Below are 62,995 nucleotides of genomic sequence, written 5' to 3'. Positions count from 1 at the left end.
TCTTCTGAACTCCTAGAGCACTGAGTATGAATATCGTGCTAACCGTAAATGCAGGCAAAACATTTGTACATGAAATAAATCAATCTTTTTTGAAAACAACAAATGGAGAACAACAGAGGCTCAGTCATCCCTGCAGAGAGTCTCACTAGGGACTGGCCCTAAGGCAGCTGTGCTGATGGGTAATGAAAACACAGCTCCACGAGGTTGGAGATGTAGCTCAGCTTGGAGAAAGCTTGCGTGGCATGCACAAAGCCCTTGGTTCGATTCCCGGGCATCACATAAACTATACGTGGAGGTACACGTCTGTAATTATAGCACTCAAGAGATGGAGACAGGAGGATCAGAGGTGCAGTGTCATCTTCTGCTACATAGTGAGTTCCAGGCCAGCCAGAGAGTCTGGATTATGTATATTATTGTGTTTTCTTTGAGTTTTTTTGACTGTGAATGAGCTAAGTATAGAGAGACATTGCATTGTACAGGATGCTAAGCTAAACCATCATAAAGGTATCTTGACTTTGAAATTTGGGTCTAAGGAAATGTTGCTTTGGAAAAGAGGTTCTGCTTTTGTTTCCACAGAGTATGGAAACCTGTGGATTCCTTCTGGGCTAAGGTGGTTTGATAGAACAAGATCCCCCCAAAAGGTCTCCATGAACCCTGAAAATACTTTGCCCAACAAACAGCAAGAAGCAGTTTGGAGAAAACTACGTCTAAATTCCCAAAATGATTGTTTATAAATGATTGTTTTCATTTAAAAGGGGTTGCTTATAAGTGATTAATGTTCGCAGTCAAAAAAAAGAGGGATATGATATAAAGATGAATACTTTGCATTAGTATGGATCTTGGTTTATTGATATAAACTCAAGGTTGATTTTGTTTTTTTTATTTTTTATTTTATTTTTTTAAATATTTATTTATTTATTTATGATGTATACAATATTCTGTCTGTGTGTATGTCTGCAGGCCAGAAGAGGGCGCCAGACATCATTACAGATGGTTGTGAGCCACCATGTGGTTGCCGGGAGTTGAACTCAGGACCTTTGGAAGAGCAGGCAATGCTCTTAACCATTGAGCTATCTCTCCAGCCCAAGGTTGATTTTGTTATACTGTGTATATGTGGTTCTGTTTTTGTTTAAGGTATTCTGTTTGTGCAACTCATTTATAATGTATAGTTAAGAAATACATATTAATAGATATCTGTAATAATCCGCTTGTAGTCATGTTAGCAAGGTTTTCTAGATGTACAGAGATATATTTCAGATGGATAGGTATTCTTCAAATCTTTCATCAAAGATCTACAGAATATGGCATTTAAAATACTTTAAGAACTTAGACTTTTCAATAGTGAGGCATGTCGGCTCCTGGATGCACCAATTACTTTAAGAGAAAGATGGGCATTGAAGAGTCTCCTTATGGAGTTTGCTAGCCATTTGGGCCAGAAACTGCTTTTGCCTGAACTGCTTGATGTTATGCTTGTTCTTTGTAAGTGCAATACTGGGCCCTCTTCCGAGACGGCTCCACAGGAAAGAAGCCCCGCAGACTTCATGGTTTTGACAAAGGTGGGGAAAGCCACACTACAGACCCAAGACCAGAGCAAACAGAATCGTCCACACAAACTCGGCATGCACCCAGGGCCCAGGCTGTCTAGGTTGGTCTTACACTCACAGCCCATCAAAGCAAACATCCCATTGAAGGGCCTCGGAGGAAACCTTACAGATACTTCAGAGAGCACAGGAGAATCAAGACTAAGACAGCAATGGAAAACACAGTCTGGACAGCCGTCATGGAGAGAGCTACTGGTGGGCTACCATGACTTCGGTTCTTCCTTAAGCCACGAGTGAAACCTACTATCCAGAGTATGTGTCTAAGCTCAGGACAGCCCGCAGTGGGCATGGCACTAGGAAGACAGGCATGGAGCCACAAGCTGTGCCCGCAGCCTTGGGTTTGATGTGGATGAAGGATGAACAGACTCCTGGAGTGACGGAGACCCTCGTGAACCACTTGGACCTGAGACTGGCCGGCTAATCCATCTTGGGCCAGTAACTGAACTTCTTCAAGCCTCGGTTCCCCCATCAATAAAATGGGTGCATTGCTACTTCATTACGCCTTTAGAGACATGTAAGGGGGCACCCATGAGGCTATCAGAGGATATCTTTATTAGTCCCCCCCCTCCACCATTGCATGGGTCCTGGAGATTGAACCCATTACTAGCCTTGCACAGCCAGGCACCGTTAGCCACCTCGCCAGCCCCACCGCGTTTTTTAAGTCAGGGTCTCTCACTGAACTGGTGACTATCAACCAGGCTATCAGGCTATCGAGGCTTTGGGATCTGTCTCCCCCTCACCCTTCCCCCCAGCACTGGGGTTTCAGATGTACAAAGTCATGCTCAGTTTTTACGTGGGTGTTGGGGACCAGAACTTGGGTCCTCATGCTTGTGCAGCAAGTACTTTACCTACCGAGCCCATGTCCCGAGCCTCTCCCATAGACTTCCAGTTACCTCTGGTCACTTAGGAGACATGACACAGTGCTAGTAGCTGGTCTAATGTATCATGGGGGGTGTGGCAAGAGAAGAAGTCTGTCTATCCAGCACAGATGTAATTTCTCCCCCCGACTATTTCAACCCACTATTGGATGAATCCACAGACCCAGGAGCCACAAATGTAGAGACCCGTTGGGATGGCTTGTGCAACTGGGGCAGCCTTGGCGTAGCTCATCGCCAGACAGAGGCTCAGGGCAGTGAAGACTGAAGCTTCCCTTTAGCTGCTTGAGGGAGGTACTGATTTCTAATGCTCGGCCATCAGCCTTAAATCTGAGACCCCAAAGCCCCCCCCCCCGCCTCTCTCTCTCCTCCCAAGCACCACACAGACCAAGGCTAGATCCTGTATTCCAGACAAGCGTCCAAGCCTCCTGATTGCCACATGGTGCCTGTGACACTAGCTGCTTTGTGCCACCTTGCCGAGGCTGGCCTGGACTGCTTTATAAACTCTTGGTGGCATTCTGCCTGGGGCTGGCAAAGCCAGACAGGGCACAGGAAGGGGGGAACAGGGAGGCAGCAATGACATCCCAAATAAACCTCGTGGTTTGGAAATGCTTTTCCTTTCCCAGAGCAGAGACATTATTTTCTACCCTGGCTGAGGAATAAAGGAGAAGATGGGGGTGGGTACTTCAGAGGCCAGGGGTCACAGGGGCCCTTCAGATTGACGTCTTTTGTGACGTCATGTTCCACCATAGCCTGAACAGGTGCTTTAGGTTTGACAGACGAGAATGAGATGGAGGAGCCTCCGCTCTGGAGCTGTGATGTGGCTCCATTGAGAGAATGCTTGCTTAACGTGCAAGAAGCCCTGGGCTCAATTCTCAGCACCACCTATGAGCTTGTCAACCCAGCAGTTGGGAGGAAGGTCAGGAGTTCAAGGTCATTCCTAATTATGGGAAGTTGAGGTCAGTCTGGGATTTGTGAGATCCTGGGGTGGGGGTGGGGAGTTTACCTGTCCTCGCTGGCAGCTCTGGCCCATGGTGTAGAGGCGCTGGCTGTACTGTTTCCCCGAGGGTCTTCTGTTCTCAGAAACTAGGTCTCCTGATCCTAAAGAAAGGTTAAGTTCAGAAGAGATCAATCAGAGCCCCTGCAATGTCCTCCTGTCCTCAGCAGTCGAGGAGCTAAATGCCCTGATACCGAGGACTGACCTAGGATAGCGTACAGGCCCGATTCTAGAAGGATCCGAGAACCCGGATAAAGTGACAAAGTTTCCAGTGGAGTACTTCCTGGACTGTTGGCTGCAGGTAGAAGCCCAGCTGTGCTTCAGGGAAGTGACCAGCAGACCTGGGGACCAGCTGAGGCATCTTCAAAAGTCCACGGCTTCAGATGCACAACCTAGTTCCCATCTGCCCTCATCTGTCTGTCTTAAAACATGGTATGAAGGATCTCAGAATAAAACCTATTTTTCTAATCCTAAAAGCAATGCACGGTGCTCATTTAGAAGTCCAAGAATACCAGTGAGTGTTTTAACCCTTGAGATCACAGTCCTGCAGAAATGAAGTCTATTACTTTAGGTGCGTGACCTTCTTTGTATGTCTCCCCAGGTCACCATGTACCAAAACAACCAGAAGAGAGCCATGCTAGGGGATGGAGAGATGGCTCAGAGGTTAAGAGCACCGATTGTCCTTCCTGAGGTCCTGAGTTCAATTCCCAGCAACCACATGGTAGCTCACAACCATCTGTAATGGGATCTGGTGCCTGCAGGCACACTTGGAGACAGAACACTGTAAACAAAATAAATAAATAAATCTTAAAAAAAAAGATAGAGAGAGAGCCATGCTACGCTATTCTTTCGTCTATGTTTGTGTGCACACACACACACACGTGCACCACTGTGAGCATGGGAGGGCAGAAGTCTCTGCTTCCACCACGTGAACTCAATTGGTCAGGCCTGGCAGCAAGTGCCATTGCCTGCGAAGCTATTTTACTGGCTCTGAAATGTTCTTTTTTAAGTCTACCTTTTTTTCCCCCTTGAAATACTTTATGATGAAAATCATTTTATCTTTTTTTTTCTTTTTGAGACAGTCTCATGTACCTGAAAAGGTATAAACTTCCAGTTATCTGCGATGAGCACATGTTGAAGACCTGACGCACAGCGTGGTGATGGTTAAATACACTGAGTATCAGCACTCGCTAAGAAGGCAGATCAAGAACTTATCCAGTCAAACAAAAAAGTAACTGAGATAATGGTTGTTAGTTGACTTGACTGGGGTAATAATTTCACTCTCTGTGTGCACATAAATTCCCTAAATGTATAGTTTGTTAATTCAACATCAGGAAAGCTGAGGGGTGAATCCTATCCAATTAGTCAAGATTGACGGCCCCATTGTCCAACCTCTAACACCTGAGCAGTTCCTGACTGTCCCGTGCTTTGCCTAACAGTTGGCATGCTGCAGCTTCTGCAGGAGTCCCCTACACCAGCGGCTCTTCCTACACCAGCGGGGAAGCCCAGAGCCCAGGTTTTCAAATCTGGGTACAAAGCCAGGCAGCTGGCCGAGTCACAAAGGTTGGCAGTGGGGAGCTCTGCTGGAGCTTGGCACAAGAGCACAACCAAAACTGGCACACTTTCCTTCCTGGTGTTTGTCTGCGGCATCCAGTTTTGATTTGATATTTACACTTAACCCCTCTACTCAAAGGTCTCTATAAAAAGGAAATGGAATTTGGCATCTGTTTTCTTCTTCTTCAGAGTGTTGGGGGATTGCAGTAACTGGATTGCTTGTGTGCTAACATCCCATCATGATAGGGGTTGAGAAGGCCACACCCCTCACATAGTTACGTGTTGGATGCAGCTTTGGAATGAAGCTTGCTGCGAGGCCAGGATATGTAGCTTGAGGCTCCAGTTGACCTTCTACTAGTTTTGACCTGGGAAGACTTTGTCTTGAGACAGTCTCAACTATGTAGCCCTGGCTGTCCTGGAACTCTGCAGACCAGGCTAACCTAAAACTCACAGAAACTCACCTGCCTCTGTCTCCTGAGTGTTGGGACTGAAGGCGTGCACCCTGCTTGGGAAGCTGCAGAAGCTGCAGTTCCTTCAACTATGAGATGGTCTGACCAAGGAGACACACCGGATGCGAAGGTTCATGAATAAACAGAGTACTGTGCCTGGTACACACACAGTGCATGCTCCCTGTTACTGTGGACTGACTGGAGGGGCCATAAAAAGCTTGAGCAGAGGCATAACCTACTCAAGTAAGCTGCAAGGCAGTGGCTCCTCCAGGAGGACACAACTTTCTTTCTTTCTTTTTTTTTTTTTAAAGATTTATTTATCACGTATACAACATTCTGCCTCCATGTATGCCCGCACGCCAGAGGAGGGCGCCAGATCTCATTACAGATTGTTATGAGCCACCATGTGGTTGCTGGGAATTGAACTCAGGACCTCTGGAAGAACAGCCAGTGCTCTTAACCACTGAGCCATCTCTCCAGCCCCGACACAACTTTCTATAGCAGTGAAAGGAACTTTTATATATTAGCTTTTATCTTTTTAAACAAAATTCTGCATTTTCGTAAAACCTGATAAGATAGTAATTCAAGAGGTACAGTCAGAGATGGACACCCCCCCTACACACACACACACACACACACACACACACACACACACACACACGATTTTCTGGCACCTTCATCCTTCTGTGCCTGGCCTGCTTTGGCATCTTCATTGTTCCTGTCTTGCTTGTATCCCTTTCTTTGCTTGGTTCTGACTTTGGGGGAGCTGGCTTAGCAGACAACCGTGCAGTGTTTCTGTACCCATCCTTGACTGACCCCCTCCGCAGCTCCCTTCAGTCTTTCTGCTGGGTGCGGTGCAAACATAAGGACTGAACATGGGATACAGCACCCACTGCGTTGGTCTGCCCTGGCTGGCTCTGTCTTCTTTCCACACTGCTCCTTTGTATTTTGTTTTGATCTGTATGGGTGTTTTGCCTGCATGCATGTCTGCGCACCATACATAAGAAGAGCCAAAGGCAGCTAGAAGAGGATGCTGGGTTCTCTGGAACTGGAGTTCCAGACAGTTGTGAGCCGCCATGTGGGTGCTGGGGATTGAATCTGGGTCCTTTGAAAGAGCAGCCAGTGCTTTTAACCACTGAGTCATCCTTCTTGATGAGTTTTTTTATTTTTACCCTATAGGGCTCAGAATGTAGTTCTGTGGTAGAACTTGCCTAATAGGCACCAAAGGCTCTAGGTTTGACCCCAGCACTGCCAAATGAATAAATAAATCTCTCTGTGTACTCTTTGGGGGCTGCTCATATAATGACAATATTCATTTATTTAACTATCAATGTTCAAACTTGAAACGCAGCTCCTAAGCCAACAGCTCTTCTCTCAGAGATTTAAAGACTGGTTATTTTCCATGTGTTTATCGGGTGTAGGTGGCTTCACTATCTAATGCTAGGAAATGCCTCTTATGGAGTTGGGGAGATGGCTCAGTGGGTAAAAGCAATTGACCATAGCCCGGGAATGTAAGATCGGATCCCAGCATCCACATAAAAAGGCTAGACGTGGCCACACATCTGCAGCCCCAGTTCTAGGCGAGATTAGGCAGATGACTGGTGCTAGCTGGCTCACAGCCTTGCTCCAGGTTCAATGAGAGGTGCCATCTCAAGGGATTGAGGCTAAGAGTGAGAGAGCAGGGCGCCCACCATCCTCTTCTAGCTGCTGAACCCCACCCCCGACATGTATACACAGCACACATACACCAACATACACACACACACATAGAATGAAATGCCCATCATCCCTGAAGAACCCCGTAGCCAGCGGCAGTATATTCCCAGCCCCCGACAACACTAATCTCACCTCCTCTCCACTTTAACACATAGAACCGCAAGATAATTACAGTGGGGCCAAGCATGCAAGAGTATTTTATAGATGGGCACACAGTGAAGGCTTTTGTCCTGTCCTGTCCTCCCTTCTGCTTCCGGCACAGAAGAACTGCTGTGGCCCCAAAGGCTCCACCGGCTTGTGCTGACGAGACCCAGTAACTGACCCAGCCCAGGGCAGAGCCTGGGCCAAACACACAACACAACAGCCTGTGCTGGTCTGGATCTCACGGCAACTCTTGTGCCTCAGCCTTCCCAAGGCTGAGTTTATGGCCTCACCCATTGGGCATAATATAAATTATATATTATATGTTTCTGTTGTTTATGGGTTTGCTCTTGTTTGTTTTCGAGGGTTTCGCTCTATAATCCAGACTGGCCTGGAGCTTACTATGTAAACCATTAGGAGTGTCAGACTCAAGACCATCCTCCTGCCTCAGCCTCCAAAGGGCTGGGATTACAGGCATGAGCCACTGCATGGTTTGGCTTCGTCATTAGGGGAAAATGTCCTGCTGTCTCTACCGGACAGGCTTACAAAGTCCACAGTTACCCCCACACACCTGCCTGCCTTTCTGACACAGGGGCGGCTCCTCAGCCTGTCCTGGGTCTGGAAGCATCTTACAGAGAAGGAGTGTTCCCCATCCCATTAGTGAAGATGATGGAGAATCTAGCTGATGACATTAAGGCCCTCTGTCTTCCTCTGCTAACCACCTTCTCAACTGTTGCCCAGGAGATGAGTGGGGGAGGGGAAGGAGCTCTGGGAATCTGTTGAGGCTTGGTGATGATAGGTCGCTGTCAGGACATTGCTTGGTACAGAGGTTAGGCAGAAATGAGCGTTATCTGTGGCCCACCACACTGGCAGCATGGGCTGTGCCGTTTCTTCCGTGTGGACACTTCCTGCTGTGGAAGGGCATTCTCCATCACTCCAAGCAAGCCCAGGGGCCTCTCTGGGACTGTGAGGGCATCTAGAACTGTCTTCCTTGCCTCCTTCCTTTCTCTCTTCCTTTGACAGAATAAAAATCATTTCTGTAGAGTCAAGTGTTTGTCTTCCCAAAAACCCTGGTCTAGACAGCATTGTGAGTTTCAGACAGAGGCTTCCTGTCCTGGGTCATTTGCCTGCATCTGAGGCTCCTGGTTTCTTGGTGTGGGTTTCCAGTAACCCTGAAACCCACAGCTCATTCATGGTTTGCTGACGAGTGAGCTCCTCATTCCTTGCCAGCTCTGGCTTCCCTCGTGTGGGTTCAACCTGCTCTTACCAACTCATCAATGGAGTCATTATGCACGGCAGGTTCTGTGTCGGGTAGAGAGAGTAGAAACACTTGTTCACAACAACCCCTGCGCTGTCTCTCCCTTTTACAGGTATAGACACTGAGACTCAGAAGGCTAGATACCGTCCTGAGCTCAGACAGATGGGAAGTTGCAAAGTCGAAGTTTGAAGATGGACTTCAGACCTAGCTTCAGCTTCCCACACCCCACTGTGATGCGCTGATCTTCTAATTCTCCCCCCTTCCCAGCCCCTCCAACTCTGGACCTCACACAGCTACAAAAGTTATCCATAACTGAGCTATATCCCTGTCTTAGTTAGGGTTTCCATTGCTGTGAAGAGACACCATGACCACGGCAACTCTTATAAAGAAAACATTTAATCAGGGTGACTCTCTTACAGTTTCAGAGGTTCAGTCCATTATCATCATGGTGGGGAGCATGGTGATGTGCAGGCAGATGTGGTGTTGGGTTAGGAGCCAAGAGTCCTACATCTTGCAGGCAACAGGAAATGGACTGAGACACTGGGCAGTATCCTGAGCATCGGAGACCTCAAATCCCGCCCCCAAAGTGAGTGACACACGTCCTCCAACAAGGCCATACCCACTCCAACAAAGCCACACCTCCTAATAGTGCCACTCCCTATGAGATTATAGGGCCCGATTACATTCAAACTACATTCAAGCCCGATTTTACTTTTCTTTTAAATTTTTGAGACAGGGTCTCCCTAAATTGGCCTTGAACTTGTTCCATATCCCAGCATAGCCCTTGAGTCTCCTCCATCCTCTTGTCTCAGCTTTGTGATCATCTGGGGTTACAGGTCTGTGCCGACCCTACTTGCCATTCACACTGTTTGTTCCTAGTCCCTGTGTCCCTCAACAACACTGCGCCACCTCAGACACTGAATGTTAATGTCAACTTGGAGGATCCGGAAGCACCCGAGATGAAGCCTTCTGGGCATGTGTGTGAAGCACTATCATAAGTTGATGGATGTGGGACAATTTATCTGAACTGTGGGCAGGACCTGGTGTGGATCCTGGACTGTCAAACCTGGAGAGAGCAAGCGGGGGAGCAGCATGCAGTTACTGCTTTCTGTGTCCTGGTTGTAGATGGCACATGACCAGCTGCTTGAAGCCTGCTGCTGTGAGCCCCGCCGAGAGGGCAGGGGACCATGATGGACAGTCTCCCAAACTGGGGGCCAGAATGAACGCTTTGCCCTTTAAGTTGCTTTTGTCGGTGTATCCTATCACAGCCACAGGAGAAGACATTCAGACGTCAAGCTGACAGGGAAGGATAACCAGAAATGATGATGCACACCAGCAATTCCAGCTTTGGGGAAGCTGAGGCAGGAGGATGGTGGATCTGAGTCCAGTCTAGACTACATAGTGAGATCCTATCCTGAAGACAGCCAAGAAGGGCAGCTAGGGAGATGGTAAAGCGCTTGTCTCGCAAGCAGATGACATCAGTTTGATCTCCAGAAGTCGTGGAAAAATAGCCGGGTGTGGGAGCACACACTTGTAATGTCCGCGCTGGGGAGGCAGAAACAGGCGGATCCTTGGGGTTTGCTGGTCAGCCAGCCTAGCCTAATTGGTGAACCCGGGTTCCAGAGAGCTACTGTCTCAAAGCACAGGTGAGGAATGGCTCCTGAGCTTGTCTTTGGGCGGGCACACACACACACATGCACACATGCACATGCATCTGCACACACAGAAATGTACACATCCAAAAATATTAAGAAGATCAAATGGATACTGGTGTGTGTGGGGGGAGGGGGTTCCATCTTGGCGAGTTGTTATCATATAAAAAGCATTAATAGCCAGGCAGTGGTGATGCACATCTTTAATGCCAGAGGCAGGCAAATCTCTGAGTTTGAGGCCAGCCTGGTCTACAGAGCGAGTTCCAGGATAGCCAGGGCTAAACAGAGAAAAGAGAAACCCTGTCTCGGAAAAAAAAAAAAAAAACTCGCCGGGCGGTGGTGGCGCACGCCTTTAATCCCAGCACTCGGGAGGCAGAGGCAGGCGGATCTCTGTGAGTTCGAGACCATCCTGGTCTACAGAGCTAGTTCCAGGACAGGCTCCAAAGCCACAGAGAAACCCTGTCTCGAAAAACCAAAAGAAAAAACCAAAAAAAAAAAAAAAAAAAAAACAACTCACAAAAAACAAAATGAGCCAGGCGGTGGTGGCGCACACCTTTAATCCCAGCACTTGGTAGGCAGAGGCAGAGGCAGAGGCAGGCGGATCTCTGTTGAGTTCGAGGCCAGCCTGGTCTACAAGAGCTAGTTCCAGGACAGGCTCCAAAGCTACAGAGAAACCCTGTCTCGAAAAAACTAAAAAAAAAAAAAAACCCAAAAAACAAAATGGCATTAGCCTCATCACTTCAGACACTCAACTGCAGTGAGTATAGGCGCCTTTCAAATTGCTGTGTAACCCTGGGACACTGTCCCTCTCCAGGCCCAGGCAGTGGAATTGGAATGTATGTAAATGCTGACATCTATCTGCAGATCCCCACACTGGGTCTCTAACACACCCTCTAGAAGCTAGGAAGCCGCCTGAGGCGGGTCACAGGTCTGCAGCCCAAGCCCACATCCCTGACATGCCTGCCCACTTGCCTTGGGGGAACTTGAGTTGCAGCTGCCAGCTCTTCACTTGTGTTCACTTGCATTTTCCCCAAGAGGCAGCATTTGCTGTCCTTGCAGAGTGACTGAACAGTCTATGGAAAGCACGTGGAACTGGGGAGGGTTCTCTCTTCCCACGTCTCCGAAGGACAATCCTCGGCTGGTTAGTTGGGACTCTGAGAACAGAGATTGACAGAAGAGTTACCAAAAGCCTAGACCGGGTCGAGCCACTCTGCATCCTGTGAGAAGGAGGGTGTAGACCCTGGGCATCATGGGAGCTTTGCCCTTTGTCCCCTCTGGATCCTGATGTTCACATCTAGAGCACTGACACACACACACACACACTGGAGCCCCACAGAGAGTGGAGACAAGGGTGAAGAAGGCATTAGCCACAAAGGTGGCAATAATAGGTGTCAGGGACTGTACGGAGGACCTCAGTGGCATGGCCACCTAGAAGCTTCCAACAACAGGGGATCTAGAGATCGTTCTACCATCGGGAAGCTGAAGCTCAGAGAAGTCAATACCCCTGCTCATGGAAGATCAGGAATAGCAGATCTGGGTTCAGGACTCATTCCCTTCTGCCCTAGTTCTTTCTAGGGTTCAGGAGTGAGGCCCAGAGCTGGTAAGAAAAGTTCAGTACTAATAAGACCACTTGAGGTCTTATTTGTGTTGGTTTTATTTTGAGATGAGGGTCTTATGTAGGCCAGTGTGGTAGTTTGAATAAGAATGTCCCCATAGGCTCATGTATTTGGATGCTTAGTCACCCAGAGTGGCAATGTTAGAAAGGATTAGAAGGATTAGGAGGTGTGGTCTTGTTGGAGAAAGTATGTCACTGGGGGTGGGCTTTGAGGTTCCAAAAGCCGATTCTAGGTCAAAGCTCACACTGCTCCTGCTCCTCCTCCTTCCCTGCTTCCCTTCTCCGCCTTTCCCTTTCCCTGCAGATCACGACTCAGCTACTTGGGTAAGGCACTTGCCATCTTATCGTACAAGCATAAGAACCAGAGGATGGCATCCCCAGAGCCTCCATAAAAGCCTCACACCATAGTAACTGCCTGATCCCAGAGTTCCATGGTAGAGACAAGACAAAGGTTGGGGGAAGGAGAGGACCAGAGAGATGGCTCAGTGGTTAAGAGCACTGACTATTCTTCCAGAGGACCTGGCTTCAATGCCCAGCAACCACACGACAGCTCACACCTCTCTGTAACTCCAGTTCCAGGGCTTCTGATGCCCTCACACAGACATACATACAGGCAAAGCATCAATGAACACAAAAGAAAAACATTATTAACATTTGCCCGGCAGTGGAGGCGCATGCCTTTAATCCCAGCACTCAGAAGGCAGAAGTAGGTGGATCTCTGTGAGTCTGAGGCCAGCCTGGTCTACAGAGCTAGTTCCAGGACAGTCAGAATTACACAGAGAAACCAAAAAATAAATAAATAGGTTGTGGCTTTAGATCAGGACAGGATTTTTGACACACGTCTGCCAGTCCATGCTGCATATGTATATAAAGTGGTGTTCTCAGATCAAAGCATGTTACATACATGCTGTGAAAATGTCACCGCCAAGCCCATTATTTTGTAAGAGCAATGTACAGGAACAAGAAATGTTTCAGAAGTTTTCCCTAGGGGGCGCTGGAGAGACGGCACAGTGTGCTGCTCTTGCAGAGGACCCAGCCTTCTCCTCTGACCTCCACAGGCACTGCAGGCAAACCATATGTAGACACGTATCGAGGCAAAACACCCAAACGCACAGAATAAAAATGGAAAGAAATCCAACAAAAATTCTCTCTAGGACTGGCAAGCTGGCTCAGTAGATATGAATCTGATAACTCGAGTTCCATCCTCCAAACCCACACGATGGAAGGAAAGGATCTATAAAGATTGTCCTCTCGTTCCCACGCTTACATCATGGCATGCATGTAATCACACACATGCACACATGTGTGTGCACCCACGTACACAGTATATAAACAATAGGCTATAACAAAAGGATGTCAGGACAGCATGCCAGTAAAGTCAAAGAGAATTTTTAAATTTTAATTTTTTGGCAATTACTTATATGTGTGTATGCACACATGCATGCACATGTGAGCGTGCATGCACACGGTATACATGTGGAAGTTAAAAGGCAACCTGTAGGAGTGGGTTCTCTCCTTCCACCCTGTGGATTCCAGGGATCAAAGTCAGGCCTGGCTGCAAGCACCATTACCCACATAGCCACCTCACCAGCCCTGTCTGGACAGCCTATGAGACATGAGCTCGAGGCAGGGTGATGAGTATTCTGTGTCAAAGAAAACCTGCCTGAAGCTCCACGAGATGCCCAGGGCAAGCCTCCCCTTAGTGCCCTGGTGAGGGCTTTCCAGGATGCCGCCATCTGGAGGTGATTCCACCATCTGGAGGAGATTCCACCATCTGGAGGTGGTACCAGCCCCTAAGCCAGTGGTTCTCAACCTTCCTAATGCTGCGACCCTTTAATACAGTCCCTCATTGTGAACCTAAACAATAAAATTATTTTCATTGCTACTTCATAACTGTAATGTCACTACCGTCAGAAATTATAAATACCTGGTATGCAACCCAGGGGGTCGTGACCCACAAGTTGAGAACCGCTGCCCTAAGTGCTTCTGATAAGGCGCCAGCCAGGAGCAGACCTCAGAACTTACTGTGAAACGGTGCTTGGAGGTTTCCCAGATAAGGATAGCGTCTGGAGAGTCCAGTAGGAACCCCCTCTTCCAAAACCGTGGTCACAGCTTCTCCACACACTTGCTGTCGCCAAAATGTGACCACAGGCTCTCAAACTTGCTTCTCACTAAACACCAGGCAAAACATTCATCTGCCTGGTGCCTCATAACACCCAAGCCAAATCAGGTTTATTTATTTTATTTTTATTTTTTTGTTACCAAAACAAAACAAAAGCTTCCATCCTACCTCGGGCCCATTGGATCCAAGCCTCCTCCCAGAGGAAGCAAAAGATTTCCTAATCGCAATGCTTTTTTAAAAAAAAATGCCAGCTATGTGCTCCCACAGGCTCCAGCCCAGGCGGCCAAGGGCACTGGGGCCGGCTTGCTAGCTTCCCAGCTGATCTACAATTCAATTCTCTTTTGTGTACAATCCCAGACACTGTCTAGCAGCTCAGATCCAAGCTTTTCATCCCAGGGCGGTCCACCCTTGCCTGACTTAGCCTGAAGGCCGCCCTGAGCTCATTACACACACGCAGAATCCCTGACAGACGAGAATCTGGGCCAGAGACCAACTACACTGCTTCATTTGTCTTGGAGAGAAAAGGTGGGTTTCTGATCTGGCTCCGTATCCATTGCCTTTTGGGTCCCAGGCGCGGGAGGGCAAGGATATGAGGAGTCAGAGATGGCCAGAACAGAACCATGCAGCCGGCTCAAAACTTGTAGACAAAGCAGATTAAAGACAAAACAGTCAAGGCAGTCATGATGTGAGCGGCGGGTATGTTCGGTGTCGGATTGGTAGCAGGGCGGCTCCAAGATGGGTCTGATCTGACCTGGGACCTGAGTAGACTGCTGGTTTCCCTAGGAAATATCCATTTTGTCTCCTCCTTGCCCTCTGCATTAACCCCACCTCAGGCTCACCCCAGTGTGCTCACTAGCCTTTTCTACAGTTAAGCATAACGTAAATGATTTCATCAGCTCTGGGGCACCTGGAAAACGGGATCTCGAGCCTATCTCTGCTTATGAGAGGCTATACAAAATGAAAAAAGAAAAAGAAACAAAGAGCATGCGTCTCAATGGCTAAGAAAAAGATTTTAATAGAGTAAGCCTTAGAATGACAATGTGTAAAATAACGTCCCTTCTCTGTGTACCAACTACACCCCAGGAAACGGCATTTTCTGCCGGTAAAGATGGCTGAGGTGAGAGAAGCGCGCCTGAAATTTTGCTTCTGGGCCGACGGTGTACACCACACTCTGCAGTCAGTGACGGCCTGGCACGCTGAGGGCCTGGGTTCTGCCCTCACCGCCACAGTGAATTAACTCCGTAAGAGTAGCAATTGCTGTCCTTCGCCGTTGGGAGACCCTTCAGCCTGCAAGGCCCATACAGGCGTTGGTGGGTTAAGAGTGGAACAATTGGGCAAAGAGCTTAGAAAGCTCGAGGGCTTACTTTGCCTCAGACACTCACTCGCTAGTCCCGTGGGGTGGGTAACCTCACAGGGCTGCCTACTCTGAACACACTGAGGACCAACTCTTAACTCCTTGCCCTAGGTGGCTTGGTGTTGCTGTGATAGACACCATGACCTCCAAGCAACTAGGGGTGGAGAGCAAGGGCTTAGCTGGCTTACATTTTCAGTCCAGGGTCCATCATCTCTTCATTGAGGGCGTCAGAGCAGGAATTCAAGGCAGGAACTGATGGGAGAGACCTAGAAAGAACACTGGGTACTGGATTGCTTCTCTCGGCTTGTGCGCAGTCAGCGCTCTTACATAACCAAAGACCACCAGCCAGGGTGGCCCCACCCACAATGGGCAGGGCCTCACGTGTCAATCTTTAATCATGACAATGCCCACCTGATAGAGGCCAATTGAAGCTCCTTCCTCCCACATGGCTCTAGTTTATGTCAAGTTCACAAAAAAAAAAAAAAAAAAAAAAAAAAAACAAGGCTAGCTGCACTGCCAGAGGTTCCCTAAGGATCTGAGGGTGCCCAGGACTCTGCTTTCAAGGTACCTCTCCTTTCTCTTGTATCAGAATGACTCAGACCAAAGAGCCCTGACCCAGAACATTCCAGACCCGAGCAGTGGGTGACCCGTGGGTGAAAAACTGACAGGACGGAAAGTCGCCAGACATGTGAGGAAGAAAGCTACCCGAAGAGAATGTCACCAAGCTGGGTAACATGTGCTACCTCCAGCAAGAATCAGAACAGGCCAAGTGTCACTTAGGGACAGCAGATCCTTAATGAAAGGAGGAGGAAAATACATATGCAAAGAGCCGAAATCAAAAAAGACCTAGACATGCACACGTGAAATACATAAGATATATCACTGGAAAATAATAAAAACATGGGACCATATTTGATCTGTTATTTTCGATAGAATATGAAAACACACAACAATAAATTAGACATCAAAATTTAATTTCTTTTTAATCTTTTTTTGAGACAGAGTCTCATGTAGCCCAGGCTGGCATCAAACTCACTATGTACCTGAGGCTGGCTTTGAATCCCCGAGCCCTAGCCTCCATTTTCCGAGTACTGAGATTACGGGTATGTACCACCACTATTCTTGGCTTTAAACACTTTTTTTTTTCTTTAAAAGCTAATGTTTACAGGACCACTGACTGGCACAGGGAGGTGGGGGTGTCCCTGGGTGGAGTTGGGGTGAACATGATCAAAATAGACCAGATGAAATTCTCAAAGAAGTAATAATGCTTTTGAAGGTACTGTTTAAACTATAGAAGACCACATACTTAAGCACTAGATAGCCACTGATTCGAATTAATGCAGGGGAAAGAGTGAGTTGCTTAGCTGCAAGACTCGCCTGGCTCCCAGGAAGTAGACAAGAATGCAAAATAAACAAAAGTTAGACCGCGAAGAGCCAGGGTTCTGACAGTGGGAGTGTCAGGCAGATAAGAAGGAGGCTGAAGCCGGTTGAATAAAACAGCACACATTTCTCACAGCCTGCGAAAGTCAAGAGCCCCAGCTACTAACAAGAGAGAGAGGGGCATGCACTGACACTATGAACTGTCATAGACAAAGAGAAATCTCTAAATGTTTCTAGAGACGAGGACCACAGTCGTGACCGGCACCTGTGACTTTGTCTTCAGCAGAGAGAGACCACTGACTTTTCAAAGTTATGTTTGTGGGGTGGGTAGCACGTGTCACCTCATGCATGTGGAGTCTGAGGACAACTTTAGGGGGTCAGTTCTCTTCTTCCGCCACATGGGTCCTGGGGAACAGGTTCAGGTAACCGCAAGAGCCTTAGCACACTGAGTCATTTTGTTAGCCCAGAAACTACAGATATCTTTATGCTATTGTTGTAAATGTCTCCAAAATAAGTTTTACACTCATCAGAGCTTCAAAATTATGATTGCTATTAGGTTCTGTTGGCATTTGTTATATAATGAACTATTATTTTGTTTGTTTGTTTATTTTTTCGAGACAGGTTTTCTCTGTAGCTTTGGAGCCTGTCCTGGAACTTGCTCTGTAGATCAGGCTGGCCTCGAAATCACAGAGATCTGCCTGCCTCTGCCTCCCAAGTGCTGGGATTAAAGGTGTGCACCACCACCGCCTGGCTGTTATATAATGAATTAATAAGTAAGTACATGTATAACTATATTGTTTACCACTTTCTTCTTTTGGCGGGGGTAGAGTGAGGGTTTGTGACAGAAACGTACTATGTAGTCTAGGTTAGCCTTACTCTACCTAGTAAGGCTAGACTCTCTATGTGGCCCAGGTCAATCTTGAACTTGTAACTCTCAGCTTGGCCTCCCAAGAATCCAGAATTATAGGAATGCCTCCCCAGCCTTAGTACCACTTCCTTAAGAAGTGGTTTCATGCGCTTAACATTTTTATTTTGTTTTGTTTTATGCACTTATTTATTTTATGCACTTAACACTTTTCTAAGAAAAGATCCGTAAGTTTTATGCTATTACCCGAAGGGTCCATGGTGCGTGTGTGCATGGGTGCACGCACTCAGAGGATCTAAAGGACGGAGTGTACAGTCTGCTTCCTCCTATTTACTATGCTGTCCTGCAGATACAAATAAGCCTTTCTCTTTCCTGCGAACGCGTACACGGCACAACGGGGACACATTTCCTACAGAGCCTCTACTGTGTATGTAAAGCTTGGGCCTTGCTGGGTGAGACCACAGCAGTAAACGCATTCATTTGCTAGTTTGGCCATTCACACATCGGTTTCTTCAAAGAACAAGGGCCCCGCACTGTCCCCTGCTGCAGTCAGCTCTGGAGACCACAGGAGGAGATGAGAGCTCAGTCCTCACTGCCATGGAGACCCTTTATTGCCCACGGGCAGGAGAAACTTGTTTCTGAACGAGGACTAATGAACGAGGCCACCTGTTCTGGGAAGGCAGGCAATGGAGGAACCTAACTCGTCTCTACCTACCAGCTCTTTCTGTAATGGAGCCAAGAGAAAGTAAGCGTGGTGCTGCAACATGAGGAAAAAAATGCTTTTTTCTTTCCTTTCCCTGTTACCTAGCCCCGGCTGGTCTCAGAGTCACAGAAACCTAACCTGCTTCTGCCTCCACGATGCCAAGGCTGCTTTCATGTTATTGTGAAATGGGGTTCTATGTATCCCAGGCTGGCTCCTAACTCACTAATAGCCAAGGATGACCTTGAATTTCTCCCTCTGAGTGCTGGGGTTTGAGGACAAGCCTCGCCGTTCCACATTTGCTCAGGGCTAAGGATCGGAACCCAGGACTCGTGCATGCTAGGCAAGCTCTCTCCTGATTGAGCTACATCCCCAGCTGCTCTTCTAAAGAAGAACGTCTAGGAGGTTCTCCTAAAGACAGTTTACCTTGATGTAGTTACTGGTCTGGCCTAGCAAGCCTTGAGGAGAGGAGAACCTCCATTGTCCCAGGTGTTTCAGGGATGGAGTCCTGCAGTCATGGAATGGATGTTTACCCTCTCTGGGGTTCCTTTTCTGGTTCAAACTCTATGATGTCATCAATTGGCGACAATGGCCAAGGGTTCCTAGATATCTTGGGGATCCTTTTTCTTCCAAGAGATCAGAACTAGGCAAGGAGGCGGGGTGGGGGCAACTCCTCACACCCACATACAGGAGCTCAGAGACCAAGGGAGGGAATGGCTGGACCAGTAGGCCAGATCACCTGTCTAAAAAGGATGCTGCAGATTCAGAGCAAAGTGGGATGGAGAGCTGAAGGTGTGGTACCCAGGAAGGAGAACTTGGGAAAGGTTACAAGGACGGCCAGGTTCCCAAATGATTAAGACAAAACCTAAAGAGATTTCTTTGGGGCCCAGTAAAGTTGGGAGGGAAGCCACCAGGAGGCAGAAAGAGGAGAACAGACACAAGTTCGAAGCCAACCTTGACTGTCTCAGAAAGACCAAAGGAAGGGTTGTTAAGGTGGTTCAGCCAGTAGAAGTGCTTGCCACCCAGCTGATCCAAGTTCAATCCCAAAACCCACACCATAGGAGAGAACTAATTCAGAAAGTTGCCCTCCAACCTACACAAATGCACACATGCGTGTGTGCACTCGCACACTAAATAAAAATGTGAGAACTTAAAAACCAGAGGAAGGAGCCAGATATGATGGTGCATGCCTTTTATCCCAGCACTAGGGAGGCAAGAGGCAAGTAGATCTCTGTGAGTTCGAGGTCAGCCTAGTCTACAAGGCGAGTTCCAGGATAGTCAGGACTGTTACACAGAGAAACCCTGTCTTGAAAAAAACAAAACATCAAAACAAAACAAACAACAACAACAAAAAAAAACAAAGGAAGGGACTGGAGAGATAGCTCAGTGGCTTAGATCACTGGCTGCTCTTGCACAGGATATGGGTTTGATTCCCAGCACCCACATGGCAGCTCACAACCATCTGTAACTCCAGATCCAAGAGATACAGTGCTCTCTTCTGACCTTGTGGGCAGCAGACACACACATAGTGAACAAGCATACATGCATATACAACATTCATATACATAAAATAAAAATAAATCAATGTTTTTAAGGAGAAAGGGAAATAGGGGGAAGAGGAAGAGATTTCCCCAAAAAGACATTATATCAAAATCCAAACATAAATTTAACAAACCCTGTCCCACTTCTCCAGAGAAACAGTGTTTTAAAACACAGAAAAGGGCTGGAGATGCCTCAGCAGTTAAGAACACTGGCTGTTCTTCCAGAGGACCGGGGTTCAATTCCCAGCACCCACATGGCAGCTCACAACTGTCTATAACTCCAGTTCCGGGGCACCTGACACCCTCGCACCAATGCACATAAAATAAATAAAATAATGATGATAATAATGTAAAACACAGAAAAGGGTAACAGTGCCATCTAGGACCAGTTCACAGGGCTGGTATCATACATGTTTACTGAGTGTTTGAGAAGACATTCCAGAGGGCCCATCAGCTCCCTCATCTGGTCCTAGCTCGAGCTGGCCTCTCACACTGCAGGCACAGGCTGCCTCCGCATGTGACAACCCCTAGTACTAAGGACCATCCTCTCAGGAAGAGGCCACCAGCAACTCTACGGAGTTGAATCAATGTGTCAAAGACATCACTCAAGCTGGAGTGTGCCATCATCTTCCCACGTCGTTTCCCTGTGATGATGACCTGTTATTCCCCTCCCCCCACCCCCAGGGAACCATCTCAGAAGCTTTACTTTAAAACACATATCCCTCCCCAATAAATATTTAATCAGAATGACACAGTCCTGGTTCACTAGACGATTTAAAAAAAAAAAAAAAGATGTGTGGTAACAAGCTTACAATGTACTAGAGCAGATAAGACGTTCACAGTCGTGTGACAAGCTAGACCATGCAGGCAGTTCAGACAAGAGCTGGGAATGAAGAGAAAGGGTCAGGGACACGTCAACAACGGACAGTTCTGCCTGACAGGGTTAGGAAAGGCAGGGTGGACAGTAGGACACCGCTTCAGAGAGAAAGAGAAAGGAGAATGGATTCCAGGGGCTGGATCCAGGAGATAGGAAAGGGCTCGCCGCCAAACATCAGGACCGGAGCTCCATCCGCACATCAGGATACCTGCTGTAGTGGTGTGCCTGAGGTTCTAATGTTGGGAGGTGGAGACAGGAGGATGCCTGGGACTTGCTGGACAGACAGCCTAGCCTACACAGTGAGCCCCAGGTCGCACTGAAGGAAATAAATGGCATTTTTGAGGGTGACGCTGAGTTTGTCCTCTGGTGTGCACACACCATGTACACACACCATGTGCACACACCATGTGCACACACCATGTGCACACACCATGTGCACACACCATGTACACACACCATGTGCACACACCATGTACACACACCATGTACACACACCATGTGCACACACCATGTGCGCACACCATGTGCACACACCATGTGCGCACACCATGTGCGCACACCATGTACGCACACCATGTGCGCACACCATGTGCGCACACCATGTGCGCACACCATGTGCGCACACCATGTGCGCACACCATGTGCGCACACCATGTGCGCACACCATGTGCGCACACCATGTGCGCACACCATGTGCGCACACCATGTGCGCACACCATGTGCGCACACCATGTGCGCACACCATGTGCGCACACCATGTGCGCACACCATGTGCGCACACCATGTGCGCACACCATGTGCGCACACCATGTGCGCACACCATGTGCGCACACCATGTGCGCACACCATGTACGCACACCATGTGCACACACCATGTACACACACCCACACATGCCTACACACAGGTGCATCACATGCCACAAAAATACACACCTACATACATCTACACACAAACACATGACTTCCAGCGGACTCCAGTTCAAGAACAAGTGCTATAAGGTCACATGGTCACCGCTTGTCGCTGGAAGGACTTCACTTCAATCAAGAGAAATTTGGAGAATCTGCTCCTCATGTCCTCCTCTTGGCAGGAAGTCTGGACTAAAGAGCTGGCTTCAAATCACCTTCTGGCTCTACAGGTCCCTTAGTCTCCTGACAGGACATGAAGGTGCCATCAAGCCTCTCAGAAGAGAGATCAATACCTCACGCCAAGTTTCCCAGAAACCCAAGTTTCTTTTATTCTTGGACTGTATTTCATAGACCTAACGGTCCTGGAACACATGTGGACCGCAGTGACCGACACCTACTGCATGACATGAAATGAAAGACAGTACCTTAAATGGTGTCCCAGCCATCAATACACATCTGGGGATTGACACCCCAGGGTGCTCACAGAGCACCCGAACATGGGAAGATTCCTCCTGGCTCCAGAGCCATGGACTCCTCCGCATTTGGAGATGAATGTGCCAAAGCCCTTGTTCTCCCAGTGTCTAGGAACATAAGTGAGGCCATGTTAAGCTAGATCTCCTAGTTCACTAAGCGTCTTTCTCCCTCCCAAGGGTTCATTTGTAGGTTAGAGGTCGCTTAATGCCAGAGAGGAACTAAGTCACCAGGCACCCAGGCAGATCTGGAGTCCAGCAGCTGAGGGACTCGAAGCTATCGAACGCTGACAGTTCAACTGAAAAAGTTTCCCAAAACAGGATCTCTTGGGCCAGATCCTTTGATTTCAAATGTCAGCCCATCGTTGGCAAAAATATGCCAAATGGAGGTGTCGCTGAGTGTCACTGCCAAGCCAGCACCAGGAAGCTAAGGGAGAGGGGAAGGTCAGCCAGGAGGTCATCTGGTGGTCCCTGGTCAGCACGAGGCATCACAGGCCTGGCGGGCCACCTAGTTTTCCTTTTCCTGCTGCTGTAACCGCTTGGCTACAGCTGTGATCAGAGCTGCTCCCTTCCCGCTGCCGTCTTCTGACAACATGAACGTCACGTCGCACTGAGGGGCCAGTTCTTTCACGGTCTCCTGCAGTATCCGGGAAAAGCTGGGACAAAGAGGAAGACACATCAGCCCTTGCAGTGGGGTTGGCAGATAGACTGCTGTGACCAAGGTTTCCTCTCTGACCTCACAGAGAAAACGCCGTTCTCATCAGTCAAGTGTGGTGCTAGCTACAGGGTTGTCACAGGAACTCTTCAGCGGGCGAAGGGATTCTCATTCCTAGTTCTGAGGGCTTTTACTGTGAAGGGGGGACACTCCATCAACTTGTTTCTCAGCACCTTTTTATTGTTTGTTTGTTTTGTTTTTTTGTTTTTCGAGACAGGGTTTCCTTGGGTAGCCCTGGCTGTCCTGGAACTCACTCTGTAGATCAGGCTGGCCTCAAACTTAGATTAGATACCTGGGTGTGCACTACCACTGCCTGGCATCAGCACCTTTTAAAAGGATTGTATGCTTTCTCTCTGCCTTTGGTCATCTTAGTTCAAGAAAGAGATTTGGAGCTGGCGAGATGGTTTGGAGGGGCTGCCACCAGCCTGATGACCCGAGTTCAATTCCTGGGCCCCATGTGGCGATAGAGATCTGGCTCCCACACATCCACGTGTGTACATATGTACACACATGCATACAAAATAAATGTAAAAATATTTTAAAGTCTATATTTGCAGAAACCGAACCCCAAAATGTGTGTCACCAAGGGACGAAGAGAGAAGCTGTGAACCAATCAAGGATCAGCACCGCAGGGATTTTATAATCTTGTTCATCCATCTCTTGCCACCAAAATAAAATGGGATACATTGAACAAAAATAATAGCTTTTGCCGTGTGGTGGTGGTGCATGCCTTTAATTTCTACACAGGGACAGAGACAGATGGATCTCTGAGTTCAAGGACAGCCTGGTCTACAGAGTGAGTTCCAGAACAGCCAGGGTTACACAGAGAAACCCTGCCTCAGAAACAACAACAAAAAAAGAAAGAAAGAAACCAAAAAAGTAATAAATTTTTATTAGTGAAGCTATTAAACTTTAGCCTCATGACAGCCTCCAAGGTGACTCTGACTTATTTTTATCCTCATTCTACAGAAAAAGAGCCAAAGTAGACACAAAACTGGCCATGTGCCACCTGGCTGCTACACGGCCGGGTCAAGAGTCAACCCTCTGTGTGTGATGGGGCTCTTCATCCCGGGTCAAGAGTCAACCCTCTGTGTGTGATGGGGCTCTTCATCCCGGGTCAAGAGTCAACCCTCTGTGTGTGATGGGGCTCTTCATCCCGGGTCAAGAGTCAACCCTCTGTGTGTGATGGGGCTCTTCATCCCGGGTCAAGAGTCAACCCTCTGTGTGTGATGGGGCTCTCCATCTGTCTGTCTACTGACTGAACTGAAAAATTACGGCCAAGTCAAACCTGGCTGGCACTCTGGCCATGCTCTCTGCCTGGCCCTGAGTGCTGTAATCACAGTGTGTACTTCCTTGGTGCTGGGTGGTGCCCATTTAATCTCTGCAGGGCTCTAAGAGACAGAGGTCACTGCTGTTGACCTGGCACAGATAAGGACCTTTAAGGTCCTTTAAGGACCCTGGCTGGGCTCCTAGCCTCATGTGGACAATCAGGAAGCAGAAGCACCAGCCCTTGCTTCAGCCTCAACAGCAGTGGGCTCTACCATGCCCAGTTACCTTCCCCATGGGGCCACATCGTCCCACTGTGAAGAGGAGGAGTTTCTGTGGGTCCAGCCCTGGCTAACCAGCATGTCTGCCCTCTGCCCACCAGGTCCAGCCCTGGCTAACCAGCATGTCTGCCCTCTGCCCACCAGGTCCAGCCCTGGCTACTAGCATGCCTGCCCTCTGCCCACCAGGTCCAGCCTTGGCTACCAGCATGCCTGCCCTCTGCCCACCAGGTCCAGCCTTGGCTACCAGCATGCCTGCTCTCTGTCCACCAGGTCCAGCCCTGGCTACCAGCATGCCTGCCCTCTGTCCAGTTCCCATGTCCATCACAGGCACTCACTGAGGGTGAAGCTTGTAAAGAGTTCCGTCCACACCCACAGTGACCTTGAAGTGCTCCAGCCCCTGATCTTCTCTTCTCTTCTCCACGATGGCGGCCAGGCCTGCTCCGCAGAGCTGGGCAGCCCTCCGCGACACAGCCCCACACACCTCCTTCACCACGATGCTGTCTTCGCACGTGCTGTCCAGGCCCAACTGCTGCAGGATCTTCCTGACCTGCAGGAGGGCCAGCCGGTCACTGTGGACAAGCAGGGCAGAACATTAGGAGCTGCCTCCTGCCCCTGGACCCACCTCATATGATCCAGAGTCTTCCAGAAGGGGCCTTAGCTGGATGAATGCTGTCAGTGGCTGAGGGTGTAGAATGTCAGAGACACAGAAAGTCCTCTACCCTCAGAAGTCCCATTGCCTTTAAAGAGCAAGGTGTGAGTTCCCTTGTGTTAGGCACAGCCTTGTCCTTTTCACTAGGAGCTAATATTGGGGTCGGTAACCAGCAGAACAGATGTGTTCCAGGAGTATGAGGCTTGTGGTACTAGGGGTATCCTCTTAGACAGGAGCCTCCCGGCATCTTAGCACTCCCCTGCGGTACTCTCTCCCATTCTAGAGGCCAATTTCCTCCTATTTCTAGTTGTTACCCGCTGTATAGTCTCTGGCTGGCCTGGCATTCACTATGTAGCTCCGTCTGGCCTGAGATTCATGGTAACCTGCCAAGTGCTGGGATCAAAGGTATGTGCTGTCAACCCAGCTACTATGTGCTCTTTGAAGATGAAACTATGACCCAGCGGCCGTGGCGCACATCTTTAATCCCAGCACTTGGGAGACAGAGACAGGTAGATCTCTGAGTTTGAGGCCAGCCGAGTCTATAGAGTGAGTTCCAGGACAGTCAGGGCTACACAGAGAAACCTTGTCTCAAAAAAAAAAAAAAAAAAAAGCTGGGTGGTACTAGTGCATGCCTTTAAACCCAGCACTTGGGAGGCAGACAGAGACAGAGACTCTGCGAGTTTGAGACTAGCCTGGTCTACAATAGCTAGTTCCAGAACAGGCTCCAAAACTACAGAGAAACCCTGTCTCAAAAAAAAAAAAAAAACCATAACGAAAAAGATGAAACCGTTTCAGCAGCAGCCTGGGTAGGATTAGAGACATTCAGTGATCAAGTGACTACAGAAATATATGGCACATATAGATGCATTAAAGAGTGGAAACCCTTCCTCCAGGGAGTCACAGCTTGTTAACACAGACAGGACGGAAGACTGCAGAGTAGCCAGCCCTCGTCTCCTCCTAAGATCACATCTCCTCCTAAGGCTTAGGTATCATCCCAGAAGGGGAGGCAGGAGTTTTAAGAAGCGAGATAGTGAATGCCTACTACATGGAAACGGTTTTCTGGACACGACAGGATGCTGCACAGGAACCCACAGCAGCTGTGACTACATGCACACGACCTGAGAAGGACCTAGCATGGATGGCAGAGGAGGTCACAAAGCCTACCCTTAGCCGAGGAGCTATGGCAATTGATGGCTGTTGGAAAAGGGACAGTGACCTTGAGAGAGTCGGTTTTCTCAGGACGTGGGCCCCTAAAGTCTACTCACACTCCAGTAGGTGGCCCTATGCCCATGCACATACAGGCAGCATAAAGTGGACCCAGAGGGTTTTCTTAAAAACAATATATGAAACTGGGGAGGGAATGGTGTTGGGGGAGGTGAAGTAGGAACTGGAGAGAAGGGGGTGGGGGTGGGTTTGACCAAAACAAATTACATGCATATATGAAATTCTCAAGTAATAAAAATAATTTTAAAAAAGAATGGGAACCTGACAGGACCATGAACATGTACGGAGAAATGGCACCACAGGGACAACCTGGCCTCAAGTCTAGACTCCAGCTAAGTCATAGGGAACCAGTGATAACCACTCACCTCTGAACCTTAAACTAAAGCCTGTGAGGTTGCATACTTAACCATCTCAGTGATGCTCAGGGGAAATTAGTGCCCTCCAAAGAATGATTGACAGGTCACCATTGTGGCCAAGCAGGGATCAGACAGTGGCCAGCCAGGCTACGGAGTTCCATGTCTGCAGACCTTGGGGATTTCATGTCATGGGAAACGCTCACAGCTACAGAAGCCAGGGATGGTAAAGCACTGTGTGCCATTGGTCTCAGACAGCATGCTTGCTTGGGTTTTTTTTTTTCAGTGAGTTTGTTTTAACATTTGTCTTTGACCAGAAAAGGCTGAAGGGAAAGGAGAGGGGCAGAGAAAATTTTATAGCTCAATAAAATCAATTTTAAGAAAATTTTAAAAAGAGAAAAGGCTGAAGGACAGCTCCTGAAACCTTGGTTGGGTTATAAGCACTTCTTAGTTTTCTTCCTTTTGCTTATTTATTTTTATTTATTTTGTGATACTAGGAATCAAACCCAGGGCTCCCTGAATGCTAGGCAAGCACACCACCAACAGAGAAAGTGAACTCTCTCTCCCTCTCTCCACTTCCCTTTCCCCCTCCTTCTCCTCAGGGTCTTTCTTTGAAACCCAGGCTGGCCTCAAACTCTGACTCTCCTGCTTCAGCTAAGTGCTGAGATAAAGGCCATACCTGGCTTCTAGGAAGAACTAGTTTGGGCTCAGGGGAAACAGAACACAAGGCATCGGCCAGCCAGGCTGACTGAGGGGGGAGCTGTTCTCAGGGGATCCTGCTGGTTACACCTGCTCATTAGCATTCTAGACCATATGCCACTGCTGATTCCCCTCCTCCTCCACCTCCTCCTCTTTCACCTCCTCAACCTCCTCTTCTTCCTCCTCCACCTTCTCCCTCTTCTCCTTCACCTCCTCCCTCTCCTCCACCTCCTCCTCTTCCACCTACTATTCCTTCTCCTCCACCTCCTCCTGCTCCTCCTCCCCCTCCTCCCCTCCTCCTTCCTCTTCTCCTCCACCTCCTCTTGCTCCTCCTCTCCTCCTCCTCTTCTTTTTAAAGATTTATATATGCATATGAGTGTTTTGCCTGCACTGAGTAAGTCATGCCTGCAGAGGCCAGAAGAGGGCACCAGATCCTCTGGAATTAGGGTTCCAGGCTGTGACGTTGCCATGCTGGTGTTAGGAACTGAACGCAGGTCCTCTGTAAGAGCAGCCACTGCTCTTAATCCCTGAGCTCTCTTCTTATAGCTCCCAATTCTACAGTGATTCTATCTTCTGCCAGCTCCCCAGAGAGCAAGAACCCTACAGCAGCTCCCTCATGACCCCTGACTTCACTTGCAAAGTGAGGACACCAATGCATTTTTCTTTTCTTCCTGTTAGTTTGCTGAATCGTGTTTTGGAATAAAGTCTTGTTACACTAAGCTGGGCGATGGTGGCGCACGCCTTTAATCCCAGCACTCGGGAGGCAGAGGCAGGTGGATCTCTGTGAGTTCGAGACCAGCCTGGTCTACAGAGCTAGTTCCAGGACAGGCTCCAAAGCCACAGAGAAACCCTGTCTCGAAAAAGAAAAAAAAAAAGTCTTGTCACACTGCCCCCGGAGTGATTTCTCATTCATAACCATCTAACCAGAAAGATCACTAAAATTCAATGGTTGTGCACAGGTTGAGAGAAGCCAGCGTATCTGTACATACTGATAGTCATGGTAGAAAGGGAAAGTACCTCTTGTTGTTTGGACAGGGTCTCATGTAGCCCAGGCTGCCCTAGAGCTCATCACATAACCAAAGATACCCTTAAACTTGTCTGTCTTTGCCTCTCAAGTGCTGGGATTCCAAGCGTGCTCCACCAGACCTGGCGTACTCTGTGCTGGGAACTGAACCATATGCGGTATGCATGCTAGGCAAACGCTCTAACAAACCCACATCCCCAGCCTCAGAAGCCACTCTCCAGAAAGCAATGTACTCTCGGGGAAGCACTCCTTTTTTCAAATGTAAGTAAATAATTCATAAGCCACAAATGACTGTGTGCAAAAATAGTAATTATGGTGTTGCTCAGAATAACAAAAATTCATAAATTATAACCCTGGCATCATATGCTAAAGGGAATTTTAGTAAATTATAGCACAGTAACAGGGAAGTCTCATGAAGCTATTCAAAACGCTTATTACACTAATGATATGATAAAGGGAAGTTCTCTTCCAAGAATTATTCTCATGAATGCTGACAGCGTAAGGTTGTCATAACAAGCATCAGTGAGCGGTAACAGTATGGAAAAAAGATAGAAAGACCAAAAGTCAACACTGAATCTCATCAGGCATCCAGGGTAACTAAGATTTCCAGAAAATACAAGAGACAGTGAAGAGTGCTGAATGCTATCGTCATCAAACTTGGGAATACAGGAAAGTTGTAGGATAAGAGACGGTTTCCTCAACAGCTATGCAGTTAGGGAAAATAAGGGAGGGAGGGGATGCCCATAGAGTAAAATATATTTTAGACACTCCAGCCAAATCGGAAGGCCTTGTTTGGCTACTAAAGCACCGACCAACTACACTACTGTTTGTTCCTGGTTTTGTTTGGCAATTTGGGAAACAGAAGTCTAAGAAGATGTTTTGTTTTGTTTTTATGTTCAGTTTTTGGAGACAGGGTTTCTCTGTGTAACAACCCTGACTGTCCTGGAACTGGCTCTGTAGACCAGGCTGGACTAGAACTCACAGAGCTACGCCTGCCTCTGCCTCCCGAGTGCTGTAAAGGTGTGAGCCCCCATTGCCCAGGCTAAAAAGCTATTTTGAGATTAAGGTTTAACATTAGCTCTTTGGGGTATGTTAATGGTACTCGGTTATGGTTTTTAAGAGCTCCTACTTTAGAAATACATTTGAAATATTCATAAACGAGCTGACATAGGTGTGGGTCCTATAATTAGCCTAGCCGGAGGCTGGCTGGTAGGAGTGTGTGACAAAGCCACTTTGGTGATGAGTTGACCTTTGTTGGGGGCAGTGATGGAAACACTGGGTCCGTTTCACTATTGTTCTACTTTCGGAGATGTTTAAAAATTTCCATAATAAAAAGTAAAATGGAAAACAGAAGGCAGGCATGGCAGCACACCCTTCAGAACCCCAGCTCGTGGGAGGTAGAGGCAGACCTCAGCCACACTGCAACTCTGAGGCCACCTGGGCTACAGTTGACGCTGTCTCAAAAACAAACAGACAAACCAAACACATTTTTTTTTTTTTTGGTTTTTCGAGACAGGGTTTCTCTGTGGCTTTGGAGCCTATCCTGGAACTAGTTCTGTAGACCAGGCTGGTCTCTAACTCACAGAGATCCGCCTGCCTCTGCCTCCCGAGTGCTGGGATTAAAGGCGTGCGCCACCATCGCCTGGCCTACCAAACACATTTTAAGTGAAATTTCCTACAACTAAACACTGGATAAATAATATGCAAATGATATGTAATATGATAGCACGTACCAAACAAGTTTGCACATATTAAAGAACTTAAGAGGGCACACAGTTCACAAAAAAATTAGCTGTGTTTTGTAACAGCATATGGGTGGTTTTCTTTGTTATAGATCTACCATCTTTTCAGGAATAGAGCAGGGTTAACTTTTCCCCTAACTGGATTTCCACGCAGTTCTTCTGGAACCTTCGTAGAGAACCCAGTCCCTTCAACAGAGTGTCCTGAGGCTAAACTCGTCCCCTGGGCAGTGTGCTGTCCTCTGGGCTGGAACCTGATGCAGGCAGCACTGGGGGACGTCATGCCTACTGACGCCTTCCTGCACACTCTCTGTTTCTCTCTCCAGGGTTTCATAGACTCCAGAATGGCCTCAAACTCACTACGCAGCCAACGATGGACTTGAGTTTCTCATCCTCCTACCTCCACTTCCTGAGTGCGGAGAGGAACCACCAGGCCTGCTTTATGAGGATGCTGGGGATCGAACCCAGGGCATCGCCATGCTAGACAGGCGCTCCCCCAAGTGAGCTACGCCCCCAGTACTGCTTTCATTTTCCAGTCTCAAATCTTCCCACCCGGGGGATGGCAGCCATTGCTTTCCCAAGCATCCCACACTTAGCAAGTACGTTTGATCACACATTACCTTTCAATCTGGGACAGGAATTTGGTTTCAAAGATATTCTTGGTCCGGAGCCTCTCTGAAATCTGCCCTCGGAAGAGGAGCCCCTGCCGGGTGAGGTCAATCAGGATCTGCCTTACAATCTCCCCCAGGTACATCCCACTGGTCATTTTCTCATATCTGTTTGGGGAAGAGGGGATAAGACTGATGAGGCAGAAGAACGGTTTCTAAGGACCCAGGTCTGGGTGTGGAGAGCATGTCACATGGTCCAGAGTGGCCTAGGGGAGTTCTTTCTATAGTCGTCAAATACATATAATACAGAGAACAGGGTGAAGTGAGAAAGGAAGGCTTCAGAGCCACCTGGGAGCCAAGCCCAGTTTCCCATATCCCAGTCACGTGATGGATGTGAGCCCCTCGTGTGAGCTTCATCTGTAAGCCAGGGAAGAAAGCAGGATTCTAGGGGCTGCAGAAGGCAGGAGTCACCTCTCCAGTGGCCCCAATGCCAGCCCTCCCAGCCTCCTGCTGCCAGTCCGTGCTGCTAGGGATCTCCTCCGCTGTGATTATTTCATTTGGGTTTTGGTTTTGCATTAGACACAGGGATATCAACTTTGCCTTTGAAGACATCTGTGCACCAGAGATCACAAGCTACCAACACTCAAGGAGTGCAAAAAAAGAAAAGAAAAAAATATCCTTTTCCCTTTCCCACCATGCTCCATAAGGACATACAGCAAGAGAAGAAGAGGTCTTAGAAAGGAGCCAGCAGTGGGAAGCCTCAGGCCACAGAGCACAGTCCCACAGCGCTCCTAGCTCCTCACTGTGCTGGGGAGGCCGACTCCCACCGAGCACCGAGCGCAGAGGTGAATGGACACAAAACACAAGTCATGCACACATGGAGACCTGTGTGGCAGTCTCCTACCCACAACTGTTCTAGGACCCAGTAGAAAAAGTGCACAAAATCACAAGGCAGCTCTGTCAGGTTCAAAGGACAAACGGCTCACTGTGGTACCTTCTAGCATACCAAAGCACATGCTGGATCCCTGGCTCCTCAGCTCTTCTCACCCTGGCTCCTGCTCTAAACTTCGGTCCATGGACTTCCCTTCCCCAGCTTCTCATTCCTGTCTAACTCTGCTGTTTTGGCCTTGTGTTTTCTTGGTCCTCCGCTCCTGGCTCTTGTTTCCATCTCTTGGCCTTCTCTCCTTTTCGCTCCTTGCATGGCCCAGTTCAGTCTACTGCTTCCTCTTCCTGCTCTGGACTCTTCCAGATGCTTCTGGCTGCACTCTCCCTCCTGTCTACAATAAAAAGCTTCTCATCAACCTTACCTAGGAGCAGTCACGTCCCCATTACATTCGAAATTCCAGTTCCAGTCCATTAAATCCTCAGTCCAGACATAGGAGCCCCCGCAGAGAGACACAGGATACTTTACCCGAGAGAAGAGCCTCAAAGGCATTAGAAGATAAGGCCTTCAAACCCTTCCTAACTCAGTGCTAAGAACTGAGCCCAGGCTTTGTGTGTACTACACCAGAATGCCACAAGTGCACTGCACCCTCAGCCTGAGGGCCCTTTGTTTCAGACCGGCTCACACTTGGGGTTACAACAGCTCACCTGCCACCCAGCCATAAAAATGACCAAAGCAGGGTGAAGAACCGCCAATACCCATCCTGTCCTTGCTCAAGTCTCTTTATAGACAATGCTCTCATCTCGAGAGTCCCCAAAAGTGTCCTTGAACCCAGTCTCAGCACGTTCCCAACTGTTCAGCCTCTCTTTGCTTATCAGCCATCATAATAAACCTGTTTCCGCTCAGCTTACATATTATTATACCAATATCAAGCTTAACTGGGACAGAGATCGTAGGGGTCACAAAGTCTAAAACACTCTCTGTTCTTTACAGAAGTCTCACACCCCTGTTCCAGCGGAAGGGCCCAGTCTCACAAACAGGGCCTAGTACACCGCGCTTCTGGCCTGTTTCCTGAACTCTAGTAGCCTTCATGGTACCCAAAAGAGATTAGAAAAGTGACCCCTCCTTCCCTGTTAGAAACACCAGGATGGCCTTCTTTTATTCTAGGATGACCCTGCACTCACATCTGGTACAGAGGTATAGACATAGACAAGGCTAATCAGGCTGGTGCTACCAGAACAGAATGGCTCCTGGGTTTGGAGAGACTGCTCCCATCACACACAGTACACACACAAGCACCTGCCTTTCTCACCTCTGCTTGCCCGGATTCAGGGAGCCCTCATCCACTTCTTTGTCGTACTGGGTGCAGATGTCGTCTATGCAGCCGTTATCTCCAAATCCTCCCCACTCCGTGTTGATGCACATCTGCCCTTCGTCCCCTTCCACCAGCTCAATGTTCCTCATCTCCTCCATATAGCACACGTTGCTTCCCGTCCCTGGAAGGAATCATGGAGGGACTTTAGACCTCAAAGACGACACTAGATCTAAGAGATGCAGGTGAGTCCCATAAAAAAGGGTGGGGCCTGAGACAGAGACCAGTCGGGATTCCAGCTTTGTATTCAGCTGGCCAGTCTTAAGCAAGTGCTCTATGGAGTTGTTATAAAGACAAAAATAAGGCATTAGTATATTTTCTCCACATGCTAAGTAGCCAATGAGTGATATGTGCCATCTTCAGCAGTAGCAACAGCATCCCCATCATCATCACTGTCCCCATTACCACCACTCTCATCATCACTCTCATCATCTCTCCATCACCATCAGGATCACCATAAGCATCATTCCCATCATTAGCAGTGCTATCGTCATCTTCCCTACCGTCACATTCCCCATCACCATTAGTATCTCCAGCCACATCATCATCCCCATCATTCCCATCAGCATCCTCACAGCAGCAGCATTATCATCATCATCACCAACATCCTGGCCATCTTGCCCATCAGCAGTATCATCATGATTATCCCTATCACCATTGTTATCAATATTCTCATCATTCTCATCCCCATCATTCCCATCAGCATCCTCAGCAGCAGCAATCTCATCAGCAAACAAAGCTTCCAAGGAGCAACAGGCTTAGCAGTCAGCACGAGGACCACGAGGAATAGTCCAGCCTTGGACACGAGGACTTTTGGTATCTGGGAGCCATTCTTTCCTTCCTGCCCACGACCTGACCCTGGAGCTCACACAGTGGTCTAGGTACCTATCCTAGTCACTTGCAAAGGCCTCATCTGTGTGAACTCCTGGGTGTGGCCCAACCTTCCTGCCGATGGGTAAACTCACGGGAGTCAGAATGCTTAGCCTGGTTCATGCTTACCAGCCAATGGGAGTCTGAGGGAGAGCACCAAACACGTGTCTGTTGGTCTTCATGTGCCTGTCTAGCCTCTTGCTCTTATCCCATAAGCCCAGACAAGCCCCAGAGCCACTTCTCTGGGTTCTGTCACCACTCAGCTACGCTGTCATCTAGAAGGCTGTTCATGCTCATCTTTAAATCCCACCTGTCCCCTTCTCCCTCTGGAAGCCACTTTAAATCTGGACCACTGCCAGGCTACTTCTAAAGGCATCTAAAGCTCCAGTGTCACTTCAAAGCACTCCCTTTCTCCAGCTAAGTCTTGCCCTTCACATGCACACAAAGAGCCAGACGGATCTAGACAATGGCAAGGTGTGTAGCGGAGCCAGAGTCCAAACCCAGCTCTGTGGCCCCAGAAAATCATGTCCCCAAGGCCTCCTTCCATCCAAGACACAGGTATCAGAACCTTAAGTTCAAAGAAGGGAGTCTAAGGAAGGGGGGCATTGTAACGAGGGGAGAATCTAAAGATGACACACGGTATCAAGTATTTAGATGTCCAAAATGCAAAAGAAGAAAACGGGCTGAAGAGATGGCTCAGTGGTTGAGAGCACTGGCTGCTCTTCCAGAGGTCCTGAGTTCAATTCCCAGCAACCATATGGTGGCTCACAACCATCTGTAATGAGATCTGGCGCCCTCTTCTGTCCGGCGTGTGGGCATACATGCAGGCAGAATGTTGGAATGTTGTATATATAATAAATAAATAAATCTTTAAAAAAAAAAGGAGCCGGGCGGTGGTGGCGCACGCCTTTAATCCCAGCACTCGGGAGGCAGAGGCAGGCGGATCTCTGTGAGTTCGAGACCAGCCTGGTCTACAGAGCTAGTTCCAGGACAGGCTCCAAAGCCGCAGAGAAACCCTGTCTCGAAAAACCAAAAAAATAAAAAATAAATAAAAAATTAAAAAAAAAGGAAGAAAACTCCTTTGTGTGTCTTCTTCCTCAGTGAACAGAATGACCATGGCTTAGAGCCTTGGTGAGATGGACATTAAGAGATTTGGAATTAGTTAGCCTAGAACCCCAGACTGAACTGCATCCATCTTTAGAGTAACCTCTGGCAGTAGAGCAGTGACCCCCCCCCAACTCCTCAAGAGAGTCAAATAGGACCAGGCCAGGGGGTCATGCTTGACCACTCACCTGCTATCAAGCCAATCTCACAATTGGGATCTTCATAGCCACATGTCATCATGGTCCCCACCGTGTCATTCACGATTGCAACTATGTCCAGGTCAAACTCCTGCGAAGGAAGCAAGCAATGGCCCTGAAAACAGACTGTGCAAGAGGCACCAAGGCCTGTGTTACAGGGCCTGGGCATAGCATGGCAGAGCAGGGGAAGAGGGCAAGGTCCATAGCCTACGTTTCTCCTTTTGATAGCTTCTCTGAGCATGTCCACCACGTCCTCCCCTTCGCAGTCGGTGGCCTTGAAGCCTTTGGTCCACCCTACTAGAGTCCCCTGAAACAAAGAAGGGGTCGTCATTTGAGCAGCACATCATAGGGTCACAGAGCAGCTCCAACAGACATGAGATAGGAATCTGATCCCAGGGAACATGCATGCTCTTGGCCTGCTTCTATCTCTACCTTCCCAACATGGGCCAGACAAGGGCTCCTGCCAAGTGGACTCTGCATAGCTCTGCACGGTCTTCAAGAGTCGCCTGTGTCCCTGCCACTGCCACACAGAATCAAAGTCTGGAGTCAGAGTCATCCTGCTTCTAATGTGGCCCATAACAGACTGAGGAGTCCCCAGAGGTCGAGTTATACAAGGCCAATCCTGTCAGCCAAGGCATTGTTATACAGTGAAAAGCGCCATCTTGTTCTCCCGCCCAACAGTACTGTGAGGATTTACTGTCTTCTCCATCATTATCAAAGCTAACACAAACCAGAACAACTGCACTGTCAGGAAACATGGCGCTTTGAAGAATCGTACTCATCATACACTTTTAAATGAAAGTCATTAAAGCACAGATAGAGATTAAGCCTACTTTTACTTATAAAATGACAGAAATATTCAGCCGAGAAAAGGGCCTGGAACGATATGCGCCCAAGGGATGATTATCTTTGGATCCAAGACTATGTGTGCATGTTTTTAAAAGATTCATTCATTCATTTAATGTATATGCATGCTCTATCTGCAAGCATGCTTTATGCCATCAGATCCCACTAGAGCTAGCTGTGAGCCACCATGTGGTTGCTGGGAATTGAACTCAAGACCTCTAGAAGAGCAGCCAGTGTTCTTAACTGCTGAGCCATCTCTCCAGTCCGCTATGAGTACATTTTAGTTTTTCTATATTTTCTAAAATCAATACACTTAATGTTCATGGGGGTATGTTAGTGTTTAGAGGCTATTACCCTGGTCTCGGATTTACCTAGCCCAGCTCTGCAGCCTAGAAAGCTGGAAGTGGGAACAACTGGCAGCACTAGGGTGCTGGACCAGGGAGGATGGCCCATGGAACTCTAACTAGACGACGACATCGCACCCTGAGGCCCTCAGCCATCAAGCCTCCGTCTCCTCTCCACAGTTCTCAGGACATACTCCCAACTGGAAAACCTTTTTTATACATTATAGCCATATAAAAAATAATATATAACTTCCATCTTTCTTTTCTCCTGCGACCACTGCCATCTTGGCTCCCAGTTGCCCACCCTTTTCACCAGCCTCCTCTGGGCATCAGGACAGCCGTGAAATGCCGGTGTCTCGGAGCAGAGGTGCTGCAGAGTTTGAGCCCCATCCGTCACTCAGAACCACTAACAGCCATGCTGGGCTCTTCCCCACACAGTCTGTTCATTCCTTCTGGCTTGTGTTTTGTTTGTTTGCTTGGTTGGTTGTTTTTTATGTTTTGTTTTGGCTTTTGGATTTAGTTTTTGTTATTGTTGTTTTATTTTGTTTTGTTTATTTCTGAGATAGAGTCTCGTTATGCAGCCCTGGCTGTCCTGGAACTCACTAAGTGGACCATAAAGATCCGCCTGTCTCAGCCTCTCAAGGGCTGAACTTGAAGTTGTGCCCCACTGTACCCCGCTAGTCTATTCATTCTTAATGGCAGGGATAGCATGAGTGCACTGGCTTTAAAAAAAACACTAAACTAAAATGTTACTGAGAGGAATAAATCCCTGACTTCCCTTCCTAAGAGTAAAAGCCCTCCAAACCCTTTTCTCTCCACTACGTGTACTTTGAAATGAGCAAATTCATATTTTGTGTAAATTACGTGTGTTGTTTTCCTTGCTTAGCGATACACTGTGGAGAGCTTCCCAGATCACATAATGTGGCTCTGCTATCTACTTTCAATGGGCAAAACCGTCAACTATAATTACACAGAAATCTGAAAACCCACAGTCACGCCTACAAAAGTAAGCAGAATTTCTACCCTCATTTTATAAAGACGTATTTATTTTCTAAGTCTGTATGAGTGTGTGTGTGTGTGTATGTGTGTGTGTGTGTGTGTGTGAGCCTGTGAGTGTATGCGCATCATGTGTGTGCAGGTGTCAAAGTGAGAAGAGGGTGTCAGATGCCCTGGGACTAGAGCCACCATGTGGGTGCTGTGAACTGAGCCTGAGTCCTTTGCAAGAACAGTAAACATTCTTAACTGCTGACTCATCTCTAGCCCCTAACCTCACCTATAAAATGAAGAAACCAAACCACGGAGCCAATAAATGAGGAGCCTGACAATACGGCTCAGAGTCGGTGCTCTTAACTGCCGTCGTGTTCTTCCTCCACCCCAAGCCAGGTGAAGTCCGTGTCTGGCACAGAATAACACTGTGGATGCTTTTGGTATACATACTGTATCTCAATCAATCCAACCTCCTCTTCCTCCTCCTCCTCATTATTGGGGTCATGTAACCCAGGCTGGCACTGAACTCCCTACGTAGCCACAGCTGGCCTCCAACTCTGGATCCTCCTGCCTCCATCTCCCAAGTGCTGGTGTTACGAGCAGGTGCCCTTAGGCTACCTGGGTGAACTGTCTTTTGTCAAACAGCAAAACCCTACAACTTCAGTGCCTCCCTGTTCACATATGCTGTTCAGAAGAACACAAAAATCATTTCCCAGCTGTACTAATTAGCCTTCCCTGGTAATTACCTTCTCAAACCTCTCCATAAAACGATTGGACCCCTCTTTTCTAATAGGGTCTCATGCGTCCCTTTATTGCATAGCAGGCCACACCTGAGAGGGATACTCCCTAGATTCAACCAACTTGTGGATGAAAAATGTTCAGAAAGGAGCTAGAGAGACGGCTTGGCAGGACCCAAGAGCCTCTTGCAAAGGACCCAGGTTCGGTTCTCAGCATCCACCTGGTGGCTCACAACCACCTTGGAACTCCAATTCCAGGGGATCAGATGCCTTCCTCTGGCCTCCACAGGCACTGTGTTGCACAGAAACACAAGTAGGCAGAGACTCAAAAACAAACAAAAATAATTTAAAAAGTATTCAGGAAATGGAACTGGGTCAGTTCTGATGCATCCGGACTCTGAACATCCTCCCCTAATGACTGGCTCAACATTTATACTGTGGGACGTAATCTAGAGAAGGCATTCAGGAGGGTGTGTGCAGGGTCTGTGAAAGCACCATGTCATTCTGTTGAATGAACTTGAGCAACAGCGGATTACAGTACCTATAGGGAATCCTGCACCCAGCTGCCTGCAGAGGAATGAAACCCTTAACTCTTTTGCGAATTTCAAAGCACCAAATAGGGATTAATGAAAGCTTGTAAACAGAAAAACCTTTAAATGATTAAAACCTTCTACACGTTGTACTCCCAGCGTGTGAACAGTGGCCTGGTGATGTGGCTCGGTCAGTAGAGCGCTTGCCTGGTATACACACAGCCCTGGGTTCGACCCCCAGCACCATGCGCACTGGGTACAGTGGCGCGTGCCTGTAATCCCAGGACTCAGAAGGCAGAAGCAGGAGGTTCAGAACTTCAAGGTCATCCTTGCTACTTAGGGAATTGGAGGCCTGCCTGGAATACATGAGGCCCTGTCTCAGAAACAAACCCTAACGTGAGCACGGACAAGAGGAACCTTGAAATTGCCGTGAGGGAGGGCAGCCTCTAGGCCGGCCGCATGCTTGGCAAGGCTGCCTTACCTTGTCGATGCATGTCTGTCTGCAGGGAAAGGAGAATGTGAAGCCCAAAGGCAGCTGGGCCCCCTTGAGGCCCATGTAGTCCAGGAAGTCAGCGATGCACTGCACGATGTGGTCGAACAGCTGCAGGGAGAGAGTGACATTCATGCAGGGCGGGCACTGAGGGATGTGGTAGCTGGCACCCAGGCCTAAGGCTCACCTCCTCTCCAGTCCCCTGCATGATCTCCAGGGGGATGGCAAAGATCTTGTTGTACATTCGCACCGACTTCCGACCACTTCGGATCTTCACCAGGAGAACTCGGAAGTTGGTTCCCCCCAGATCCAGGGCAAGAAACTTTCCTTTCTCTGTGGTAGAGAAAAGTGGAGGCTGCACCCCACCCACGAAGGCTGAGCAGGGACCCCCTACTGGAAGCTTAGAGGAAGGATAGAGGGCCAAGCCCAGCAGAAAGGGAGCCTCTGCTCCTGGACTCCTAGACCAAAGGAGCTTCAGGCCCCAGCAGGCGCCTTGAACCAGCCTTAAGCCAGGGCATTTCTCTTGGCCCTCATTTCCCCCAAGACCAATGCACCACCCATACCACCCACGGCTTCTGAGAAAGAGCTTCTTGTGCTTCTTTCAATGTCTACTGAAGGAAGAGGTGTTGTGGAAATTATGTGTTACAATTTTTATGCTGTGGAATATTTGCTTAATGCTGCAAAGATGTGTTGCATTCTTTTATGTGGCATTTGTTTAACTCTGTGAAGCTGTGTTACTTTGCCTGCCTAAAACACCTGATTGGTCTAGTAAGAGCTGAATGGCCCATAGCTAGGCAGGAGAGAGGGATAGGCGGGGCTGTGAGGCAGAGAGAATAAATAGGAAGAAAGAAGAGGGAGCAAGCAAGAAAAGGAGGAGAGGAAGATGCCAGGAGCCAGCCCCACAGTCAGATAGCCAGACATAGAAGGAGAAAAAGAAATGCAGAAATAAAGGTAAAAGCCCAGAGGCACAAGGTAGACGGGATAGTTAAAGAAAAGCCGGCTAGAAACAAGCCAAGCTAAGACCCGGCATTTGTAAGAAAGAATAAGTCCCCTGTGTTTATTTGGGGGCTGGAGTCAGTCCCCAAAGAATAAGAGTAAAACAACAACAAACAAACAAAACCTACAAGGAGGTTGGGCCTTCAAGGATGCTTCTAGCTCTAAACTCCACTGACCAACAGGTCCCGAGTACTGTGCTGAGTCAGGGCTTCTGGTAGAGGTGATATTCCCTAAGGGGGGGATCCTGGTCAGCTATCCTGAGTGGAGAGCATTTCCATCCTGTTTAAACCATCCAGGGGACCTTACCCCATAAGCGCAAGCCTGTTCTTCTTTTAGTGTCTGCAGGTGTGCGGGTGGGAGGGCATGTGTGCCACGGCACGGCACACATGTATGCAGAGGTCAGAGAACAACTTTGTGGCGTTCATTCTCTCCCTCCACCTCCACGTGTGATCCTGGGGTTGAACTCAGGTTGCCAGGCTTCCGCTGTAAGCACCTTTACCCCCTGAGCCATCTCACTAGCCTGGTATAAACCAACTCTCGTTCCCTAGTCCCCTGGCTGGGAAGCCACCTCCAGCTCTACATTGTGGAACTAACTGTGCAGGTCCCCAACCTCAGAACCTTCCTCCTCTGCCTCTCAGGGTGAGAGCCTGGTCTACCCAGGGGGAGAGCCTGGTCTACACGGGGTCAGAGCCTGGTCTACACGGGGTCAGAGTCTGGTCTACACGGGGTCAGAGCCTGGTCTACATGGGGTGAGAGCCTGGTCTACACGGGGTGAGAGCCTGGTCTGCACGGGGTGAGAGCCTGGTCTGCACGGGGTGAGAGCCTGGTCTACATGGAGTGAGAGCCTGGTCTACACGGGGTCAGAGCCTGGTCTACACGGGGTCAGAGCCTGGTCTACATGGGGTCAGAGCCTGGTCTACACGGGGTGAGAGCCTGGTCTACACGGGGTGAGAGCCTGGTCTACACGGGGTGAGAGCCTGGTCTACACGGGGTCAGAGCCTGGTCTACACGGGGTGAGAGCCTGGTCTACATGGGGTCAGAGCCTGGTCTGCACAAACTCTCGCTGCTCTCCATTTACCTACTCAGGTCTAACCACACCGGTCTCTCTCTTTCTCAAAATTGCCACAGATGCCATTACAGCCATGAGGTCTGTTCCTATTCTCACCTGCACTGAGAACACATACACACACGCATACACACACACACATGGCCACATGCATGTGCCCACGTGCGCACACATGCACACTCACACACACAAGGTTTAACCAGGTCTTGCAGCTCCAGAACTAACCTCTACCGACTGCCCTCTCTTCTCGCCCAAGGCTCTAACACTCACTGCGTTTGCAGAGTGTCCATGGGAGCTCTGCACACCCTACAGAGCAGGTGACAACTGTCCCAACCTACCTGTGCCATCAGGCATCCCATAGACATAGGTGGGGAGCATCTTCACCGTAGCCAGAGCGTGAGTCTTTTTCTTCAGCCCGTACTCTAGTTCAGTCCGCATCTTGTCCCTCACACCTATAAGTTGCTCTCTGGTCAGCTGGAACAAGGCCAGCACCTTGTCAATCTGCTTACGCTGGGCCTGCACCCGACAGGCTACCGCGGTCACCATGGCGGCCCCCTTGGTGCTGCCACTCTCTGACAGGAGGAAACGGACATCACAGTTTGGGACCAGTCTCCTCACCACCTTGTGCAGGCGTTTGGGGTACCTGAAGGTAGAGGTGACAGTCGGATATGAGTCAGAAGAGCTGGGTGTGGCCAGCGGGAACAGACACGGGGCTAGCGGGCAACGTGTTCTAGAGGCCCTGCTTGCTCTGGAAGCTAAGGGAAGAGCTGATGTTTCAACACAGAGGGCGTGTGCGTGAACAGTGGGTGATAGATGCCCCCTCTGTCCGAAGAGGAAGGATTTGCTTGCTCGGTCCTTTCTAGGGTGGTCTCTCCTGGCTTCCAAAGATGCCCCCGTTAGCTGGGGGTCTTTCTCTTTGGATCCTCCTGGGAAATTTTCATTTCTCCACATCTTCCTAGCAGGACCTGGCAACCTCTGCGGTCCCTGATTTTCCTCATTGGTAACTAGGTTTTCCTGAATTTTCAATCTTACCATGCAGTAGGTAAATAGTGGAGAGAAAGACGGCTCGATAGATGATAGAAGGAAAGGCAGCTAGGAGATAGGAAGAGAGAGAAATAGACAGACAGGCATATAGACACAGAGAGATGAATGATGGACAAACCGATGGATGTATACATGAATGGACAGATAGATGACTGACTTTTCTAATTAGACAATTGCTTTAACAGACTTTTTTTTAGGTGGGCCTTGCTGTATAGCTCAGGCTGGCCTCAAGCTTGCTCTCTTCCTGCTCCTAACAGTGGAGTTCTCCGTTGCTCTGCCCTAGAGAACCCGCTACTGGGCCACCCCTCTGAATTCTAGGATTGCTGCCATGTGCACCACATTCAGCTCACGGCCCATCTCTTTCAGAGTGAGCCCCCAAAGCACCCGGCCAGCAGTGTAAAATGCAGGCTCTCCTCCATCTGCCCCTTGAAATCTCAGAACTATTAAAAGGCAGTTGGAGCCGGGCGGTGGTGGCGCACGCCTTTAATCCCAGCACTCGGGAGGCAGAGGCAGGCGGATCTCTGTGAGTTCGAGACCAGCCTGGTCTACAGAGCTAGTTCCAGGACAGGCTCCAAAGCTACAGAGAAACCCTGTCTCGAAAAACCAAAAAAAAAAAAAAAAAAAAAAAAAAGGCAGTTGGTTCTAGCCACCCAGCTATGCAACATAGACCTGAGAGAGCGCCAGGGCTCAGCAACAGCAGAGACTCTGTAGTGCGCTCCAGGCTGGTGAGCGGCACTTACTGGGGGTGTATTTTGTAGAGGGTTCCATCCATGCCCACTGTGGTGCGGAGCCGGGCCAACTTCTTATTCTCTCGGAGGCGTGTCAAGATGGCTGCCAGAGCAGCAGCGCAGAGATTGGCCGAGCGGAAAGAGACGATGGTGCACACTTGTTGGACGGCAATGCAGTCCGACTCCGAGGGGTCCAGGCCCAGATTCACCAGGATCTCTCTCGTATTGGCCAGGCCTTCTTTATACCTAGCCAGGGGACAGGAAGAGAGGCCTGCACCTTTCCATGCTGTGGCCATCCTCCCGGGATGTGTGCGCTATCTCATAATAACACAGTCTGGCCAGTGATATCAGCGCTGAGAACAGCTGCTACCGTTTACTAAGCACGTGGCTCTAATTCCCCAAGAGATCCGCGACTGTAAAAACATTACTAGTCACTATTTAAGGGAGGAAGAAGGCAGGGAAAAAAAGCATGGGTGCGGGGGAAGCATCCTAACAGTGCAGCCCCTGGCTAATGAACCCACAAGCGCGTGACACAGAGCCACGCAGAAATGTCTGGTTTGTCTGAAACCATGCCCAGGGCTGAAACTCCCTGTGAAGGAGGAAGGTCTGGGTCCTACTGCTACTCTGTCACCTGAGCACATGGTGCTGTGGCCACCAACCCCAGCCTCCCACAAAGGCAAGGCAGGAGGACCACCCCAGCAACTTACTTCTCCATGGCTGCCACGTGCTGGGTTTCGATCTTGCCCTTTGTATGGAGAGCGGAGGATTTTGCACCCCCAAACAGGAGACCAACTTTGGCCATCTTTAGTAGAATGAGCCGGACCAGCTCCCCCATGTACAAGCCACTGATCATCTTCTCGAACCTGCAGTGGGATGAGCGGGTCGGTGGAAGTGGCGCCTCAGGCTAGGCTAAGGAGCATTGGTTCCCGAAGGCCAGCACACAGAGCAGCCCTGGCCGTGGGGAGCCGTTCCTACTTTGGCTATGAGGAACCACAATGTCGCAGACTTCTGCTACTTTCTAAGCTCATTTTGCCATGGAACAACAAGCCAGAACAGAGACTTACTCTGAGGCTTCCAACGCCCACACTGAGTTTTTGCCTCGGAGAGCCTGGTGCTGAGATTGCAATCTGGAGTGTCCACTAAAGGCCATTTTGTCAAAGGCTTGGTCCTCAGCCTAAATGGCACTGTCGGGACATGACAGACCTTTATGAGGTGGGCTTCGTAAAACTTCACTCAGCATTAGGGGCATTCCTTGAAAGGGAGAGAGGGACCCCAGACCTCTCTCCCCCCCTCTGTCTGTCACACCCAGCTCTGAGGGAAATTTCCCCGGGGTATGGTTTCCTCCACCTCATACTTCTACCCTAGCTAATGCTGCCTGGCCCCAGGCCCGAAAGCAATGGGACCAGCTGGTCATTGACTAGAACCTCCGAAACTGTGAACCAGGCAAACCTCCACAAGCTGACGCACTCAGGCATTAGTTACAGTAACATAAAGCTGCCTGACAGGAAACTTTTGATGAGCTTCAGAGAAGGTCCACCATGACGTGAATGGAAGACCCCAGAAAGCAGCCCTCATCTCTACTCTGAGTCTTCATACAAATAACTGCAGGTTGTTTTCTATATCATTCCAGTCTTCAAATATAGTAAGATACAAAATCCAGGACTATCTATTTCATAACCAGCCTTACAGCCTGCGATATAAAAACTCACTGGGGCTGGTGAGTGGTTAAGAGCATTTGCTGCTTTTCCGGAAGACCCGAGTTCAGTTCTCAGCACCTACATCAGACAGCTCACAACCTTCTGTAACTCCAGCTCTGGGGGAGGGGGACCCAATACCATCTTCCGGCCTCTGTGGGCACCTGCATTCACACCTGCACAAGTATATGTGTGCACACACACACACACACACAAATAAAAACTAAATTATTTTTAGATAATCATCTTAGAACAGTGAAGAAACAGAGAGAAAACAAGCGAAATTAGGTTTGATTTAAGGGAATGGAATTTCTTTTATGTGAAGCAGAGATAAATGAAAATGATAGTATAATGAACACTACGGCCGTGGCTTGTGACAGCTCATAGTTACAGGAAATTGGTGTGTGCAGGGATCGCCATAGCCAGCACAAAGGCAATAAGTTACAAAAGATGCACAAGGCATTGCATGTAGAAAGGACAGCGTAGCCAGCTGTGTATGAGCCTCGAGTCAGCCCAGCACATAGCAAAGAGCTGCAGAAGATGCCAGAGTCGCTGTTCTACAGGCCATGGCTGAAGCTCAAAAAGACTGTGACTGAACAGCAGACACGATGGCTGCTGCGAGGTGAGGCCCTTGAGGATGTCGGGTGGCTGGGGAGCCCCTGGGGAGCACACCCGGGAATCCCGGGGCAGGGTCCCATGCTTTCTGGGCCTGGCTTTCCTCTGTGTCCCTTCGCCTCCATACTCAAAGAGGGCAGAGGCATCATTTGGTTCACAGTCTTCTCAGGAGAGCTTTGGATGCCCATGTATACTGCGGAGCTGCGGACTGCCTGAGAGCTGCGTTTCCGACCTAGGAAACAGATTCCCGCGGGAGCTGACTAGCCACAGTTAGACACCTTCCCTGGCACAGAGAGGGCCTGAGTGGGCAGGGACTGCCCGGTGCTGATGCCTGAATGAACAGGAGGGCACTCACAGTTGCTTCCCAGGGTTGAGCGAGCCCAGGTCCAACTCTCTGTCAAACTCCGTGCGAATGTCCTCCAAAGCCCCGTCGTCCCCGAAGGCCCCCCACTCCGTGTTGATGCACATCCTCCCCTCGTCACCTTCCACGAGCTCGATGTTGCTCATGTCCTCCATGTAACATGCATTAGTGCCTGTTCCTGGGAATCGGGTCGAAGAGAACATGCAAGAAGAAAAGGGCTCCCAGTTGGGTGAGCCCCGAAGAACTTAACCACCCTGAGTACTAAAAGACATACGCAGAATGCTTTCGCTCTGGCCCCCTGGCTCTGGAGGTAGAAACCCCTCTGACAAGCCTGAGCTCGTGAGGAGTGAGGTCCATGGGTGAGGCCCTCAGGTGGAGCCCACACGCCTCAGGTCATCATGGAGTCAGTTATGGCTGGAGGCAATTGTGAAGCCATCCCTGTGAATATGTACCAATGCTTAAAAAAAAAATACCAGGGAAGAGAGAATAAGCCATCCTCATAAATGAAAAAACACAAATCCTTGCCATCAGAGTACTTCCTTACGCGTTCCCTAAGTCACCTCCGGACAGGTGTAGTTGTACCCTTGTTATTGGAATTAGCCTTTCAACTGCAGCCACTTGAGGCAGGAGCTCACTCTTGAACCCAGGATAGCCTGAAACTCACTAAGTAGTTCAGGCTGGCATCAAAGTCACAGAAATCTTCCTGCCTCTGGTCCATGAGGGCTGAATTACAGATGGTAACTGTCATGTCCAGCTCCAGCTGAGCTTCTCGGCAGCATAGGAGAGTGCAGGGGCGTCACTGTGAGCCAGCCCCAGCCCCGAGTACGGGCCCAGCACACCACAGCATGAAGAGACAAGAGCAGAAAGGAGGAGGCAGCGGATGGAGATGGGGGGGTGGAAGAATGGATGGACAGAGGGGAAGACAGATAGAGGGGATGGAGATGAATGGAGGGTGGATGGAGGATAAAGGAGGGTGGGAGAATGGATGGAGAGAGGGGGGATGGAAGGAGGGACATAGGGAAGGAGGATGATGGAGAAAGGGTGGATGGACACAGGGAAGATGGATGAAGAGAGGGAGGATGAAAGAAGAGAGAATGACTAGAGAGAAGATGGATGGGTGAGGGGGATGGATGGAGAGAGGGATGAAGAGGGAAGAGGAATAATGGGTGGAGGGAGGAAAGAGATGGAAGGAAGGAGGATGGATGGAGAAGGGTAGGATGGAGGAAGGGGGAGTGATGATGGGTAGAGGGAGTACATATGGATGGATGGATGGATGGATGGATGGATGGATGGACAGAGGGAGGATGGATGGATGGATGGGTGGGTGGGTGGATGGATGGGTGGATGGATGGATGGATGGGTGGGTGGGTGGACAGAGGGAGGATGGATGGATGGATGGATGGGTGGGTGGATGGATGGGTGGATGGGTGGATGGGTGGATGGATGGATGGATGGATGGGTGGATGGATGGATGGATGGGTAGATGGATGGATGGATGGATGGGTGGGTGGATGGATGGATGGGTGGGTGGGTGGATGGATGGGTGGATGGATGGGTGGATGGATGGATGGATGGATGGATGGGTGGATGGGTGGGTGGGTGGGTGGATGGATGGATGGATGGATGGATGGATGGATGGATTGATGGGTAGATGGATGGGTGGGTGGATGGATGGATGGGTGGATGGATGGGTGGATGGATGGGTGGGTGGATGGATGGATGGGTGGGTGGGTGGATGGATGGATGGATGGATGGGTGGGTGGATGGATGGGTGGATGGATGGATGGATGGGTGGATGGATGGATGGATGGATGGGTGGATGGATGGATGGATGGGTGGATGGATGGATGGATGGATGGACAGAGGGAGGATGGACAGAGATGGTAGGTTTCCTATCTCTCTGTGTTGTGTCTTCTGAGAAGTGGCAGCACCCTTCATATTGATTTAGATTTTACTCAAACTCAGCCCAAAACTAGTTCCCTCTCCCACCTCCAAAACACCAAGTCCACTGAGTTACCAATGATAACACCGACTTCACAGCCTGGATCGTCATAAGCACAAGTCATCATGGTCCCCACAGTGTCGTTAACCAAGGACAGAATGTCCACGTCCAGGTCCTGGTGAATACAAGGCCTCAAGGGTATCAGCAGTAGGAAGTTTACTCTCCCCTGCCCACCTCACCAGATCAGTGAACATGACTAGACACAGCCTGCAAGAAACAGCTTTTGTCAAGGTTCGGGGTCTAGGGGAGGAGCGGGGAGCTTGTGTTCCTACATTGAGTGGAATGACTTCCGTAAAAGAGAACTATGGAAACAGTCCCTGGTATCTACCCCTGGAGGACACAGTGGCAAGCGTATCTGTCCTGGGGAAAATGGTATTTCTAAGAGAAAACATGCCAGCCCTGGCCTACGGGGCCCTGCCAGTCAGCAAGCATGGCCTTGACCAAAACCCGTCTTTCCTACATGGGTTTCCTATTCTGTCCAGTCAACTCCAGGCCTTACACCAAGGTTCCCTCCGGTCTGTAAGGCTGTCTTCAAGTGAGAAGAAGGGACTGGAAGGTGGCACATCAAAATATTCTTCTGGAGCCGGGGGATCATAATTCAGAGTGGCACACCCTGCCACCATTCTAGGGGCTCGTTCACCAACTCAGTCTTAACAGTAAGAATAATTCCTCTTCTCACCAGGCAACACGCACTTTAGGCTCTAAGTGTTTTGTTTGGGAAATGTTTAAGTGCTTACTTTTGATGCTATGTAAATAATTGTAAATATTGTCAAAATGTTGAAGTAGGGAACGAATAGAGAGCTGGGCCAGAAAGAGTATTCTTTGGGTTCCTCGGTATTTGTGTGTTTTGTTGGTGGGTGGGCGGGAGAACTAGGAACTGTTCTTTGCCACCACAACAGCCCAGCTCAAATAGGAGGAAAGGTGGGGTTCAAACACAGTGACAGCAAAAGTCCTCCTGAAGGGCCGTGGTAACTGGGGACCCAGGAAATAAAAGGCCATGTCTCCGTGGTTCTCCAGAGGCCTAACTGTGCCCGCCCTCACTGCAGTGAGGATGGGGACAGCCACACCCCACCCATTTCTCCTTCTAGGCAGGTGTAGCACAAGGGCCCCAAGCCCAAGAGTCAAGGACCGGGAGGCTCCCCGCCCGAGTGAGTCCCTCACCTCATGCTTTTTCATGGCGTTGGCAAGGCGATTCACCACGTCTGTGTCCTGAACTCCCCGGGCCTTGAACTTTTTGGTCCATGAAAGGAGGAAGCCCTGTGAGGATGTTTCAGGTTAATGTAAGGCAGTGTTCACCCTGGCTTCTCTTCTCTAAGCTTCATCGCTCTGATTCTTTGGGGTTTTGTTTTGTTTCTAATTGATGCATAATAGTTGCATGGATTTATGGGGTAAAGAAGGAGCCTTCAGTACACAATTCCGTCAGGGCAATCTGCATAACCAGATTGTTATGTGCTTATGTTATGTGCTTTTTTGTGTGGTGGTGATGATAGTGAGATTTATCCAGATTTCCAGACCCTTCAGTTATGGACAAAGAAATAGACAGGAAATAACTCTGGGTCTCCAGTCAGGGCGGCAGAACTCAGACCCACGATCAGCCCCAAGGTTGTTTTCTGTGCCGCACTGCCACCATGTGGCCACTGCCACTAACTTCTGCCTTCCTAGGCTCAGGCAACCTCCTGATTTCACCAAGCAGAGGAGAGATGAATGGCTTCTCCCTTTCAGGGGCTAGGAGGCAGAGGCAGATCCCTGCGATTCTGAGGCCAGCATCTCCCGGCATCCTAGATACGTGTGCTTAAGGCTCACTGCAGACCCGCTGACTCAGGGCTCAGCAAGGCCTCCTGACAACCACCTAACCTGCCTCCATGCTGTGTGCACAGAATCAAGGCCCCACATCACCCAGGTCGCTCTCACACACTAGCAAAAAGCAGAGGGAAAGATGGACAGGCCAGAATTTCATGCTGCTCCCTTGCACGTGTCCACATGCCCCAACCCTCCCGCCTTACCTCATCCAGCTTAGTCTGTCTGCAGGGGAAAGAGAAGGTGAAGCCCAGGGGCAACTTCTTATGTGTCAGCTCTCTGGTTCTCATGAAATCTGCCAGGCAGTCAGCTACGTAGCCAAAGAGCTGCAGGAGAGAACGCAGGCACAAGGCTTAGGGCAAAGTCTCTGGTGGCACCGCCTCTGGCCGCCAGTACCCAGGCTCGTCCTCCTGCTGGTACCTCCGTGCCATTCCCGCGGATGATTTCATTGGGCGTTGGGTAGAACTGACTCTCCATTTGGACATTTTGCTTCCCCTCTTGAGAGACTTGCACCTTCAAGACCCGAAACTTGGATCCTCCAAGATCCAGGGAAAGGAACTCCCCATTTTCTATAAAACCAAAATAGTCACAGTTCAGTAAAGTCACCATTCTCCCGTGACCCAAGCTGGCCATACAGCAAGTGCTGTCCAACCTCGCAGCCCCCACGGATTAGTGTCCTCATTCTGCTTGCTTGAGGGTTGGGGAGTGGGGGCTTCAGTCCGCACCATGCTATAGGGGGCAGAGCCGGGGTGTGATCCTAACCTTGCTCCACTTGATCATGCTGGAGAGAATGAGCGAGTTCACTGGGAAGAGGCCATGTGACCCCACTTTGTGGTGGGGTCTGAGGGAAGAGCCTTGAGAGCAGAGCCTATGCTAGCAGGCTGCATCTGGGAAGAAAGCTCTGGCAGCAACCACATGGGAAACTCAGATAAAGGCATGAGGAAGAGAGGGGTGCAATAAAGAGAGGCTAGCCTCAGGCAAGCCCCAGTCCTCAGAGGGAAACACTCCAACAGGGGAGGGCAGCAGGAACCGGATAATAGACACTAGGGTACCAAAGATACTTAATTGGGGGAGGGGCACAATCTCTTCAATGGGAGTAGACGCCAGCAGCCAGCCTGGCCCAAGAAGGATGCCTCAAGGGAAGATACAGAGTGACACAGGTTTTGGGTGAGGCACCCCACCCTGATGACACCTACGCAGGACCCTTGCCAGTGCCTTTGGTGTCAGCCACATGCATGGGAAGTTCACCTCCTAGCATACAGTGTTTATAAAGAACGATCGATGCCTGCAGAGTGGTTTCATGTGCCAGGTGGGCACACCGGAGAGAAAGTCCATGCCTGCAAGCCCAAATAGTCATACAATGACATACAACGGCATACTTAATATCATACGATGGCAACCCCAGCTACCTGCCTATCAAGGGTCAGCTGGACAATCTCTCCCTCCTAGAGAACCCTGAGATCTAATGCGGAAGAACATCTCCAGCAGACAGCAAAAGCAGAAGGCACAGCGAGGAAGCTCACAGGCCCAGTCCCTCCAAGCTGAGTGCACACAGGTCCCTGCTTTAGGGTTTCCATGAAATTCGGTGTGCCTCCTTCTCAGTCCCCATGTCCCTGCACAACAAACATGTCTGGACTATGCTCCTCCAGACATTTCTCGATTCTGGCAATCCAAGAGTTAAAGGTCGAGACTTAGCTGGCATGCACAGTGCTGTGCAAACTGGCACACATGCATGTCTCTGGGAACCTAGCTTGCAAGCAACTGCAACTGCAGGGGCCTGCAACTCTGCATTTCTAAACATGCCTCCAGCTAGCTAAATCAATCATTTACAGACCCAGGCAGCCGCATTTTTTGTCTCAGTGGAAACAGCTAGAGATCATCTCCTTCGATTAGTGCCGAAAGGAGCCCCAGGGAATGGTTTAAGGTCTTTTACTGGGCCAAGGAATCCAGGCACAAAATCCTTTGCTCTTATCACGTCTATCCCAGAAAGAGGCTCTATCGCTGGGTGTGTAGTGCTGGAGAGCACCTAACTCAGAGCCAGGTGCCGGGAGGCCAAGAGGACAGGGTGTGAACCCCCTGGGGAGCTTATCAGAAGTACTGTGCTAGGTGGGAAGAAGGCTCTACTGAAGAAAAGCTAGCGCAGGAGAGGTTTCAGCCGGCCAGTTCCCGGCAGAGCTAAGACACAGTGAAGTGTGAAGAGATAGCCAGGCGTGGAGGAGCATGGTCCCAGCGACAGGGATGGGGTGGGGGGGGATGTAAGTGGGTGAAGGTACACGTCAAGGGAGATGTGGGAGAGGGATGGGGCCTGGAGTGTGGGGGCAGTGAGTGACAGAAAGTGACAAGGAGCCACAGAGAGAATATAAAGAAGGGAGGGCCAAACCTGACTGAGAATTTGGGGGAAAGGCCTCCAGTCAGAGTGGAGTTGCCCTGCTGCAGAGATGGGAGGTGGCAAGCTGAGAACCGGTTAGTGTCAGTTCCTCCCTCTGCCCGACATTACACCCTTATCGCTGTGCAAACACCTTGCTCCCCGGTGACTCAAGATGTCAGTCATTTCAGGGAAACCATGTGGCATGATCCCTTCCACGTGGTGTGACTCTAACCCCAGAGGAATGATTTCCTGGACCCTGGGGGAGGGACGCCCAGCTCAGGCAGAGCAGGAGAATGCACACATACACACACACACACCTGTACTGACACACGTGTGCACCTATACCACAAACATGCACGAAAGAAAACAGCCTCCCAAGACAGGGAGGTCCTTAAAAATGGGGTTCCCTCCCAATGTCACTGCCAGGGCCTGTGACTCAGCTCCTTTCCCATTTCCCATACAGTGTCTCCTAAGAGCACCCAGTGGCCGAATACATAGATTTCTGGAGACCCATATTCCCCAGAGAAGGCTTGGGAACCATGTCTAGTAACTGCTCGGTTGCCTAAGAGTCTTATTCCTTGGCAACTATGAAAATGGGGTCCTGCAGCCCCACAGCCCGACACCCTGGTCTGAGTGAGCACATCAGGGCTTTAAGACCCACCCTGAACCCCAACAAAGGGTGGAGGCAGAGGCCAAGGAGAGAGCCTGCTTCGTGGTATCAAAGGATCACACCTTTACAGTCCTGAAGCGGATGGGTCCCTTGCACTGCCTGGGTGGCTGGCTACGGCCACAAAGCACTCACTCTTAGGGCGTCTGTTCCTAAGGGGCTGGCAGGCCAGTGAGGCTCAGTGAGTCACTCTTCAGGCAGCTTCAGAGCAAGGAGAGCTACAGAGAACAGGTAGGCCCACGAGGCTTACAGGAAACAATATATTTCCGAGACAGAAGCCACAAGGATTAGGAAAGGTTTATTTGTTTAGTTCTGTTAGTAATTGTGGAATTACAAAACCAGTTCACAGAACTACGGAGAACTGGGGGCAACATTTAAAGAATTTTTTAGTGTGTGTGTGTGTGTGTGTGTGTATGCATGTGCACATACACACGCCAATGCATGCATGTCACAGAACATGTGGGGGGGGGGCAGAGGACAACCTCCAGTGTTGGTCCCTCCTTCCACCTTGTCTGGGGCAGGGTTTCTTTTTTTTTTTTTAAATATTTATTTATTTATTATGTATACAATATTCTGTCTGTATGCCTGAAGGCCAGAAGAGGGCACCAGACCTCTTTACAGATGGTTGTGAGCCACCATGTGGTTGCTGGGAATTGAACTCAGGACCTTTGGAAGAGCAGGCAATGCTCTTAACCACTGAGCAATCTCTCCAGCCCCTGGGGCAGGGTTTCTTGTTGGCTGCTGTGTACACAGGCTAGCTGGTCTAAGCACTTCCGTAATTCTCCCACCTTTCTGCCAGACAGAGTGTTGAAACTGTAATGTGCACCACTGGATCAGGCCTTATGTGGCTTCTAGGGAATCCAAACTCAAAGTTGGCAGCAAGCGCTTTACCAACTGAGCCATCTCCCCAGCGCCATTTGAGAGACTTTTAAAACACCCTAACCTACTCAAGCGCTGATCCGTCAGCCTGATCTATAACTGGGTTCTAGGCCAGTCAGGACCACGTAGCAAGACCCTGTCACAAACATACGAACGTATACTCACATACATGCTCCGTTCACATGATCCCATCGATCTCAATGTTGAGGCTCAAAACAGAAGACCCTGGAAGCACACATTGGCTTACTTCCCCCTGCTGAGATGCCGTCAACCAAGGAAGAATAAACTCAAACCACAGTGTCAGAGACTGAAAACCAAACACCAGCATCTAACCAAAACAAACTTCATCCCACTCTCGTTCCGGCCCTTCGTCACCTTTCATGCCCCTGACACTGCCTAGGAACCCTCCCTTCCCTCTCCCCTCCCAGGAGGGTGTTTAAGTCACAGCCAGTGGGCTCTCCTTTGAGTTCTGTGCTGCGAATGGCTCCTGTGCATGTGGACGCATTGATGAAACGACACGCTTTCTTCTGCGGCTCTGTCTGTTGTCGTTCAATTCGATAAACATAAAGACTCAGTTTTCAAGGGGAAGCAGACAGTCCCTGGGCTCTTCCCCCAACAATTTACAACTTGGTGCCCTGCTCTAACTATGCCCTGCTGGGGTGGACCACAGAATAGTAGTCCAAGCATTTACTAAGGGCATCTGATATATTAGGGACTCTGGGTCCCGGGACCTGAGTGACATGGAATGGTGAAACACTGTATCATGTAATGAGGACAGTGTATCACCAGAGGACAATGATATGAGGTGTGTGTCTCCCAGGTGGAAGAGGAGAAAGCTGTAGGTAGAACTTGAGCCTCATCTCCTAACCGTCTGAAGCAGCCCCCCAGCCACCAGCCAGCCCAAGGCCACCTTCCCCTGCTCTGCAGCCACACCCAGGCCAGGTTAGGAGGACTTAGACCTGGTGCTCCTCACCACCCACACACACCCCATGACTCAGGTGTCAGACGACCTTGGGTGACCTTACAAGGATCACAGTCCCAGCAGCGCTCTCCCCTAGTGTCAGAGGCAGGGCCCAGACTTCAAAGTAGGGTTGTGGCTCCTCAAATCATAGGGCCTGCTAGGGCAGTGGTTCTCAACCTGTGTGCCACAGCCCCTCTGAGGGTCGAATGACCTTTTCACAGGGGTCACCTGAGACCGTCAGAAACACAGATATGTACAATATGATTCAGAACAGTAGGAAAATTACAGTTATGAAGCAGCAATGAAATAATTTTATGGCTGGGGGTCACCACAACACGAGGAACTGTCTTAAAGGGTTGCAGCCTCAGGAAGGTTGAGAACCACTGCTTTAGGTAGCACCCCCTGCAGGAAAGGATGCAATGCCTCCCCCATTGCTGTCTCTTGGGCCTCTCACCAAAGGTCCCCTAAGAATGCCCCCCATAGCTCTAAGGCTCTGAGAACTGACACCTTGAAACTGGGGAAGCCCTCTTCTCAGTGAGACCCTAGCAACAGCAGTCACCCATGATGTCCTAGACAGAGAGACCCTAGCGTTCCTCAATGGCACTGTATACAGCACTGATTTTTTCTCTTATGACTGAAGATGGAAAGCTGGATGGGAGCTCATAGGTCCTCCAGGGAGCACTAGGTAGGCTCGGCTTTAGTGGTTGGAAACTAAGGCTCCCCCCAAATCCACTTCCTATTCCCTCAGTCATAGGTCTACGTTAGGGCGCATGGCAGAAGGAAACGAAGGCTGCAGGTGCTTCCTTTACATTGAGAGATTAGCCTGGGTTATCTCAGCGGGCCCGATGTAATCACAGGACCTTCAGATGTGGAAGAGGAGGCAGAGGGGCTTCAGAGAAAGATCAGAAGACACACTGTTGGCTTTGAAGATGGAAAGGGCAAGGAACGTGGGTGCTTCTCGAAGCTGGAAAAGGCCAGGAAACGGAGTTTTGCTTTAACTGTCCCCCAGCATCTCCAAGAGGAACACAGCCCTGCTAACAACTTGCATTTAGCCCAGTGAGACCCATCTCAAACATCTGACTTGGTAAACTACGGCGGAATGTGGATTGTGTTAATCCACAAAATCTGTAGGAATGTTACCAGAGTCTCTGGGGATCCGTGTCTGGGAGCTGCCACAGGTGGGCAGAGCCTATGCTCAGGCGAACATGGAACCAGGTCCTAGCGGAGACTGCTGGGCCCACTGTCTGGGTCTGGGTAGACTACATCAGAGTTCCTGGGCTCATCCCCAAGAACAGCCCACGGAGACCCAATTCCTAGGAACCGAAAACGTGGCTCAGTGATAAAGACCTGTCCAGCATGGCCAAGGTCCTAGGATTGATACCCAGGCCAGCATGTGGATAGGTCAGTTCTCTCAGTGGACAGAAGAAGAAACAAGGCTAAGTGCTGACTGAAGTCACCAAGATGTGACAGAACTGGACCCGGGGCCCAGATTCTTGGTTGGCTTCTTTGTATTACTTCACCACCCCCTTCCTTTCCATACTTCTTATTCCTAGCCGGGAATCTAGAGGTCTAAGAGAGGAAGCCACATACCAGTCATTCAACTCGGTGTGCCAGGGGTAGGGAAGAGCTCAGAACAATGCGGTAATGAAGCCCTGACTCCTGGAGACTGTTACCCACAACTGTGACAAGGGTTCTGACAAGCCCCTATCCCAGGGTGGGGACACTTCCTAGAGAGAGGCAAGGACTGATTAATCTAGGGGCTGCACTTGGAAAATCTAAGGCAGCACTCACAGGACCAAGAATGGGGGACTCTGTATCGGGGAGCAGATAGAATGAGTGAGGTCACTGTGGGCAGAGGGCACTCCAAGAGCCTCTGCCTGTGGACCCCCAAAGGGTTCAGTCAGCAGGACTGAGGCAGAGAGAAGAGGGGAGGTTAGAGAGGGCCAGGGACAAGCAATAGGTTATCCATCAGCTGAGGAGCTGGGGTGGAATGGGAGGGAAGGAGTCCTGGTCACCCTGAGCCCCACTCACCTGAGCCATCCGGAATGGCCCTGACGAATGTGGGCAGCATCTTCACTGACGCAGTGGGGTTCGTGTCCTTCCCCAGGCCTTTCTCCATCTCAGCCTGGAACCGGGTCATTATGTCCACCAGGGTCTCGTCTGAGAGCCGCATGTGGTACAGGAACCGGTCCACCTGGAACAGACACTGGGTTGGCTCCTGGGGGTGCCTGCCCTCCCAGCTGAGGCTGTCAACTTCCAGTTCTACCCAGAACTCCTGACTTTGGGGACAGCTCTGTCGTGTGCACTCCTGAGGTTCCTCATCTGTATTTCATCAGTTGGGGACAAGGCAGGGAGGTGAGAGAATGAAATGGGAGACTGAGGCAGGGCAGACTGGCTGAGCAGTGCTGATGCAAACCTTTAATCCCAGTCGGGAGGCAGAGGCAGGCAGATCTCTGTGAGTTCGAGGCCAGCCTGATCTACAAAGTGAGTTCCAGGAAAACCAGGGTGGTTACACACAGAAACCATCTCAAAAAACAAAAACATAAAAGGATAGGACAGATTGATTCCCCTGAAGGGCAAACTAAGGAAGAAGTGGTTCCCCATTTGTTGTGGGAGTCCCTTCTGCGTGCTGTAATTACCATTAATGAATAAAGAAACTGCCTTGACCTGTTGATAGGGCAGAATTTAGGTAGATGGAGAAGATGGAACTGAATTCTGGGAGAAAGAAGGGCCGAGAAAGAGACACCATGGATCTGCTGCCAGAGTCAGACGCAGAACCTTGCCGGTAAGCCACATAGCTGTGGCTTACCGATTAGTAGAAATGGGTTAAATTAAGATGTAAGAGTTAGCCAATAAGAAGATAGAGCTAATGGGCCAAGCAGTGATTTAATTAATACAGTTTCTGTGTGGTTATTTAGGGGCTAATCTAAGCCGGGACGGCCGGGAACCAACAAGCGGTCCCCTCCTCCTACACCCGTTACAGTTGAGGGGGTGCCTGGGTGTTAATCCCCAATTCAGGGCTCTCAGCATGTACCACTGTCCTTCCACTGGGAAGATTAGCTGTACCTCAAATCTCTGGTTTGTACATGTTTCTCTTTCTTTCATTGTAGTTTTTCATTTGTTTGTTTGTTTGTTTGTCTGTTTTGAGATGGGGTCTCACCAAGCAGCCATGTAAACCAGGATAGCCTAGAATTTGCCAAGTTACCCAGGCTGGCCTCAAACTAGTGATCCTCCTGCCTGCCTCTTGAGTGGGATTGCAGCTATGTGTCACCATGCTTGGCTTATCATGGGAGCTTTCTTCCATGCAACCGATAAATCCAAACACATTTCTCTTTGCTTATTGCTGACAGGAAGCTTAGAGCTAGGTTTGAAATCCAACTGCAATCTTCCTCTAAATTTCTACTTATGTGAGATAGTGATGTTGCCCTAATGCAGATGATGTTTTGTTTTGCTTTTTGAGACACAAGCTCACCAATTAGAAGTCTAATTTTTGAAGCCACATCAAAGCTTATCATGGTGGCACACGTCTGTAATTCTAGCGCACAGGAGGAAGAGGAGGAGAATCCGGAGCTCAAGGCCATCCTTGGCTACATAGGGACAAGGTCGGCCTGGGCTACACTGACCTCGAAACAAAACGAGTCATGCCAACTTGTTATTGGAAATGAGATGTTTAAGTAGCCAGGACTGAGGCAGAGGACCCCTGCCCCAAATGCAGGAAGTTAATAAAAATCACTGTGGTGTGTTCAGTCACCTTGATGGTGACATTAGGAATGGCAGGGGAGTGTGGATGACGGTGTGGATTCTCAGCCTCATGAGAACGGATTATAGATAGGCAGGAAATTGCCTGGGATTATAGATAGGCAGGAAATTGCCTGGGATTATAGATAGGCAAGAGGAAATATTGGACACCACCTCCTCCCCTGCAGGTCCCCAGGAGGCCTGATTCCAGGCACACTCTTAGAATCCTATCCAAGTCAGAGAATACAAGCTGCGTTCTTCAGAGTGGCGTGCACACCACTGCATCAGACCTCCACAGCCCTTTAAGATGTCCAGACAAGGCCAAATGTTAGTCCCTAGCTGAGAGTGAGCACAGAGAACAGGAATACTGCCCTCCAGTATTCCTATAAGTTCCACAGGTGAACCGCCCCAAAAAGCACAGGCCTTACATCACCTTTGCTGGCACAAGTACCAGTCTTCTTCAGCTAGGTCTCAGGACAGAAGGACCCAATCAAGAGGCCCAAGATGGTGAGATGACCCCGTGACTCTGGGGTGGGGGACGGGAGCAGAGAGGCCAAAAACCTATCAGAGGCCACCATGAAAGGGGACAATTAAGCTTTCAGCATATTTGAGAAGATAGGACATAACCAGGTCATGCTTCATTAGGGCTTCTGCTCAGCTCCTGATTACTAATTGGTTGGCACAAACTCGCACAAATGGAGGAAACTGGGTAGAAAGGACATGACCCAAGTGATTTGGGGCAGAGGAAGGATGGAATGTCCTATGTGGGAACTCAACTTTGTCCTTTACTGTCCTGCCAAAACCCTCAGACAGAGTCCTGGACCTACGCTCAGCCTGAGCACCAAGAGCTTCTCCAGACATCCACAGACTGCCGTCTCATGTAAGACATGGGGGCAGATGGGCGAGCTGCCGTCTCACCTAAGACATGGGGGCAGATGGGCGAGCTGCCATCTCATGTAAGACATGGGGGCAGATGGGCGAGCTGCCGTCTCACCTAAGACATGGGGGCAGACGAGCAAGCTTCCGTCTAATGGTCATAAGCACCTCTTCAAGTCACTACCGCTCTTTCAGTGAGCGTGAGTCAGTCACGGGAGGAAGCACGGCAACTTAGCAGTTCCTGTCTCGTCTTTGTCTCTTCCTAACACAGTAGCAAGGGAGCCATACGATGCGACGCAAAGGAGCAAGCACTATCTCCAACCCAGACAGGTGATCTGGGGGCCGTGTTAATGGGACGCACAGACATGAGTGGCAAGAGCTCAAGCTATTTCCTTAGAGACTTCCAAGCAAAAGGGAATGAGGAGAGCTGCCCAGCTTTAGAGAGAACAGAAGAGAAGCCTCGAAGGCCAGGCTTACTCAGTTATGGAAGGAAGAGGCCTGAAGGGACTGGCAAGATCACTCCGTCCAAAGGTCTCATACTACAGGTTGAGTCATAAGCAGGTTCCACACTTTGACCTACTGAAAATTTATTCTCAGGAATTTACTCCAAATAGGGAGAATGAATATACACCACCGTTCATTGTAGTGATTTTTTTTCTGATTGGGGGGGACTTGGTTTGTATATTGTGTTAAATCAGGAAGCAGTTTTAAGGGAGAACCCAAATATTCTTGTTTTAATATAGTAATAGTTTAATTGTAGAATGTTTTTGACAGTTCCCAAGTAACCAACAAGAGTGAAAAGGGAAATGCAGGGCACAGCTACTCAGTGGCCTATGAGGAAGACCCCGAAAGGTGACCATGAAGTGTGGACAGGAGGCAATCAGAGCTGATGCGGCATGCGCGCTCACTTAACTGTAAAGCACACACCGTGAACAGAGTGCAAAGCCGCCTGCAGAGCACACGGGAAGGCTGGGAACTTCAGGGAGACTGAAGATGAGATTCAAGTTAACACCTCCACATTTTTGCAATGTTGACTTACTAAACTGTAAACACACACACACACACCCTGAAGGCCCAGTCTGTCCTGTTCTTATGAATGAACCATCTGTAGGTCAGTGACCAGGTTCAACCCAACATTATCAATAGGTCAAATATGTCAATATATTGAGCTGGAAATGAATGCCAGACAGTGACCTTCTTGCTTTCATGTTATTCTGAGATTTCCAAATATGGTTCAAGGGTCTGATGAGTAATCTTTGCGGGCAAGCATGTCCCAGGACCTTGACAATGCCAAGCAGAAAGCATTTAAAGTCTCTGGCAGGAATCAGAGAATTACACTCTGACCACACACACACTTTGCCTTGTGACAAGCTGTTTTTGACCTGTGGAGTCACATCCTCCAAGATGTGGCTCGGGCCAGCTACAAACCAGCCTTCCCACAAGCCAAGGGACCTGCTGGGTCCTTGCTTCCGGTGGTTTCCAGGAATTCCTGACTCCCTTGCTTTCTATAGTGAGGAAACTCAACCCAGGAACTGACAAAGGCTAGCCCTTCCTCCAGAAGGATCTGGTGTACATTAATGGAGGCTGTGCTCCAGACTTACGCCAGGTTAGAACAAAAGGCCAGTCACTATAAGGAGCCAAGGAAATGAAGAGATTTTGCAAACTAAGGGGATTCCCTTTAGGGGTGGCATCTCTGTCAAGCAGGGAGGCACAGAAAGCGAGCTCTGAAGCAGGGCTGCAGAGGACTTTGCGTCCCTCAAGCAGTCAGCAGAGGGCTCTGCGAATCTAGCCAACAATGACAGAAGGAAAATAATTGTTAAAGCTTGTGGCTAGTTCTCCCGGGAACGCAGTCAGAGGGAGTTGGCTCCCAGCACAGGGGGGCTACAGGGACCACACTCAGGATCGGCTAACCTCATCCTGATCCTTAGTTCACATTTAACACCTGGGTGACCTTGGCGGAGTCTGGCTGCCCTGGGGACGGCTACTTCTATCAGCTCAGATGCTACTTTGTTGGCAGTCACTGAGTGTGACCAGTGCAACAGGCTGGGTCATTTTAGCCAACCGGAGAGAGTCCTGACTTCATCCATCAACTGCAGCCCGCCTTGATTTTGTAGAGTGGGGCAAAGTAGGCAAAAGTCCACACCATTAACAGGACACCGCTGGCCAATAGCACATGCTAAAAAAAAAACCCAAAACTACAGCTGTATTAAAATATACATCCCAGCCATGCCAAATGGCATGACCTTGTAATTCCGAGTACCTGGAGGCTGAGGCAGTAGTCTGAGACTATTGTGGGCTATATAAGGAGACCCTATCTCAAAATAATCAAACTAAACCCACATTCCTTGTGATGCCCTGATTTTATGTAATTCAAACAAATGAATCATCAATCAGGTGCAGTTTACAAAGCTCTGATTCTTTACAAATGCCTCCCTCCATTGTGGCCTCGCCCCTAAATGGCCCTGAGTTGGGCATAAAGCTCTTTGTGCTTCCTAAAGACTTCCATATCCCGTATTTGCCAAGAGGACTTGGGACAGTAAGGAATGTGGGAGGCTCGCCACCTCTTCCCCTCTGGGGCTGTCACTGCTATCGGCTCCCAGTAACTTTTCTAATAAGGTCTCTTAAATACTTTTTTCTTTCCACACTAGGGCTTGAACCTGGGACCTCACTCAAGCCAGGCAAGCACCCAACCACTAGAGCTACCCGACCCCCAGCACCTTAACCCCTTTTGGTGTTGCGAGGGCATCAGCTGAGTTTGCCAGTGTAGACAGCCAGGCACCGCAGTCCTTACCTTCTTGATCTGATCCTCCTTCAGCTTGGTGAAGTAAAACGCCATCAAGTGTACGGCAAACATGTTTCCCAAGTTTGGTTGTTCCTGAGACGGGCAGAGATTTCCGTACGGTTGCTGCTCTCCCTCTGCGGACTGCTGCACACCTCTCGTTCAGGCTGGGAGCTAGGTGCTAGAACTAAATACTCCCAGCTGCTCGGTTCAATGATTAAACTTTGCCCGTCTCTGGTCCCTCCCTCTGCCACACACTCAGTTATCTCGCAGGAGGCTCTGGTGGGAGCTGCGGGCCAGCCGAGGGGGAGGAGGAGGCTGGGGACTGATGGGTTGACTATTTGAGAAACGGGCATGACAAAATCTTGTTGCCAAGCAACACTCACGACAATGCTTCAAGCCCACTCAGCCAAGGGAAACCTTGTGAGGAGTTGGGGAGCAAAACAAAACCAACTTTAAGCAGTGGACCTGTTCTGTAGGTAAACTCCAGTCCCAGGGCTCCTCTCTTTTCCTCAGCAAGGCAACAGAACTGCAGACTCCCGGTTCCTCTGAGGCACCGTCTTAACTGAGACCGAGCAGTGTCTTGGTCCTGCAGATTCAGAAATTCTGAGACAATTCCTCTACCATGGAACATAAGCCCTTAGCTTAGTTAAGGAAAAACAGTCAATGCTCGACAGCGGTAAGCCAGACCGCCTTTATTTCACAGGGAGTAACTTGGGGCTGCGGAGGTGTGGGGGGGGGGGGTGTGTGTTAAGAGAACGGAAGCCAGCAGGCCTCACTGGAGGTGCTGCTGCAGAGAGAGACACCTAGCTCTACTGTCCACCTCCCTTATCATACATGATGTGAGTAGGATCGGATTCGTGGAAACAAACACTGCACTTCTCCCAGTTCCTGGGCTGGCTCATGAGCTCTGCAGCACCAGCCTTAACAGTGCTGCCAGGCACAGGGGGCTTCATTAGTCCCAGCTCCAGATGAGAAAGGTGGCCCTGAGCTAAGTGACTTATGTGTCGGCCAGGGAGCAGCCCCAGAAGCCTGATTCCAGAGCCCGGCTCACAACAGACACAAGCTTCTCTTCCTCGATCCAATACGTATCTGGTAACTAAGGTTCTGGTGGGTTGAGTCTTAGCTAGCCTGAAACCTGAATACAGGGCAGCGCTTTAACAGACCCTTCCCAGTAGGGAAAGGGGTTCCTTGAAAAATCCCCGACTCTTCTCTCCCAAATACTAAGAAAATGTGTTGTAAAGCTAACAGCTGACTAGGTGGCTGGGGCACCCCCAGGGTCTTGTCTCCCACTGTCCAGGTGGCCTCTGTGTCACCCTGGTCAGCTTACAGCCTTAGCTTTATCTGCTTTTCTTCTGCACAGTCTTACCAATCAAAACAACGCTGGCCACTGCCTGGGCAGGGACCTTCCACAGCTGCCTCTTCAGAAACCC

At 49.6% G+C, this 62,995-nt stretch overlaps 1 protein-coding gene across 1 annotated transcript; it reads right to left on the bottom strand.

Moving 5' to 3' along the window:
- Positions 1-21,896: 21,896 nt before the first annotated feature.
- Positions 21,897-61,742, bottom strand: Hkdc1 (hexokinase domain containing 1). Its single transcript, XM_075980146.1, has 18 exons — positions 61,575-61,742; positions 56,201-56,363; positions 49,715-49,863; positions 49,501-49,620; positions 48,659-48,754; positions 47,513-47,612; positions 45,490-45,673; positions 43,533-43,688; positions 42,838-43,071; positions 41,392-41,696; positions 39,179-39,324; positions 38,983-39,102; positions 35,269-35,364; positions 35,049-35,148; positions 32,827-33,010; positions 30,644-30,799; positions 24,671-24,904; positions 21,897-22,729 (listed from the first exon to the last, which is right to left on the bottom strand). The coding sequence occupies exons 1-18, from the start codon at positions 61,635-61,637 to the stop codon at positions 22,582-22,584; spliced, it is 2,754 nt and encodes a 917-aa protein (XP_075836261.1). The 5' UTR covers positions 61,638-61,742; the 3' UTR covers positions 21,897-22,581.
- Positions 61,743-62,995: the final 1,253 nt, after the last annotated feature.

Source organism: Microtus pennsylvanicus, chromosome 7 (genome assembly GCF_037038515.1).
Source record: "Microtus pennsylvanicus isolate mMicPen1 chromosome 7, mMicPen1.hap1, whole genome shotgun sequence".
Classification (NCBI taxonomy): Eukaryota; Metazoa; Chordata; class Mammalia; order Rodentia; family Cricetidae; genus Microtus; species Microtus pennsylvanicus.
Note: the sequence above shows the minus strand (reverse complement) of the source record. Positions and strands in the feature narration are given on the sequence as shown.

Bases quoted from the DNA above. Each gene is read 5' to 3' on its own strand.
- Hkdc1 (XM_075980146.1), bottom strand. From the start codon at position 61,637: ATGTTTGCCGTACACTTGATGGCGTTTTACTTCACCAAGCTGAAGGAG. The intron at 49,864-56,200 runs GTGAGTGGGGCT...TTGGTTTTATAG, and splicing joins GGCCATTCCGGATGGCTCAG to AAAATGGGGAGTTCCTTTCC. The intron at 39,103-39,178 runs GTGAGCCTTAGG...CTCTCCCTGCAG, and splicing joins TGCAGGGGACTGGAGAGGAG to CTGTTCGACCACATCGTGCA.